At 46.4% G+C, this 72,089-nt stretch overlaps 1 protein-coding gene across 2 annotated transcripts; it reads left to right on the top strand.

Annotated features, from left to right (window-relative positions):
* Positions 1–11,689: 11,689 nt before the first annotated feature.
* On the top strand, positions 11,690–66,732 carry LOC126534337 (salivary peroxidase/catechol oxidase-like). Of its 2 annotated transcripts, XM_055072813.2 has the most exons (13): positions 11,690–11,841; positions 12,587–12,792; positions 13,411–13,605; positions 20,595–20,741; positions 31,016–31,117; positions 31,227–31,337; positions 47,698–47,833; positions 50,959–51,168; positions 55,656–55,790; positions 57,940–58,161; positions 60,966–61,135; positions 63,132–63,237; positions 66,495–66,732. In XM_055072813.2, the coding sequence occupies exons 1-13, from the start codon at positions 11,831–11,833 to the stop codon at positions 66,580–66,582; spliced, it is 1,839 nt and encodes a 612-aa protein (XP_054928788.1). In that variant the 5' UTR covers positions 11,690–11,830; the 3' UTR covers positions 66,583–66,732. The 2 variants fall into 2 exon arrangements, with proteins under 2 accessions (XP_054928788.1, XP_054928789.1); XM_055072814.2 differs by lacking the exon at positions 63,132–63,237.
* The last annotated feature ends 5,357 nt before the right edge of the window (positions 66,733–72,089 follow it).

The following is a 72,089-nucleotide window of genomic DNA, read 5'->3' as shown; positions in this document are numbered from 1 at the left end:
TGGGTGTACAGAGTCCATAAAGAATGGACTCCGTAGATGCGTTTCTATAAAACCTCGGCAATCTTCGCCCCGTCTAAAATAATTTGTGGAGAAATTATTGCGCATCAGATTTAGTCGCTGTGTGAAGATCAGATCGTATATATATTACGCAAAAAAGCTAAGTGCATTCCTCGATGCTGCCGACTTATGTTTATCGAACGGTCACAATCCGGCTTTGTCCAAGCCGCTGAATTGAGGAAGTAACACAGACCTAGTGTTACGTTCAAGAAACATCTGTTATTGACGACAGCCTCAGACAAGATGGGCAGCGTCTCTTTCCGGATATCTGCACACATCACCGGCTTTCAGACAGGCGGTCACAAATTGTGTAATGTTATAAGCTGGGACACTTGTAAAGCAACCTTGGATGAATATTCCGGTGAGCTCTTTGCAGATGTACTGCCGAGCAAGAGAGGGGCTCCTTCTGTTTGGAACTGCGGGATGATTTCTCTACTCCCGATTTGAAGCCTGTATGCTCCCGATCACGCAGGAAAGTGCAGTGGTATCTAATAAGTCAAACCACGTGCTTTACCAATTTTATTTAGTGTTCTGCAACCTGCCGTCCCCTCACAATCTTGTGTAATGGGTCATCGTTCTGTGTACACTAAACAAACATAGTTATGCGGAATTTCTGCGGAATTTATTTCCGTGTTATGGGCCCCAGTGTTCCGTAGCGCGCACTTGTAGACTGCTGAACTGTTTAGTCCGTTTTCGTTTTAGCTGTCTTCACCGTATATTTCTGAGAGTGATTATAATAACATTCAGATTTGATTGGGAAAGAATATTTATTGTGGAATGGAATCTGCAGTAATAGAATATTATGTAGTTGTTCTAAAAAAACCCGTGGAGCTCCTATTTCAAGCACTTTCATGTATGTCATATTGACGCTAGAAAAGACGTGGACACGGGAAGGGAACATAAAACGACGACACGGGCGAAGTAGGCTAAACTCAAGTTCTTCTCAGGCACTTTCTGTTGAGCTGTGTTTTTGTTGTGCTTGTCCATAAAGCAATTGCGGAATTCATCGAAGAGTAGATAATGGAATTATGCTGTAATAATAACCCGGCCCAGCAAGATGGGAACACTGGCGGCGCACCACTCCTGTACTTCTATTTAACTTCCTGAATAATAGAACCATTTTAACGTCAGATCTTGTTCTCTAAAATATGTGCCTATAGTTCTAACTAATTTAATATCTATTCGTTTATTTATTATTATCAGCTATACTTTGAAGTGTGGAATGTGGATGGGTAAACAACTTTAGAATTGGCAACAACAAGCATTAAATAATTTCATGGCGGCCAGTCACATACTTCAGCTGATGTTGCGTTGTCTCCATGCACAACGTGCTTACTTCGAAGTACAAGCAATGAATTAGGTCGTTTTAATGATATAAATTATGCATCTAACGGTTTTACTAGCACGAGCAACTTAATCTACAAAGAGCAGGAAAGTAATGGGTAGCGATATGTTTTCCAGGAAAATGGTCTCTGCCCTGTTAACAGTGTCCTGTGATCATCACGAGTTGTAAACCAATGGTCATCACAGCAGCTTCACAGTAAATAATTTCACGTTTGACCTTTTTGCCATTTGGCTCATTGCTCATAGCATTTTAGTTTGAAATTCGATTTCTGGACGTTCGCTTAGTGTGTGGACGATTTTTACAATTCGCTACAACCCCTAACGCTCATTTCTGTTGTCAAGAGTGTGCCACCCATTTTCCTTCTGCGCGATCAATTCTTTGCCTCTGCGGCATTTCTTGTAGGGCTATCTTCCCCGCCAGACGTGTGCGAATGGTTTGCTCACAGCTTTTAGTTTCTGGGAAAATTGAAGGTCAGCGCTGACACTTGACGAATGGTAGCCTCAGCCAGCACGTTGAATTTCTAGATGCTTTGACGTTGCTACTAGATTTCAGGCTAACTGAACAATGTAGGTATCAAAAAGGAGCACGTCTCAGCTACTTATAAAGCTAGCAGGGCGCAATGAGCTTAACCATGTGTACTTCGTCTTTCAGGTCAGCGAGGCTGTTGGATAAAAACTGGGATCCTTAGTGCAATGTTACGAAGGTAAGCGCTGTTCTCTATACAGTCACCTGCTACTACAATATGTTCCTTTCTTCACGTGAAATTAGCTAGCACTGCTTGATTTACCGTATGCTGTGTCTTCGGTTTTCAAACATAGCCGTGATGCTGAATTACATTATGGTCACCTACATAAGAACACAGCGTACATCGGGTCTCTCTAATGCACGAATATACTCCTACAAGCTTTAGAGCATGTTCTGTAATGTTCCTGCATTTTAAATATAATTGATACTGCCGCGATCTTTCTAAAATTCAGGCATTAACTTTATTACTCGCTATCTTAGCAGCAATACAGACAGTGCGGTTAGTTGAATTCTGCCATAAAATCTGTTATGTGGAATAAACTGGGAATAACAGTCGGAGCGCTAAGACGTGCTGATTCAAAACTCGTGAAAAGCACGAATAACATGAAATACATGCTATAGCTGCGTAGGTTGTGTCGAATTTTCCTTCGTAAAGCAATGAATGCCTAACAAGTGCAAGCTCACTCTAAAACAAGCCGATTGAAAAATCTAGCGAAGCATATGTAAATACGGCAAAAAGTGCACATTATGTAATGCAACTCGCACGCTGCCCTACTCCACAAGCCACGCCATACAAGTGCTAACCAGCAATTTTGGGGGTTTTTGGTTTGTGTGCAACGCAGAATCAATAAGTAGCGGCATCAGGGCACATGTTTTGGATTTCGCAGCATGTAATACAGTAGCCGATAAAGGCGACCATGTGTGGATTGTGAAGTCTTTGAGACGTAGCGGCGTCCTCCGTGACAACGCCTTGCTGTCGGAGTAGATGAATTCAGAGCTCGGAAATTCGCTAACGTTTGCACATCAATTTAAGTGAAAAGTCCCTGGCCACGCCATCTCTAGCTAACAGAATTCAATAACGCATTAAAGCGCTGCTGGCAAAATATTCTCGTTTCAGTTGCTCTCCAGAAGTTGATTTCAGTTAATCTGAGCGTTTTTTTTTCGCCGTAGTTTAAATAGCGATTGCGCTTTTCTTGAAAGAATGCAAGAGCTAGTGAAAATAGCGTTGAGAGCAATAGTTCAAGAGAAACCTTTTTTGTTTGGAGAAAAGCCTTCGAACCATTAAACAAGGAAAAGAATATCGCTAAATGTATATGAGAGAAAGCGGCAAGTTTTTGGCCCTCATTCATTAATTAATGCGACAGCGGTGCATGCCCCAGTACGTGAAAACCCGTCGGCGTAATTGGCACGACCGATTGATGGCGCCAAAATTGCCGACCGTGCAAAGGGCAAAAAGAAGTGCCAAAAATACACGGATTGATGTAAAATTTCCCAGGGAGGTTCCTGTAGACAAATTAAACTATTAGTTTTGAATAAAAAAACTAGCACATTTCGGTCTGGGTGGCACCTAAAGTCGGGCATCAGGAATGCAAGACAAGCAGCCTTCGCCGACGCCACGGTGGCTCCACTGTTCTGGCCGTCGACTAAAGGTGTGGCGCAATGCATGCGTCACCGGACACGTCACGTCATAGCCATCGGGCTTACTACAGGTGTGGCGTAGTGGGTGCATCATTGGACACGTGAGGTCGCAGCCATCGGACTGACTAAAGGCGTGGTATAGTGCGTGCGCCATTCGACACGTAACGTCGCTACCATCCGGCGGACTACAGGTGGAGCTGGTGCGTGCGTCATTGGAGACGTCACGTCGCAGCCATCGGGCTTTCTACAAGAAAGGCGTATCGCGTGCATTATTGGACACGTCACGTTGCAGCCATCTGACTTCCCACAGGCGTCGCGTATTGCATGCACCATTGGAGACGTAACGTCGCTAGCATCTGGCTGACTACAGGTGCACATGGTGCGTGCGTCATTGGACATGTCACGTTGTAGCCATCGGGCTTACTGCAGGTATGGCGTATTGTGCGAATCATTGGACACGTCACGTTGCAGCCATCTGATTGACCACAGGCGTCGCGTAGTGCGTGCATCATTGGGCAGATAACGTCGCTACCATCCGGCTGACTACAGATGTAGCTGGTGCGTGCACCATTGGACACGTAACGTCGGTTCCGTCTGACTCACTACATGTGTACCTTGTGCGTGCGTGATTGGACACGTCGCGTCGCAGCCATCAGGCTGACTACAGGCGTGGCGTAGGGGGTGCATCATTGGGCACGTCATGTCGAAGCCATCTGGCAGTGACCTGCGGCGTGCGGCATTGGACGCTTCACGTCGCAGCCATCGGGCCGACTAAATACGTGGCGCCGCATGCGCATCATTTTACACGTCACGTTGCAACCATCTGGTTGATTACAGGCGTCGGGTAGTGCGTGTATTATTGAGCACGTGACGTCGCACCATCTGGCTGACTACAGGCGTTGCGTAGTGCGCGCATCACTGGCATGTCACGTCGCAGTTATCCGGCTGAGTACAGGCGTGGCGTAAGATGTGCATCAAAGGAAACGTCACGTCGCAGCCATCTGGCAGATTACAGGCGTGTTGTAGAGCGTGCATCCTTGGACACGTCATGCAGCAGCCATTGGGCTTACTACACAGGTGTGGCGTATTACGTACATGATTCGACACGTGACGTCGCAGCCATCTGAGTGACTAAAGGCGTGGTATATTGCGGGTACCATTTGACACGTAACGTCGCTACCATCCGGCTGACTACAGGTGTACCTGGTTCGTGGGCCATTCGGCAGGTCACGTCGAAGCCATCTGCCAGACTACAGGCGTGGGATAGTGCGAGTATTAAGCACGAGAAGTCGGAGCCATCTAGCTCACTACAGACGGGGCGTAATGCGTGCACCGTTGGCCACGTAACGTTGATATCATCTGGCTGAATACAGGTGCACCTGGTGCGTGCTTCATTGGACACGTCACGTCGCAGCCATCGTGCTGTCTACAAGCGTTGCGTAGTGGGTGCATCATTGGACATGTCACGTCGAAGCCATCTGGCAGACTACAGACGTGGCGTAGTGCGTGCACCATTGGACACATAACGTCGCTACCATCCGGCTGACTACAGGTGTACCTTGTGTGTGCGTCATTGGACACGTCACGTCGCAGCCATCGGGCTGACTACAGGCGTGCCGTAGGGGTGCATCTTTGCACACGTCATGTCGAAGCCATCTGGCAAACTAGAGGCGTGGTGTAATGCGTGTATTATTAGGCACGAGATGTCTCAGCCATCTGACTCACTATAGATGTGGTGTAGTGCGTGCACCATGGGACACGTAACTTCGCTACTCTCTGGCGGTGCACCTGCTGCGTGCGTCATTGGACATTTCACGTTGCAGCCATCGGGCTGACTACGTGCGTGGCATCATACGCGCATCATTTTACACGTGAGGTCGCACCATCTGGCTGACTACAAGCGTTGCGTAGTGCGTGCATCACCAGCATGTCACGTCGCAGTTATCCGGCTGAGTACAGGCGTGGCATAATCTAAGCATCAAACGATACGCCACGTCGCAACCATCTGGCTGACTGCAGGCGAGTGAGTGTATTATTGAGCACGTGACGTCGCAGCCATATGGCTCACTACAGGCGATGCGTAGTAGGTGCATCACTGTACACGTCATGTCGCAACCATCTGGCTGACTACAAGCGTGGGGTATTGCTTTTATTGTTGAACACGTGACGTCACAGCCATCTGGCTGACTACAGGAGTGTTCTAATGTGTACATCACTGGGCAGGTCACCTCGCAGCCATCTGGCTGGCTATTGGCGTGGAATAGTGCGTGCATCACGGGCATGCCACGTCACAGCCATCGGTCTGACTACAGGCGTGGCGTAGTAGGTGCATCTTTGGACACGTCACGTCACAGCCATCGGGATAACTACAGGCGTGGTGTAGAGAGTGCATCATTGGGCACGTCACGCCGCAGCCATCTGGCTAACTACAGACGTGGGTTAGTGCGTATATTATTGAGCACGTGACGTCGTAGCCATATGGCTGACTATATGCGGTGCGTAGTAGGTGCATCACTGGACACGTCACGTCGCAACCATCTGGCTGACTACAAGCGTGGGGTATTGCTTGTATTATTGAGCACGTGACATCGCAGCCATGGCTGACTACAGGAGTGTCGTAGTGCATGCATCATTGGGCACTTTACGTCGCAACCATCGGGCTGACAACAGATGTGGTGCAGTTCCTGCATGACTTGACACGTCACCTCGCAGTCATCCGGCTGACTACAGGCGTGGCGTATTGCACACATCATTGGACACGTCTCGTCGCAGCCAGCTGGCTGACTACAGACGTGGCATAGTGCGTGCATCACTGGCATGCCACGTCACAGGCATTGGGCTGACTTTAGGCGTGGCGTGTTAGCTGCATCTTCTGACACGTCACGTCACAGACATCGGGCTGACTGCAGGCGTGGGGTCGTGCGTGTATTACTTAGCACGTGAGGTCGCAGCCATCGGCTTCGCCCTACAGGCGTGGCATAATGCGTGCATCAGCGGCATGTCACGTCATAGCCATCGGGCTGACTACAGACGTGGTGTAGAGCGTGCATCATTGGGCACATCACGTCGCAGCCATCTGGCTGACTACAGGCGTGGGGTAGTGCGTGTATTATTAAGCACGTGAATCGCACCATCTGGCTAACTACAGGCGTTGCGTAGTGCGTGCATTACTGGCATGTCACGTCGTAGCCATCAGGCTGACTACAGGCGTCGCGTAGTGTGTGCGTAACTACAACGTCACATCACAGCAAATGGGCTGGCTACAGGCGGGGTGTAGTACATGCATCATCGGGTAAGTCATGTCGCAGCCATCTGGCTGACTACAGGCGTTACACGGTGCGTGCATCACTGGCATGTCACATCGCAGTTATACGGCTGAGTACAGGCGTGGCGTAATATGTGCGTCATTGTACACGTCAAGTCACAACCATCTGGCGGACTGCAGGCGTGTGGTAGCGTGTGATTTATTGAGCACGTGACGTCGCATCCATCTGGCTGACTACAGGCGCGTTGTAGTGCGTGCATCATTGGTCACGTCACGTCGCAGCTTACTACCCAGGTGTGGCGTATTACGTACATCAATGGTGACGTAACATCACAGCTATCTCACTGACTAAAGGCTTGACATAGTACATGCATCACTGGCATGTCACGTCACAGCCATCCAGCTGACTACAGACGTGGTGTAGTGCGTGCATCATTGGGCACGTCAAGTCGCAACCATCTGGCTGACTACAGGCGTTGGGTATTCCGTGTATTTTTCAGCACGTGAAGTCGCACCAGACAGGCCGCCATTGGAATCTGAACTTGGCAACGTTTAACGCTAGAATGTTATCTAGTGAGTCGAGTCTAGCAATGGTATTGGAGAAAATGGAGGGCAGTCGAAGGTATATAATAGGGCTCAGTGAAGTTAGGAGGACCACAGAAGCATATACAGTGCTGAAAAGCGGGCACGTCCTGTGCTACCAGGGCTTAGCGGAGAGACGAGGACTAGAGTCGGATTCCTGATTAATAAAGATATAACTGGTAACATACAGGAATTCTATAGCATTAACGAGAGGGTGGCAGCTGTTGTTGTGAAACTTAATAAGAGGAACAAATTGAAGTTCGTACAGATCTACGCCCCTACATCGAGTCATGATGACCAGGAAGTCTAAAGCTTCTATGAAGAAGTGGAATCGGCGATGGGTAAAGTCAAAACAAAGTACAATATACTAATGGGCGACTTCAATGCCAGGGTAAGCAAGAAGCAGGCTGGAGACAAGTCAGTGGGGAATATTGCATAGGCTCTAGGAAAAGCAGGGGAGAGTTATTAGTAGAGCTTGCAGAACAGTATAATATGCGGATAATGAATACCTTCTTCCGCAAGCGGGATAGCTGGAAATGGACGTGGAGGAGCCCGAATGGCGTGACTAGAAATGAAATAGACTTTATACTCTGCGCTAACTCTGGCATCATACAAGATGTGTACGTGCTCGGCAAGGTGCGCTGCAGGCACCACAGGATGGTAAGAACTCGAATTAACCTGGACTTGAGGAGGGAACGGAAGAAACTGGTACATAAGAAGCCGATTAAGGAGTTAGCGTTAAGAGAGAAAATAGAGGTATACCGGATCAAGCTACAGAACAGATATTCGGCCTTAACTAAGGAAGAGCACCTTAGTGTTGAAGATATGAACGACAACATTATGCGCATCATTACCGAATGTGCAATAGAAGTCGGTGGTAACTCCGCTAGACAGGATGCCAGAAAGCTATCGCAGAAAACGAAAGATCTGATTAAGAAACGCCAATGTATGAAAGCCTTTAACCCTACTGCTAGAATAGATCTGGCAGAACTTTCGAAGTTAATCAACAAGCGTAAAACTGCTAACATAAGGAAGTATAACATGGATAGAATTCAACATGCTCTCAAGAACAAAGGAAGTCTAAAAGCTGTGAAGAAGAAACCAGGAATTGTCAAGAATCAGACGTATGCGTTAAGAGAGAAAGCCCGCAATGTCATTACTAATATAGATGAGATGGTTCAAGTGCCTGAGGAGTTCTATAGAGATTTATACAGTATCAGTGGCATCCACGACGATAGTGGAAGAGAGAAAAGTCTTCGGGAATTTGAAATCCCACAACTAACGCCGGAAGAAGTAAAGAAAGCCTTCGGAGCTATGCATCTGGGAAGGCAGCTGGGGAGGATCAGATAACAGCAGATTTGTTGAAGGATGGCGGGCAGATTGTTCTAGAAAAGCTGGCCACCCTATATACGCAATGCTTCATGACTTCGAGCGTACCGGAATCTTGGAAGAACGCTAACATAATCCTAATCCATAAGAAAGGGGACGCAAAAGACTTGAAAAATTATAGACCGATCAGCTTACTGTCCGTTGCCTACAAAGTATTTACCAAGGTAATTTCATATAGAATGAGGAACACCTTAGGACTTCCGTCAACCAAAAGACCAGGCAGGATTCCGTAAAGGCTACTCAACAATTGACCATATTCACACTATCAATCAGGTGACATAGAAATGTGCGGAATACAACCAACCTTTATATATAGCTTTAATAGATTACAAGAAACTATTTGACTCAGTCGAAACCTCAGCATTCATGCAGGCTTTACGGAATCAGTGTGTAGACGAGCCGTGTGTAAAAATACTGAAAGATATCTATAGCGGCTCCACAGCCACCGTAGTCCTCCATAAAGAAATCAACAAAATCCCAATAAAGAAAGGCGTCGGGCAGGGAGTTGCGATCTCTCCAATGCTATTTACAGCGTGTTTACAGGAGGTGTTCAGAGAATTGGATTGGGAAGAATAGGGAAAAGTGTTAAGGGAGAATACCTTTGTAACTTGCGATTCGGTGATGACATTGCCTTGCTTAGTAACTCAGGGGAACAACTGCAATATATGCTCACTGACCTGTAGAGGCAATGCAGAAGGGTGGGTCTAAAAATTAATCTGAAGAAAACTAAAGTAATGTTTACCACTCTCGGAAGAGTACAACAGTTTACGATAGGTAGCAAGGCACTGGAAGTGGTAAGGGAATACATCCACCTAGGACAGGTAGTGACTGCGGATCCGGATCATGAGACTGAAATAATCACAAAAATAAGAATGGGCTGGGGGTGCGTTTGGCAGGCATTCTTAGATCATGAACAGCAGGTTGCCATTATCCCTCAAGAGAAAAATATATAACAGCTGTGTCTTACCAGTACTCACGTACGGGGCAGCAAACTGGAGGCTTACGAAAAGGGTTTTACTTAAATGGAGGACGACGCTACGGGCTATGGAAAGAAGAATGATAGGTCTAACGTTAAGGGATAAGAAAAGAGCAGATTGGGTGACGGAAGAAACGCGAGTTAATGACATCTTAGTTGAAATCAAGAAAAAGAATTGGGCATGGGCAGGACATGTAATGAGGAGGGAAGATAAGCGGTGGTCATTAAAGGTTGAGGGCTGGATTCCAAGGGAAGGGAAGCGTAGCAGGGAGCGGAAGATAGTTATATGGGCGGATGAGATTAAGAAGTTTGCAGGGGCAGCATGGCCACAATTATTACATGACCAGGGTAGTTGGAGAATTAGGGGAGAGGCCTTTGCCCTGCAGTGGACGTAACCAGGATGATGATGATGATGAAAAAGTCGCAGCTATCTTTGATACAGGCGTGTTCTAGTGCGTGCATCATTGGGTACGTCATGTCGCAGGCATCGGGCGTACTACAGAGGTTTTCCCTATTGCGTGCATCACTGGCATGTCAAGTCACATTCATCTGGCTGACTACAGGCGTTGCGTAGGGCGTGTATCACTGCCACGTCACGTCACAGCCGCTGGGCTAACTGGTGGTCTGGCGTTGGGCAGTCGGAATTGTACATGTCGCGTCGCAGCCATTGGCCTGGCTAGAGGGGTAGTGTAGTGCATGCCTCATTGGATACGTCACGTCGCGGACATCTGCCTGACTAAAGGTGTGGCTTAGTGCGCGCGCCATCCGGCAAGTGACGGCGCAGCCAATGGGGAAAATTTGGCGCAACGTTTTGAGTGTACAAAACAAGCGCGCTTCCTCCCGCGCGTCACTTTCTGCTTGGATTATTCTGTGCTCTCTCAGGTTCGATAGACTCTCGATGCCATGTCACACTTGTTTAATCTGAGCCGCTCTGTAGTCAATGCATGCACAAACGCACACCAAATCAGCTGAAAGAACTTTAATATATGTAAAAAGCATGAATTAGAAGTATTTCACCAAAGGGACTGCAATACATTGGCATCTCCAGACGTAAGTAGCCTTAAGTTTCTCTGGTCAATTGTAAAGAAGCGATAATCATCCGATATGCAATCAATAACGTCCTGCCACTGCACATGCTTTTTCTTGCATGCACATCAATTTGCAGGCCACTTCCCCTCACCCTGCTTTGGCTGGCAGTTTCGGGGACCTCTGCAATGCGTGCATTTCGGAGATACGCCGACGTACATGCAGAGGCGAGAATGGAGCTAATTGAGAAAATGAAATACGTTATGCCAAGAGATGACAGCGACGCTGGCGGTAAGAGTATGTGAACGAGCAGTTGTATGTTTCACTTTTAAATAATGATATGTGCAAGTGTTAAGATTAGACAGCTCAATTTATATTTTTTTTCTAATCTCTGAGAGGAGTACTTTTGTTGAACTCTGTTCGAAGTGTATGTGTGGTGATGAAGATGATGGCTACTCGCAAAAGTTTTTACGCAATAGATCAATGGTCGCATGTCATTCACTCGTCTGAGGGGATTATGATTAGAGATTTTGTTTCAACATCCTAAGCTGAAGTTCTTCCTTCAAACACTTGTGCTACTATATTGTCTGATGCGCTATTATATTTCTTATCCACTCTCTCGCACGTTTTGCTGTCCACAGTAAATAATGAATTCCGGAACCCAGACAACCATGTCAATGGCAGGGTGCTTATAACTACCGCACGTAGTATGGGCGGCAAGCGATTATCATGGTGGTGTCCCCCATGTGACTGCGTGGGCTCCGCTATACTGCTTGCATGTCTAGCAACGCAACAGGTTTCTCGACCCCGTAATACTTAATTATTTCTGAACGAGTTCGTAAATAAATGCATTGTGTTTTGTGCTGAACCGTGTCGTTCAGTAACGTTTCTTCTTTCAGAGGCGAGTGCTTACCATGGCCTGCCAACAGATGGGTGCCCCTTTTTCCAACATATCAAGAAGCAGCTGGAGAATGAAACAGCGCAGCGAATTGTAGCGATTAAGGAAGCTTTCGCAGAGATCGAACCTATGATAAAAAGGTGACGTTCCTGTATTGATGATGCATTTATTCGCTTCATGCTAAAATTCTCAAAACGTTAAAGAGCAGCAGTAATCTTCTTCGGACCCAAAATTATTTAAAAATTGCAATATTGTGCTTGAAACAGATATCCGTATTTTATTGCATGAGGTAGCGGTACAGACTCTACAGTTTGTAGACTATAATCTTAGTGCTTTAATATAGCTCTCTGGGGAGAAATCGGCACTATACTTATGGGTTATGGAACGCAAAACTCTTTAATATGATATATACACACACAGACGCGCCAATACGCACACATTATCTCTCATAAAATATAGCGTCACCATCATATTCCGTCATCCGCATGTGACGACTCCGTGATATCGAACAAAAGTGCTTTTCATCAGTTCATTACGCTATAAAGCTTATTTCGATGCAGAACATTGTGCGTTCTCCGAGTTTGAAAGCATCACACATATTCAGTTACTAAAAGAAAGTAGATGTACACGCGCGTGACAAGTAGAATTTTTGAAGCACACAAATGTCATTCACTATACATCAATGCATTGACGACGCTTTCTAGCAGACAGAACAATCGACGCAAAGACTCTTTGTGAACCAAAGACAGAACATTGTGACCTATTTGTGTCTCCTGCGCCAAGACAAACAATGTGGACGCGTTGTTCATTCAAGTAAACTATAACTTATTTTGTATATCTTCCAAAATAGTTAAAGAAAAACAGCATTTATTTTTGTCATTTCAGCGCTCAGAACTGCAGCAATGTGACCGAAGTGAGGAACGAAATTCTGACAAAGCTGAATGCTTCTTTGACGTGTGAGCCAGAGCCCCCTTGCAATGCTTCCAAGCCGTACCGGGAAATCGATGGTAGCTGTAACAACGTGGAGCACCCTGACTGGGGAAAAACCGACTCCTGCCTGAGGCGTGTGCTCAGCCCTGCTTACGCGGACGGTGAGTACGAAAACGTGGTAGCATGCCAACCGCACTAATCCGGTTACACCTCTTGAAACGGACAGGTCAACATTATGACTAAAATGTCTGCTCCAGCTAGCTGGCACGATAAGCTATTTCTTTGTATGTGACCTTACATGCGATGTCGTAAACGTATGACAATGTTAACAACCATCGCTTCACAAGCGCTAGGTGTGACAATCACTTTTCTTTCCTCGCAATTCAGCAAGTCCTGTTGAGGATTTTGAACCAAAACTTCCTTTTTACCATTGACGATACTGAAAGGCCGTGATACCAAACAACAAATAGCCATAGCTAGAGATGATTATCTTCCCGTGTTATTCCGACACTGCGTCCTAACCCCCTCGAAAAAAAGGGTGGTATTCCGGCCATACTGCGCAGGCAGTCAGGTATAACTGGCGGAGTTCTATCTGTGGGAAATTTTATTGAAGACAAGAGGAAATAACGTAAAGAAAGAGGCTGCCTAATTGTGAGTGCAACAAATATTTATTTGTTTGGTCTCTTATCGCTTGGAGTAAACGCTCACACATGTGCACAAGCAGTCATCGATAGTAGTGATCAGCGCTGCATTGCATGCATATGTGTAATCATTCACAGGAATATCGAAGCCCAGGCGTTCCTGCAATGGCTCTGAACTTCCGAGCGCCCGGCTCATCTCGATGAGTCTTCATGAACAGAAGAATGTGACGCACGAGAATTTGACCCACCTGGCAATGATTTTTGGACAGTTCCTGACCCATGACATCACCTTTGTGCCGTTCGCACCATTGTCGTACATCGAGTTTGAGCTCGGTAAGAGATTACAAATGTTTATTAATTTTGGTTTGTTTTGTGTGTAAAGAAACACTACATATTTATGATACACGCCATAGTGTGACTAAATTTAAGCTCCTATAGTAGGGACAACTTGAGAAGGCAGTGGTATGTGCGCCTCAAAGGCGGATTCACCCGAGCCTCCACCAATGGGCGCTCACTCTAGAGCAACGTCATGAGCCGAACTACCGATGACCCCGCCAACGGAGAGCATGGCAGCCCGCGCTTCGAACTGGCACGAGTCGCGTCAGCGGGATAATTTGTGAAGTCGCGGAGCGAATCGGCTGCCGCGCTTTGGTAACCTGGGCGGGGCCTCTCCTGCCTTCTTAAGATGTACGCGATTATAGGGGTCTTCAACGGGCACCCCGTGCACGGTACACGGGTCTTATTGCAGCTCGCCCTTATAAAAACGCGGCCACCTTGAGAATAGCACCGCATGCCAAAGCCACCCCACCAACACGGTGGGTGACTCGGTAAGGGTGAATGCTCCCGAAAGTATGTTCCACATCCGCCACCATGGTTTGTGTGTGGTGGCGCTGGCTAACACTCCCAGGGTTAGTTCTTGCACTAATACATAAATACCCCAGAAACTGTAGCGGGAAACGGCGCCGCGGTAGCTTAACTTGGACAGCATCGCATGCGTAATGGAAATATGTGGGCTCGTTACCCACCTGCGGCAAGTCCTTTTTTCATCCACTTTCGTTTTCGTTAATTTATCATTTTTTGAAGTCAATTAGTATGTAGAAGTAATTCCCCCTGTGTTGTCCTTGGTGTCTTTGTTTGTTGGCATATGACGTGATTAATACAAATCGGGCCCCTTAGTTAACACCCCTTCTTCTCGTTCATTACATAACGAGGGTCTCGAATAGGGCAACATTTATTTATTTATTTATTTATTTATTTATTCAGTTTATTAACAGGTATACTGGGGTCTTCAATAAGGCCAAGGGGGTGGATTCTTGACAAAAAATATTGGTTTATCACATTTCCACCATATGAAAAGCAACATGACACTCGCATTGAAAAAGAAATGGTGAAGACATTACAATAGCAAGCTATTACAGACACCACACCATGTTTAAACGGCGTACAGAGCATGCTCGAATGCGGTGAGCGTATCTGATAAAAACACACTGCCAAGCAAAGCATTCAACTCATGGATTGCGCGTGGAAAAAAAAATTAATGTTTTAAAATGTTAGTGCGAGACGAATAGGCAAGTAAGTTGCGAGAATAACGGTGACGAGATCCGCGTGCTGCAAACGAATGAATAGACTTTCGCGTGTCAAGGCGCAATGACACTTCACATAGGTTGTAGAAGAATCTTAATGTTGCGATGCCTTCAGGTAGCATGTGTGCGTTTACTCACCAGTTGCCTTCACTTAAAATTGACGCACTCGCGACGCCTGTGACATAAAGGATGTTCCACATCCGCCGCCAAGGTTTGTGAGTGGCGGCTCTGGTAAGTAATCCTAGGGTTTGTTCTAGTAGCAACACATAAATACCCCGAAAAGTGGATGGCAAAACGGCGCCGCAGTAGCTCATTTCCTAGAGCATCACACGCGTAATGCGAAGACGGGGGATCGTTCCCCACCTTCAGCAAGCTGTTTTTTCATCAACTATCATTTTCATTAATTTTTCATTTCTTTATTCATTTAGTAATGGCAATTATTTTTCCTGTGTTGTCCTTGGTGTCCTTGTTTGTTGGCTTCTGTTGACATGAATAAAAATTAACCCCGTTTCTTCTCTTATACATATAAAACGTGGAAGTCCGCATGTCTAGTTTAGCTCACAGTATTCATGGAAGTACATCATGAGGACCGTTTCAGAATAGGTAGTCTTCCTGACATTTAGCTGGTTTGGTTGGTTAGTTTCAAGCGAAACAGTTTTCTTCAATTTTAGAATGCATCTACCGAATAAACCATCTGTTCAGCCTGCGCCTGTACAACACAAAGACAGACGTTTAGGATCAATTGTTAGTAGCACGTAGCAGACAACTGTAAATGTTTTCGATGGTTCTTGTGTGACTTAAGGAATACTTAGTGAATTTATAACCTAGTTGGAGGTCGGTTTCAGTGTTATTTAAATGCCACAAATTTGCTTCCAAAGTAATACCTGTACGTACCTCATGAGGAAGAGCATTAAACGAGTCCTCGGCATCCCCATGACGACCAGCACGGAGAAGTTGATGCAACTCGGGGTCCACAACACCCTGAGCGAAGTCATCGAAGCGCAGAAAACGGCACAGATCGTTCGCCTCTCTACCACCAAGGCCGGCCGCCGAATACTCGAGATGGCGGGTCTGGCAGCCATGGCTGAGGAGTCGTTCGCCGTCCCGCTTTGCCAGAGTGAAAGGGAAACCTTTCGAGTCTCCCCCTTCCCGAGGAATGTTCATCCACAACACAACGAGGCCCGGCGCGCAGCCAGAGCCCGAGCACTCATCAAGACTGCCCTGCAAACCCCAGAGCTCGTGTCCTTTGTCGACGCGGCGCGGTATCCCGGATCAAACTCGTACGTGGCCACGGTGGTTGACCCCCAGGGCAAGATCCTGAATGCGGCGTCTATACAACGCTCGACGGCGTCCGTCGCAGAGCAAGTCGCAGTGGCGCTGGCTCTGTGCCAACCCGGGCGCACGCATATCTTCACGGACTCCAGGTCGGCGGCGATGGCCTTTCTCGCCGGCTCTGTCTCGGCCGAGGCTGCGGCAGTGCTGAGGACCCGCAAGACAGGCACGGCCCGTCATGTCATCACTTGGTTCCCGGCTCACATGGGCCGGAACGTCTTCCCCGGCTCCATCAACCCGAATGAGCTGGCCCACGACCAGGCGCGAGGTCTCATCAACCGCGCCGGTCCGAGGGGCCCGGCTTTGCAGGGGATCGACCGAACCACGGACCCGCTGTTAACTTTCCACGAGATAACTGCTCACTACCAGCTGGGACGCAGGCAGTTTCCGGCTCCTCACCCGAAGCTAGGCAGACCCCAGGCCTCGGTGCTGCGAATGCTGCAGACGGGCTCCTTTCCGTCTCGCTCAAGGCTGAGCCACTACACTCCGGGTGTGGATCCCCGCTGCCCAGACTGCGGCGAGGCACGATCCACTTTGAACCACATGCTGTGGGAATGTTCTGTGTTGCGCCACTCGCCTTTCAACAGGCAAGAATATTGGGATGAAGCCGTCAAGAGCGACAACCTTCAAGTCCAACTTCGGGCTGTCCAAAGGGCCTGCGCCAGGGCTGAAGATCACGGTCTTCCGCCCCCGGCGCGGGTGCGGCCCGCGACTACGACAACGTAGTCCCTTAGGACCAATTAAAGTTTCTTGTCTGTCTGTCTGTCTGTCTGTACGTACCAAATCACGTATAATGAATTACTTGCAGTAAACTACGTTTTTTGATAGATTTTTGATGATTCCATTATTTCTTTTTACGCGAGAAATCTAACTGTGATTCAGCTACGTATTCCAATAACAAGTTGCATGTAACAAGTTGGTTTGCTCACAAGGAAAGTCTAACAAGCGGTGCAGCTTTAAGCGCTTTGGAGAAAATCAGAGTAGAACGCCGATGATGCAGCCATGCAGCTAACTCTCGGATATGCATATTCAAACAGACAAACCCGACGCTCAGTATTTGTTTTCTCGTCTTAGTGGCAAGTCGCGTCGCTTGCACTGTGTCGTGGTTCCACGTTTCTTTTAAGCCTCCTGGTCTTTAGTTTTCACGAGGCAGTAGCGCTGCCACGCGAGAAGGCTCATTTTCAGTGGGTTTATACTCCGCTTTCTTCATTATGATTCCGCCTTTCCCAACTTTCTTTGCGTAATTCAACTTGCGATGTTCGTACGTTGCAGCACTTCGCTTCCCTGCTGTGCGACAATCGAGAAGCTTTTCAATGTAGCGGCCGATGTCCTACAAGAATGCAAGGAAAGATGACTGATTAAAACTTTGCAAGGCAATATGCTAGTAAATCTAACGTATGAATAGCTGCAGAAGACGCAGGCAAACGGCCAGGCGTCAGCTTTTTCTACTTGTTGCTTTTGTGCAATTTTAATAAATGTTGGGAGGAAAGCTACGCAAAAATATTCAGCTGCTTCTTGCTCAGACTTTTTATGGGGCAATAACTGGTCTATGTAATCATATAAATTTCTCAATGAAGTAATCGTAACCGCAATTTCTTACATTTTTTAGCGCAGACAATTCTCTTTTTCTAAATGGGTTCACTGTTTACTTCGGTCCTGTTGTAGAAGCCAACACAACTTGGAGCTTTTCCTTTGCAGGTGTCTGTGCCTTAAAACGAACAATGATGTTTTACCGTCTGACATAATGAGTGATTGCTGAGTTTTGGCACTGTTAATATTTCCTCTGCCAAAGAAAGTGAAGCAGATATTTTGGAAACCTGAGGCCTTTTATTGTCCTTCGTCCAGATGATCCCTAGAATGCCTGTACTTCAGCCCCTATAAGCGTTCCCTAGCAAATAGTGCCGAATTCTCGGCGTACGCTTAATAGGTTTTTTCTTTGCGCACGTCTCTTAAATTGTTCACCATGTAACCATGTTTCTTCGAAGCTTATAGTGGTGCTTTCAAAACCAAGTTCAAGAGTAGAGATTCTATCATTATTCCTTGAAATTTCTCAAAAGTAAGTCAGGAGGCAGATCTTTCCCGGTTCTACGTCAGACGGGTGCAACGCGTGCTTTTACTAACAACTAAACAGGACGCATTTCGTCATATTTCACGGAGGGGTGATATGCTTCAGTGGCTTCATTACTGCCTTAACAGACTTAACAAAGCAAAATTTTGGCAATGTTCTAATGGGACGACCGCGAATTACCACGATGTGATCCCTCGATAGACGATTGCTAAAGGCATCGCTTCTGCAAGTCAGCGCATTGAATTTAATAGGTTGTCATGCGCTTTCCTCCAACGTGTTCATGAAGCATATCGAAGCGACTTAGTGACTGGCGCATAACATGTTATGGGCAGCAGACAAGGCATCCGAGTGGCGATGCGGAGAACTCATCAAACGGCGATAGTATAGCAGAAGCGATATAGACAACCCAGTTAAAACTGTCCGCAGTCCGTCAGCAGCGGTTCTCAACGGCAATTTCAGCAAAGTTGAGATCTAAGCGTGAAGTCCTAAATCTCAGTCGCCTTCAGCCCGTAGTGCGTAAAATTTTTCTGATTGGGGGATGAGATTTGGCACCCAAAGCCAAGATGACTAGCGGAGAGCTCCGGAATAGTTATGATCATTTAGGCTTCAGGATAGACAGTTGCATGGTCTAGTTAGTGTGACATTTTTGGCAAATAAGAGCGCTAAATTGGTACCGACATGCAACATAGAATGTGACAGAAAGTACACTCACCTTTGGTCTATCAACGCGTGCGTACGTCAAGTCTATGAGTGTTTTCGCATGCAGCGCAGGTCAGATGCCCTATAATGTGAAACAATTTCGTACTGCCTTTATTCCAGTCTCCTTATACCCAACCTACGTTACCGCTGCGTTGTTTGAAAAGCCCACTTAAACGCTCTCCTCGTTTTTAGGACGTCACTTTTTGTTTGTTGTCAAAACGAACAGCATTGCTTACCTTGACAATATTTTCTAATCTAGTGCACTAATAACGGCCGAGGAGCCCAAATAACTGCAGAGGCTTTCGGTCCGTTCGAGCCAGCAGAGTCAATGTAGATACCCGGGTGAGAAGAGCGCTGTCGGCGTTTCTGATAGGTCCGGTTCCCCTTACTTACCTTGTGGTGACCGGTCGAAAATCGCGGTGGCATGCAACGGGTAGTTAAGTGCCGCTTAAACTGATCAACAGCGGAGTAAAGTTGGCAGCGTGACGTCGTATACATGCTAAGAGGACTCGACAATGTTATATTGCCACGCCAAAAGAATTGTATTATACTCGAAAAAATTCACTATTGGTGGCAGCTCTGAGTAGCCTGCAACAGAGCCATTTTCTATTCCCTTTGGTCTCCGGTGCCTGCGAAGAAAAAATTCAGTATTCTTTGACAAGTTATTCTATATTTAGTGCGTACACGACACTTTGATGTGGCGAATTTTTGCGTCTTCCAGACGTCGCGTTACAGACATGCGAAATGAGCACCGCCTGACGAATTGTGACCAATGGTGGAGGGCTAGTGGCGACAATTGCGTAGAAAAGTTAATTTTATTTTTCGTGCATATTCAGTACGTACCCGTCATTTAGATGGAGGGAGTCCCCGCGTAATAGACAAGCGGAGTGTGCATGCGGCGCAAATTTTTTACCAGTTGCGAAGGGCTAATGGCTAAATTGGATGGAAACAAAATGGTATAGCTTTAAATCACGGCACCCCAAAACGCGGCCGCGAATATAGCCTATCATGTGGTGCTCAACAGCAAGACTCGATGAGCGGTAATTTCAAAAATGCGAGCTTCATGCCAGTGAATACACTATGTATGTATGTATGTATGTATGTATGTATGTATGTATGTATGTATGTATGTATGTATGTATGTATGTATGTATGTATGTATGTATGTATGTATGTCTTTTGTATATGTAAAGACATGTCTTGTATTTGTGTGAGAGGGACGGCGAAGCATTCTACTTGCGAAGCAATCACCACATGGTTGAAGTTGAAGGAGAAAGAAAACAATATGCAGAATCGACCCCCGAAAACGTATAATCTAAAGACGCTTAACATACGAACTGTTGCGAAAGCAGCGCTAAATAACACTAGGAAAGAGATACATGATAAATAATGGGCGCCCGTCATGTATGCTATTTATCCATGTCCCTCTCTTTTTTAGCGCAGGTTTTTCAAGCGTTCGGCAATGAACCAACTCGCCCACACCAAAGTACTTCTTTCAATACAAATATCATCTTTGCATACCGCACTTTGAATATCGTATATAACGCCCTTTCGCCTCCACCAAGTCATTTTATAAGCTTTCTTCGTGTTTTTTTTTTTTTCTTTTCGCCACTACCTCCTCCTGTTCGGTGCACTCAAAGGCCCAGGACCATTTAATCTTTGTGAAGAGGGCTCTGACCCGGAGTGTATTCCTATTGATGTTCCTGACAACGACACGTTTTATAGAAACTACAGTGTTACAAAACTACCGATTCTTCGTTCATTATATTGCCATAAGTGTGAAAATGGTAAGTCAAGCACCTTTCTTTCGAAGAACACATCACACTGTATACTGTTTGTTTCTAGTGTTTTGATCGTGGCGCTTTTCTATGCGTATCACGCTGCTGCAATTTTAATGCAGCCTCTAACAATAAGACAATATATTGTATGCTAACGCATAACATAATGTAATCACGTACTTCCGGACCTACACATGATCCTCTCATAGTAATATACCAATGGTATTAAACGTATTACTTATGCAGCTTTTCTTTCTTCATTTTTTGAGACAGCATCCTTACGAAAACTCTATAGAAATAATTTTGTATAAAGTTTGTATAGTCCACAGAACCCGATCTCTTCACTTAATTTCCATCAACCAATCAAGAGCCGCTACTGTCCTTAGTAAAAGTAAAAAGAAAACAAATAACAAGATCGTGCTGCAAGTGAGGCAATTGCTTTATACGGTTATGATTTTTATTATTAATTTAAATAATTATGTTTTTATTATTATTTTTACTTTTGTAAGGCATATCTTTTTTTTTTATTTTAGGCACCTGCAGTTAGTCAATAGTCAGTAACGTATGAAAAAATTGTCATTTTATTGCCACCGTCGAAACGAGTTATGTACGAGCGTGTACTGCAGCAGGACTTCCGTACGAACACTCCCTGCCATCTAGCGGAGCCACCACGAAGCCTGGGCGTCACCTACAAAATGCACCCTGAGAAGCGCCTCATACAGCAACCGCGTTTTTACCTCGCACTTCTTTCTGGACAAGCAGCGCACTCTAGTGGCGCTGCCGAAGAGTCGGTGCGTATGTGTAGGCTCAATTGTACCGCAAGTCCTGAGGGAGTTTCTTTTTGGTAAAGGTTGACAGCATTCTTAAAGAAAAACTAAACGGCCTTGTGAAACTTGTTTTTAGGTTTGTAGTTGACCATCTCATTTTCTGGCAGCCTTCTTCTCGAGTAGTAGTAGCAACTTTACCAAACATATTCTAGGTGTTTTCAAAGGAAACGATGGGGGGTTTGGACTTTAGGTGCGAGGTTCCTCTGAACAACTGGTTGCGCTTTTTTGATATAAATATCAGACAACTGCGAGATCACGTTTGTTGAGCATACTAACCGCGAATTGTTAAACCCGTTCTGGTAAAGATAGCGATTGTTTCATCCGCTATTAGGGCCGCGTTCACAAAATCTTCTTCACACATGGTGGAGAATAGCGGAGGAATACCGTTAAATAAGTTACTTTCACGAGGATTCCCGAGGTTTGTCATTTCGTCAATTTGCAAGAAATTGTTGCAAAAAGTAAAAATTAAGCGGGACCAGAAAATACCAGAATGGAAAAGAAAAACGAAACGAGCAGCAGTTATCCCGTCGTGATATGGTGTCGATGTAGTTCTGTCAGCCCTTGGAAGATTGGACGTATTCGCGGGATGGCGGACCAACGCCTTAGTGGGACATCAAACAAATACAAATGGTCATGCGCCGCGAAACATCCAAAGAAATGCAAATTAGTCAATTGCTCTGTTAGGGTCCTCTATCGAATACCCTTATCATGCGGCTGCAGTTATATTGGGCAAACGGGGCGTTTCATGAACCAAAGACTAGTGGAACAGAAAAATTACCTAGATAAAGAACACTGCGGTATAAAGGTTATAAACATGGATAAGGTGCCTCAGAAAGGCTGGCCAACGTTTCGATAGGAGGACCTATCTTCGTCAAAGGCGGCCTCGTCATCCTCGGCATGTTAGATTGAAATGGTTAGTGCAGTGACGTCACGTGCGGTTGTGGTTGGTGGCGGCTAGTTGTAAAGGGAGAGACTTCAAAGAGAACGAGCGCTGTCGCCTGACGGTCTGTGAGCGTGGTTCCCAAGACGAGGAGGCAAGAGCGGGAGAGTGGAGAGGCGGGGAGAAAAGAAAAGAAAGGATAGGTAAGCGAAAGAAGGGGGAGGGGCATCCTGAGGAAAAAAAGAAGAAAGAACACGAAAAGAAAAAGAGGGGCATGTGAAGGTGTTGGGGAAGCAAGAGGTTAGGGAGCATTCAGGGGTGTCGTTGGCGCCATGTTTTTGTGACTTTAGAAGAGCTGGTCGGGCGGTCAATCCGCTAGTAATAAAAAGGACCCAAAAGGGCATCATTTGAAAGACAAAATCAAGAAAGGGGCTGACAGATGGAATAGCACACTGTGGTATAAAGTTTGTAAACAGGGATAATGTGCCTCAGAAAGGCTGGCCTCACTCTTTCAGTTGAAAGAGTGACTTTAGTAGCGTAGCAACACTGCATCAAGAAATTTTGAAGCTGTTATGATGGCGACAAGGAGTCTGGGGTGAACTGCACGAGGTAAGTGGAAGGCAGCAGCGTGGTCTTTCAAGGGACGTTAGCCCCAGTAGCTCAACGTAGGTGTCGTTAAGGCGGTATACAGAAATGGCGATCCCCTGTGTGGCTGACACGCCGAGAAAGGTATACTGACGTCTGGGACTTTGGGATGTGTTGGTGAGGGTGTTTCACACATATATATATATATATATATATATATATATATATATATATATATATATATATATATATATATATATATATGTATATATATATAATAAAAACAGCAAGAAAGGAGAGGGAACCCAAATAACAAAGAAGAGGGTAACGCGTGCAGAAGCAGGCGGGGGCAGGTGCACTTGGGAGAAGGAGGTCGTACAGTTGCTATACGCGTAAAAACATGAAAGAGTATAACCAATTGAGTAATAGGCAGGAACAAGATTTTCGAAATGGAGGCATAGGTAAGGTTAAAAATTAATGTTAGCTGGCGGCATAATGTGTTTTATGCCTAGGTTGATGATATGAGAATTTCAGATTTAAGTTACCGCTTTTAGAGATTCGAAGTTGCCACGTGCGAAATATTTGCCGTCGGGTGTAGGCAACTCAACTTGTGCATGAGGTGTGATTCAGTATATTTCCTCTCGCGAAAGGAAATATACGGGGTAATTTGGAGACAGGTGTGTCAGTCAACCATGAGGGGCTTTAAACGATCAGGAGTTCGCGCTTTTGATGCTATGTCAACCCTAATCTTGTCTGATTTTATCGGCTGGCTAACGTTGGGATGTGACTAAAGTCTCTGACGCTGTGTTTGATAAAAATATCGCTTTTTCTATACATGCGTTTGGTATTTCTGATCAATAAATTTATTTGGCAGTTGGCGCTCGTCTTGTCCTCTTCCAATCCTTCATTCTTTGTCCGTTTTTGTCGGTTTTTTCCACACTTCAGTACTTCACGCCGCCGATATTTTAGATCACAGATGTAAACCATCTCGCCTACATCAGCAATCTTAATCGCTTCACACGTATAGGGACAAAGACGCTCTTTCCAGCACAAGCGCTGTAGAATTGTCGATCAAACGACAGTGTTCAACAAGTTCTTCCACAAAATATCGTTTGAATCCACAGTACCATGCTTTTCAGGAGAGAGTTGACAGGCAAAAACAAAAGCAATTCGGATTGATTCTATAATACGACCCTGCTGACACTGTCGCATCGCACGAAATATTCCGTGGACAAATTGCGTTGCAGGAGTCCAGAGATATGATCATTAATGAACACGATCAGCAGCAAAGTTTCTACAGGCATATGATTCATTCGACTACCGCCTTACTACGACGACCACTCAGTCCCAGTCAGCGTGGTCCAGCTCACACAACTAAAGACGGGAGAATAACAGGCATACCATTCACTATGAACGTCAGAACGCATTTGCGTGCGTGTATCAGTAATCTTACTGGGCATGAACGTCGTTCTGCGTTAGCGTCGCACTGTGGTTAGCGATCTTGATGTCGCCTCCAAGATCTGCATCCATTTCTGGACGATGCAGCTTATTTGAAAAAATAATGTAGTTTAGTCACTTTGTGAACCTGTTGGGAGCTCGGTTAAGCACAGGCAAGGAATACACGTTTTGACAGCCTGAGAACGGAGAACCCACTGCATTTATTCAAAAGTAAAGGCAGGTTTGCCGAGTGGCTGTGGTGGCGCCCCAGTCGGGGAGCCGCTTCTATTCCAACAAAGACCTGGCACAATGACCCCCACGTTGAGGCACGGCGACGTAACGGGCTTACCAATAAGCGGGGACAGTGTAGTGGGCGGACGGTCGCTACAGCGCCCCCCCCCCCCCCTACCACTACAATGTCGGCAGCTTACATGCGAATGGCAGAAGGATTTAAGAGTTAATGTTCAAGATTGGCTGGTTCCATGGAGACGCGCAACACTGTCTCTTCTTTGCCACCAACGTCAATCTCCAAGGGATTCTCTGAACGCCAAACCACAAGAAGTTCATAGGAAAGAGTCAGTAGTGGCTTGATTATGTCTATTTCTGGACACTAAACACAGGCTGCCCGAGGGCGATACGCGGGGGGATTTAGGTCTAAACTGCTCGAGCCAGGAATGCAGCCTAAGTGCTGCGCAACCGATGCTGGAGTGCCTTACTGGGAACCGAGAAACTGTTCTGGAATGCGGATTCTTGACTCACAGAGCATCTTGGCTTCGCTAACTCCTAGGTCATCCTTAATTGCTGTTCGCTGCCCCGGTAGTACTAAGGTTAGCCTTTCCACGCAGTTCTCTGTGGGTTGTAAGCCACGTTGTAATGAAGGCGCGTGCCTAACAGTCTCACGAGGCCAGAAAAAAGCCGAGTTTTGGAATTGCCGCCTCGGTCATTAGTTATGCACAAACGGCAACCATACCGCAACGCCCACGTAGGAAATAATGCTGCCGCCATTATTTCCGCCGTGCTGCTTTATAGAGACGTCGCCTCAGGCCACCTTGAGTACCGGTCGACACACGTGAGGAGGTACTTGAAAGCTTCGCAGGGGAGAAGAGGCCCCACCAAGTCTCAGTGTACGTTATCGAGACGGCTCTGTGGTGGTCGAAATGGCTGCACCACTGAACACATTTGCTGGGTCACTTTTATGGCTTAAGAGGCTTGGCAGCTTCTTGTCCAGCTTCGAACATCTTTTTTTATCTCTGGCTAGACAATGCGGTCTGTGATAAGCCCCTGTGTCGCTCTTATATGGGGTGATTTAGCATTTAGTGTATTGCAGTGAAGCGAGTGAGAATTTTCACGTCTACGCAGTGTAAGCAGCGCGTTAATATAAAAACTGTCAACCTCACTTGGCCACGCTTCTAATCTTCATTATCTCAGGGTCCACCTGAGAGTATGCAGTGTGCTCCAGTGAAGCGAAGAGAATATCAGCGCGTACCGAGTGTAAGCAACATGTTATAGAAAATGGAATCTCCACTTGGCCAGGGTTGCAATCTTGATTATTATCTCAGATGCGCACATGAGGCCTCCGTCAGGCTCCTCGAAGGTGTCGGACTTCAATTTTGTTCCTGCGCTCCAGCGGCGGTCAACTTACCTACGCTGCTCTCTTTTCGGAATCAGCCCAGATTTTTACATAAGGTAACTTGTTTATTTATTTCAAATAACTTGACGGGTTTTGCATGCAGAAACCATGATGCATTTATGAGGAACGCCATCAGGTGGTGAAAACGTCCCCCAATGGCACAGTAGTTGTACTATCGTCTTTCTGTGGTTAAGGTTCTCTGTTTGACTAAGACACCTGGAAAATATTATTTATTTGAAAAAGTACAGTTGCGCCGTGCGGACGAAGCAATCAATGCGATAGGAACATGTTGTAATACTACATAAAGTGTAAGGATTGTAGCTGTGGTGGCAGTAGGAATTGCAGTAAACATTAGTAATCACACCTGGTGTTGCCTGTGCTGGCACATGAACAGAGAGAACTCGATGACCGCGAACAGCTTCGGCTGGAACTACATGGTCTTGTCGGTCTAGTCACCTTCTGCCATCCTCGTTTTCCCTTTATTGCAATATGCTCATGGCGGGCATAATGTGCCCGTCCGGATCGCGCTATTGCGCTGCAGGATATTATTGCGATGGCGAGTTTGTGACCACCCAAGGCGAATATCCACCATCGTTGTCGGCTTTGCCATGTGACTCTGCATATATTTAAGCATATGCATGCTGCATGTTTTTACAATCCGTATATGAACGACAAACTAGTCAGCCTTGAAGTTGCTCGAACCAGGACTTACTTTCTCCACTACAGCATTTATCAGAATATTCCTAATCGCTGTACGTAAAGAAAAGTCATGAAACATGACGTTCACAGCGGACTGCCTTTATTTTAAGTTTTCTCGCGCGAGTAACTTCTTTTTCTTCTCATACTGGGATCTCAAGATATGCTTGTGATGATGTTTAAAATTACTGGTATTTCTTTTCGGGTATACAGTTAAATAAATACAGAAGAGAGTCAGGCAAAAAATGGCTTTCTAAATAATGTATGGTGTTTCGCGCTTAAAAAGCCACTAATTATCTTCTGAAACCAGTCCTTGAGAACCTCTCTACAAAATGTAATTATTTCAAGACAGTTAACCATACTGCAGATAAATGATGCGCTATCTGGATTAAAAGGGTAAATTGCGATTTCGATCGATAAACCTAAATCAAGTTTGAAAACTTGCAGTATCTACCTGTTCCCATTTTTTTCTTACCTAAACAGTACATAGAGTGCAGGGTAATCATGTAACATACAAAGGACTAGTGATAAAGAATCAAAAAGCAAGGCTTCTCGGGCTACTTTAATCACGTTTGCTGATCTAAGTTCTGCTGATCCTGAATGGCTTAGTTCAATACGTCAGCCCAGTAATGTTTCATCTTGCATGATACGTCATTCAATATTCAAAGTATCTCAAGGTGAGACCGAACGAGAACATCGCGCCCTGTCATCAAAGTGTTAACATAGTGGTTGCGAAGTACAGTGACTTTCGGAGGTTCCAAATTCACCAGTGCATCTATACGATGGAGTAATTCTGAGTATCTACATTGATTAGCAATTGAGAAGGCACTTCACACAAAAAATTTTGTTCGAATGATGGTCCAGCCTGAATTGTCCACCGAACGAAAGGTCAAACTTGCTGGCTAAAGGAGGGCCAAGGCAAATAAGTTGCTAAATTCTGCTAACAACACTGATCGATACTACTAAAATAGATGACAAAGAATCCGTACAGGTAAAATGAGAGTAATGACAATGTAGTACAAATTACTTCTCCGTACTGCTCATACCCGCAGTATCATGCCTGTCCTAGACGCGCATGTGACAACAAAATCCCTATCTTAGACGCATGCGCCTCCGCACATCTAGGTACGATCCCCACGCAATAAGGTTAAAAAACATGCTGCTCAAGCTACATGAGCAGGTTCATTCGCCAGGTGCAAGCCTAGTGCCGATGGTAGTGGAGCCAAATGCAGGTTCTGTCTAGTATGGAAGCCTCAGGCCATGTTTTATCAATCTTAGCAGCAATGTGTACCTTCTGAAGCACACACACAGGCCTGACATTGGACTCCTTCCTGACTCTGTACAGTAAGTTGCTGTAAAGGAAATAAATAACTCAAGGAACACTTTAGGATACAGAACGCTTTGCATAGTGGGTTGAACACATTTGTGCAGAGGCAAGATGCCACATACACTGTTGCACCAAATTTTACTCAGAAATGAAATACTCGTAAATGATAACACAGCAGACCTAAATTGTGAGTTCTTACACAGTACTGACTACCTACAGTTAAGTTTTGTAAGGCTTTAGGGAAAATAAATAGCAGTAGAAGTAAACTGTGAGCACCGGTGCTGAGAACAGGCCAATAATAGTGGGAGCTTACTAAGGATCACGGATCCCGGATCAAGGAGCTTTAAAATGTGTGTTTATAAGAGTCAAACCAGCTATTTTACCACGACATGATTCCTGGTTTGACCCCCACACAAAGCGCTTTCAGTACCACGGAGAGTACAACAGATTGGCCTAAAATGATTTTAATGAAGAAGTACCGTCATCCGGCTAGCACTAAGAAACATGAAGGTTGTCCAACCGTCTATGCAAAGGCAATAACAAAATGAGGTTCAATAAAGTCGGTTGAAAGCCAGATTTGCAATTAGAGATGAGGGAAACCACAAGCAATTATTGATAAACAACAGTCGTGACTGCGCACCCAGACGGAGCACCTACTACACAAAATACGTTTCAGCTTATTTAGAACAAATCGCCCGCATCAGCACCATCATCATTTTACACCACTAGGCGATTTCATTTTACATTGTATGAATCAAGTAAGCGTTACAGTAACCATTTTGTTTTGCTCTGAAGCGCGAACGCTACAAGCTGTACAGCCTCGCACACGTGTCCGTGTGCCCGCGCACGGAAAGCTCTAACCCATGCGAGAACAAAATTACACAAAATAAGGAACCGACTCACTTCTGTTGTTTCATGTTACATTAACTATAAAGACTGTAAACAAGCAAAACCCTCGTATACAAAACGAAGATGACGAAAACCGGCACGACAGAAGAGCCACACCATCAATATCTGTCGCTGTTAACCTCTAAAACGTTTAAACACTTTTGACGAGAAACTAAGAGTGAAGTATTTCACTTACTCGAACATGTGTTACCCAACCGTAGTACTTACCAAGACGAATAGAAAACAACGGAGGCGGCGAAGGCAGATCCCGCCTTTCGGGTAGTTAGCCATCGGCAAAAACGCACAATACCACCGATATCACTAAACAATGCGAAACACACGACAAACAGCTTCAGCACCGATGAATGAAGCCAATCAATATCCAATAAATGTGAACAGTAGCTGAATAAGGCACACAACTAGCATAACTTACCTGCATAGATTAAACCACGCCCAAGACAATGGAATGCCAGCGGCCGAGTTCTTTTTTTTTTTTCAGGTTTCCTGCATTTCAGGGTTTTCTGCACGGAACGAGATGCCGGAGAAGTTTACAGCCGGTCCTGTCGACTATAGTAACGCTGAAGTGATCGCACCGCGGTGGCTAGCACTGTCAAACCATGGGGAAACCTATGCGATCACTTAGCTATTCAACACCCTGCGATAACTGTGACTCCGCCGTTTCAATCACGCTATTAGAACCTCTAGCACGAGCTTTGAAGAACGGGTTCCAGGCGTCGTGTGCGCGGCCTCGGTTTAGAACGATAACGTTTCCTTGATTGCGGAAGTTCTGCTGTAAAACTATTCAGCACTGAGGCCAGCTTATTGTATTAGTTCTTACGATGTCGCTTTGTCCGTGGCGTCTTTTGTTCGCTAATGACGACAGTCACCGTGCTTTCTCAGGCAGTCAACGGTAATTTTTATGCAGGCAAACAAAAAATTTCTTGAGTTTGACTATCTGAATGCATTTACCGAAATAATGTCTCGTGGCACCAGTTGGTATATTGCCTATAGCATATATACTTGTATATCTAACGCGCTTGGGTTATATATAGAGCAAATTCTATCTTCAGACCTATCGCAGATTGAGACGTCTACAGGTGTTTGTCGCCGTTTCAAGACGTTTTTACAAGGTTCTGCTTCTGGCGGGTTACTTCAGTGGGTGTAGTGCTTTGCTGGAGCGCTTGCCGACGCTGTGTCAGCGTGATGTGAGTGCGGCGGGACTTCGCCGCACAAACGCCGCATCAGCAGACAGCATTCTACGTACCCTACCACAACTACTCCGTGTGGGAGCACAGTTGCAGTAGCCAGCAAGGTCTGCATGGTCTCCATTGGATGTGGTGCAAATTGTTCCTGCAAGAAAGCTGTCGACACTGAGGACTTAGAATACAGCTTCTTCTCTGTTCCAGTCTCTACGATTGGAGCAAGAACAGGCGCAGACATCATTCTGCACCTGGTGTTGAAATTCTGAGTCAAAGTGAAACCGCACACTTAATGAGAGTAATGTACCCCACTAAAGCTATTACAAAGGCATTAAGAAAGTAAATGTATTACAAATAACAAAATCAGTATTTTGAGAAAGTGGTACTTTGGCATTTGTAATGTTGTTAACCGGTACTTTAGAAAAACGCAAAACGTCGGCGGTAGACAGGATCGAACCTACGACCCAGCGCTCAAAACCAGCGTGCCTTATTCATTGGGCTAAACCTGCGCGAGTGTCTCAACGCGCTCGCTTGCCCGCGAGGAGTTTATAGCTAGAATGACCACTCGGTGTCGTTAAATTGTACATTAATAATTTCGCATTCACAAGTCGCAAACAGTACTTAGGTCCGCTTGTATTCTATTTTTTTTTTTAGTACGGTTCTTCTCTTGCTTGGAGGGCCTTCACATAGTTACTTATCCCTGTAGGGAGCCCATGTTTTAGCGGGAGCAATTTTGCGACGAAGTGGTGTTTTAAACGAAAATTGCGCTATGTGATCCGCTAAGCCGCTTTCCATCTCAATTGTCTCCTGGCAGGTTATCGAGACCAAGTGAACTCGCGCACTTCCTATATAGACCTCTCCCATGTCTACGGCATTAAATGGGATATACAAGCGTCGGTTCGAACTTTCAACCAAGGTAAGTGCAAGACTTCGGGCATAACAGAAGCGTACAAACGTCTTCCATTTGGCAGCGTAATAAGAAATGTTGTAATAGTCGAGCTTCTTCATTCGCATATTCGCCACAGGTCTACTTATCAGCCAAGAAGTGGAGGGCGCGGAATTTCCACCAGACAGTCCGTTTCCATATGCCGACAACTGCAGTATACCGATGGAGAACAGAAAGTGCGCCTGGACTGGTAAGTCATAAAAGAAGAAAGGTCAAGTTTCGAAGCTCCGTTAGCTTGAAGGCACTATTCAAAAATTCTGTTTCGCCTCTCGTCCAGGTCTCTCTTAGTGTTTGTACACGTGTCCCCAAGTGCCCCACATTTACAATATCAATTACGAACCAACTGGCCCGCCAATGTCTTCTAAGCAAACCACACAACTGACCTGTCGGCACCCGTAATGTCGAACTCGTCAGGATATGTCGGTGCACCCTGCTGCAAGTTCTCTGAATATGTATTTCTCAAGTATTAAGGTCTTGTAGTCATTTTCTCAAGCAATAGGGTAAAAGCCATAGTGTTTATTCGTAAAGTGCCACTAGGATTAAAGCGTAACGTGCTCCCCAAAGCCTCGATCCTTGCCCCTAGAGCAGTGTGAACAAATGTTCAGACAAAGACGGCCGACAACAGCGGAGACATTGACGATAGCGATGGTAGAATCATAATGGCAATAATTAAGGCCACTGGTACGTAGGCAGCGCAACGCCGATTCACGTCTTTCCGGTGACTAACTTCTGAAAAGAAAGTAACAAGATGATAAACGAGAAAGGACCTGCTACAAGAACACAGGTGGAGAGGGAACTCAGGGATACTAACAATGACAGTGCTCGATTGGCAACACTTCAACTGGGGTTGCAGAAGTAGGAAAGCGAGGATAAGAAGTAGGAAAGAGAGTAAGAGCATTGCATTTGCACTAGCCGCCACGAAAACTGGATGGTTGAACTTAGTCGCTACCTCTGTGTTGCCACAAAAAAGTTTTTCTTCTTTAAACGGTCCAACCCCTAGGTGAAACATTTATAATATAGGTGGAGTTTTGTACTTGTCGACAACGAACATGTAGCTACAATAATGTCCCACAATGATGTCGTATGACCAGTCTTACAGCCGTGTATTCCACGAAGAGGCAACCAAGGGCGGAAAGAAGCTTTGGGACAGGAAAGAGCTTCACTTGCAACTAGTTTATTGCAACAGCACCATATTGTCAAGCGAAGGTGGTCATCTGCGCACATACGTTTGTGCACAATACTCAAACAAGTTTGCATCATTATCAAATTGTACAGTGCACAAACTATCATGTCATTAAGCGCTATGTTCAGATGTATCGCTGACACAGATGTCACGTTTCATGTTGATGGCCGCCATTATTTTCCGAGCCAGGGAACCTTTGCTTTTATCAAGAATGTGTATATGGAAATTATACTTAGGATAGGATAGGAATAAACTTTATTTGTCCAACGGTTGTTGATGTTGGTGCCCGGGGCTAGGCTGCCAGGGGTCCATCGCCCGAGGAAGATCTTTCGAGATCCTCGGCAACGGCCCTGGCCCGCTGGACGGCCCACTCCTGGTCTTCGGGTGCCTCGCTGAGGAGGGCGGCTTGCCATCTCTCAGCGAGGCGCCCCGCTTCAGAGGGTTCCGCTGTTCTATTCCCCCTTCCTCGTTGTCCTTGTTCCACGTGGCGTTGGCATTCCCAAAGCACATGGGCCATATCGGCCCGTTCGTGCTTGCACCACGGGCAGCCGGGCGACGGGTGCAGCGCGGGCCACAGGCGGTGCAGGTGGTAGGGGTTGGTGAAAGTGCCCGTCTGCAACCGTCTTAGGTCGACCGCCTGGGACCTGTCTAGACGCCCGTGGGGTTGTGGATATTTTCTTCTTTCTTTCCTGTAGTGACCAGTCACCTCTCTGTACGTTGCCGGAAACTCCTTGACATCGCAGTCGGCGTCCGCGTGATCCCCAGCTCCGTCCGCCGCGATTTGTGTTGTATTGGTAACGACAGCGGCCGCGTCAGACGGAGTGGCAGCCGCCGTCGCCGTCACTCCTCCGCTGGGGTCCCGCACAACAACGGCAGCGGCTGCCCTCTGGGTGACCGCGTCGCGGCGGGTAAGTTGCCTCGCGACGAGGTGGGCGCGCTCGTTGTGGTTGGGTGGAGTGTCGTTGCGTCTTCGGCCGTTAGCAATGTTGGTGTCATCGTTGCTGTTGCTGCCAAGCTCCCCGACGTGCGCGGGGAACCACTTGAGGGACTTGTTTGTAATGGTGCCGGATCCGAAGTCCCCGGCCCGGGCGTTGAGCATGCGCGCCACATCCGCGGACACCCAACCTTTGATGTAATTCCGGATCGCTGATTTGGAGTCGTTGATAATCAGGTTATCCTCCGCACCTCCGTGGAGTACCGCGAGGGCTATGGCCATCTCTTCCGCTGCTTCGGCCGATGGCAGCCTCGCTGATGCCGTGACTCGGATCGTTCCCTTTGTATCTACGACTGCCATGGAAAAGGCGGGCGCCGCCGCCATCGGCCGGCCGTGTCGATGTTGCCGTTGTTGCTGCTGCCGTTGTTGTCGTAGTAGCTGTAGTGGTGGTGGTGCTGGTAACTGCAGCTCGCCTCGCACATTTCCTTGTAGCGGTGGTGGTGGTCGACGTTCCTCGTCGCCATCAGAGTCACCGACTGGCCGCGGGTACCTGGCTGCATCGACGAAGAGGACGCCTTCTTGTCTTCCATGCTTCTCGAGGATTGCTACCGCCCTGCGTATACGTCTTTGCGCGTCATGCACCGGGTGCATATTCTTCGGCATGTTTTCCGTCTGTATGGCGTCCCTGACTTCCGGTAGCAGTGATTCTTTCAGTCCACGCGCCTCGTGATATCGAAACCCGAGCAAGTCCAGGATTCGTCTTCCCGTTACGGTGCTGGACAGCCTCTCCAGCTGCGCGATTCTCTGCGCCTCGGCGATCTCCTCGAGCGTGTTGTGTACGCCCAACTCGAGGAGCCTATGGGTTGGCGTGTACTGGGGTACTCCCAGGGCGGTCTTGAACGCCCTGCGGATCGCCACGTTCAGCTTGTCGGTTTCGCTCCTGTTCCAGTCGGCGTATGCGGCGACGTACGCTATGTGGCTCAGCGCGTACGCCTGTATCAGCCTCGTAACGTTGTGTTCCTTCATTCCTTTCTTCTTTCGGGCAACCAGTCGGGCAACCAGTCGGGCAACCAGCTCGCGGTTGGCACCGTTCTCTTCCAGCCACAGGCCGAGCACTCGCAACTTGGACACCGTCGGTATTCGGGTCCCCTCCCTCGTCGTGACGTGGACGCCCAAACGACGAGCGTCTAGCACGGCCTGCGGAAGGGGTCCTTTCTTGCGCGGCCTGTGGAGCAGGATCTCCGACTTGTCGGGTGAGCAGACGAGTCCCGTGTCTTCGAGGTGCCGCTCCACTTCCCGGATGGCCCGCTGCAGTCGGTCTTGCATTTCGCCGACGCTCGTGTTCTCCGTGGTCCACACCGTCACGTCATCTGCGTATATGGTATGATTGATGCCCTCTATCGCGTCAAGACGTTCGGGCAGGCCGATCATGACGAGGTTGAAAAGCATGGGGGAGAGTACGGAGCCCTGCGGCGTTCCCGCACCACCCATTCGGACCGTTCGTGGTGGGGCCCCGTCGATCTTGACTGTCGCCTCGCGCCCATTCAGGAAGCTGCTGACATATCGGTGGAACCTCGCCCCGAGATCGAGTCGGCTGATCTTGTCCAGTATGGCCATGTGCTTCACAGTGTCGAAGGCGCTCTTGAGGTCTAGCCCGAGTAGGGCGCGCACGTGCGTGCTCGGAGCGTTCACGACCTGTTCCTTGATCTGCAGCATGGCGTCCTGCGTTGAAAGGTCCTTCCGGAAACCAATGATGTGGGTGCCGAAGGCGTCCTGTTTCTCGAGCAGCGTCGTCACCCTGTTAAGGCAGGCATGCTCCATCACTTTCCCGACGCAGGACGTGAGGGAGATCAGCCTCATGTTTCGGACCTCCAGCGGTTTGCCCGGCTTTGGTATCAGTATAACGTCCGCGGTCTTCCACTCTTGCGGAATTCGGCCCTCCTTCCAGCACGCGTTGATGTACTCGCAGAGCTTCTCGATGGCGTCGTCGTTCAGGTTCCTCAGGATTTTGTTGGTGATCCTGTCAGGACCGGGCGCCGAGTTGGTCTTCAGTAGCTGGAGGACCGTTCTAACTTCCTGCACGGAAAAGTCCGCGTCCAGCTCCTCGTTGGGAGCCCCGTAGTACTCTGGGTGACTCTGCCCTTCCGGGCGTGCGAGGTGCGTCTGCACGATCTCTTCCACGAAGGCCTCTGGGTCGTCCTTGTACTTGTGTCGCAGTTTGGCCATCTCTGTACGGGTCGCCGTTCTGGTGCTTGCCGGGTCGAGCAGGTGCCTGAGAATCTTCCAGGTGCGTCCAACGCTCATGTTCCCGTTCATCGTGTCGCACAGCTCTTGCCATTCTTGCTCGCACAGGCGGGTGCAATGCGCCTCGATCTCCCGGTTGATTTCGGCGATCTTCTTGCGTATCTTCCTGTTGAGTTTTTGCCTACTCGCTCTCCGTTGCATGGATTTCTTGGCCGCAACAAGATGTGCCAGCCGGCTGTCTACTCTGGACGGTTGGGGAGCGCCGTCGCCCACGGCTCCGCGGGATCTGGCTGTTTCTTCTTTGGGTGGTTCTTGTCGCCGGTCCGTCCATTCGATCTCATCGGTGGCTTTCTCTACGTCCGCGAGTAGTACTCTGCACCATTCGCTGATGTCTTCGATCGGGCCCTCCTTGTCTTGCTCTCTATTTTTCCGGAATCTGTCCCAGTCTACGATTCTCGCCTTTCGGCAGACGCCCTCTTCGTTTTCATCCTCTCCCACGGTCACGCACAGGATCCTGTGGTCACTCCCCAGGTCCTCGAAGGAGTTCGACCAAGTGACCACGCCCGCGCCTGACCAGAGGGAGAGGTCGGGGGATGTGTCGCGGCACACTCCCTGTCCGATCCTGGTGTGCGAAGCCGGTTCGTTGAGTACAGTCAGGCCGAGCTCGTCCATCAGTCCGGCTAGCCTCTTCCCTTTCGGCGAGTCGGCTCCATATCCCCATAGCGTGTGCGGCGCATTGAAGTCTCCGCATATCAGCAAAGGACTGGAGGCGGCCTTTGCCATCGCTTCGCGAAAGAGGGCGTCGAAAGTGTGAGTGCGGTATCTTTGCGAGGGGGAACTATATACGTTGAACACGAAAAGGCCGGTTTTCCTACTTCCAATACTCGGCACGACTTCGATCAGTACATGGTCTATGTCCGACTCTTCGTGGAGCACGAGTTCGTGTTCGATGAAGGCCGTCCCGCGCTTAACCAGGGTGCACACCCTGACGTCCCTCCCCATGTATTCGTAGGGGGGACCGCATGTCACATAACCCGGAAGCTGGGCCCGGTCGAAAGGTTCTTGCAAGGCAATCACGACAGGAAGTTTGTTATTGGCAAGCGTTTTCATGTATTGTACCATCGTTGCTTTCTTGTTTTTGAAGCCCCTGCAATTCCACTGCCAGACTATGCGTCTGTTGTCGGACTTGCGGGACACAGCCATGATTGTTATGCAGAGGTGTTGGGGGGACACAACTGTCCGTGCGTCCCTCCTGCCCCGGTGCGGGTGATGTTGGCGTTGTTGTCGCTGGCGAGGATGGCCGGTGCGTTTACCACTTGTGACGATGGTACCCCGGCCCTTCCAGGCAGGTGGTGGTAATGTTGCTGTTGCTTCAGCTGCATCGTCCCGTGTGCCAGATCTTCGATTCGCTTAATCATGGTCACGAGTTGGCTGTTGACCGCTGCGTACTGCGCGTTCCGTTCCACGTCGGATTCGTTAAGCCTTGTCAGGAGTATGTCAAACATTCGCTCCGTCTTGTCCGTCAGTTTGTTCACCATCTCTTCGATCGCGTCTATCCTTCTGGCTCCTGACCTGGGTCTCTTCAGTGCTTGTGCGTGGCCCAAAGCGTCTTCCGTAGGTGGCGTATCGCTTGTGCCCTTGCGCTTGGAGCCCGCCGCCGCTGGCGCTTCTTCTTCGCCACAACACATGTCCATCTGGCCTACTTCGCCTCCTGTCGCGGTCGCATCGCCTCGCACCGCGGCCTCGCGGGAGGTGAAGGAGGAGATCCTCTCATGAGGTGATTCTCTCATGCCTTTCAAGATTTCGTTGAGCGTCTGTTGTAGCTCGTCGATTTTCCTCGCTGATTGTTCGTTCTGCTTTCTGGCCCTGCCCAGCTCTTCTCGAAGTTCCTTATTCTCTCGCTCCATTTTCTCCATCCTCGACGCCAGGAGGGAGTCGGGGGCTTCCCTCGTGCTGCCAGAAAGTGGGGTGCTCTTTACAGAGTATCTATTTCTTTCCGCGACTATGTCGGACCAGGTAACCTTGCGCGGCCCTGTCTGTATCTCGCCATGTGTGGCCCGCACGCCGTCTGGCATGGGGCGGTTTCGGTTTCGGCTTCCACTCCGACTCCGGCTTCGACTTCTGTTCTTAGGTCTGTTACGACTTCGGCTACGTCTTCTTATCGGCGAGAGGGATCCGGATCTCGAGCAACTTCGGCCTTTTCCCTGCGCCATACTGTACCCCGATGGTGATAGGGTCCGCTGAGGGGTCTTTCCTTCTTCCAATGTGTGTTCCCTTCCTTCTCTGCTTATCGCCCGCCACCTTCTCTCCTTAACTATGTGTGGCAACTTATATTTTGCCTTGCACATTCGGTCAGCCGTGGGGTGCGCCTCGCCGCAGATCCGGCACTTGGGCGTGCACTCGTGTTCGATGCTCGGGTTCTTCGATCCGCAGGCCGGGCATAGTTTGATCTCCGGTTTAGGGCATACGTCTGGTCGATGGCCGAGCCTGCCGCACTCTTTGCAAAAGTCAATCTGTTTCCGATACAATGATACTCTTATCATGATGCTATTGAAGTAAGCCCATGTGGGGACTCTGTTTCCCTCATACAGCAATATCACGGTGGTCGTACTGCCGAGCCGCTTGGCGTATGTTAAAGAGGGGTTTCTCGAGTTCACCAGAGCATGCATGAGCTGGTCTTGCGTATACTTCAGGGGAATGTTGCGGATAATCCCTTTTGCCATTTGCTCGGGCGCCGAAACGTACGCGTTGGTCTCATGCCTCTTTCCGTTGATCGTCAAAACCTTGATCTTAGCGATTTTCGTCGCAGTTGTCTCGTCCGGTGTGCTTATCACCAGGATGTTTTGCATGGCATTGGGACAGATCGTGATCATCTCGTCGTCGCCCACTACCGCTTCTTTGCGTATCGCCTCGTCGAGACTCGTTCCGCACGTGTTCCTTATATTCAGCCCGTCTTTCGGTCGAACAATTATCTTGATATCATCCCTGGGTAGTCGGGGCATCCTACTTGCTCGGAGAACTTTGTTCACTATGCTTCGGCCGCCTCGGGGCATCGGGCTTCGTGAACGGGTGTCGTCCTTTCCCGCCATCTGGGTAGCGTTCGTGCGGTGCCTCCTTCTGTGTGCAACTTCGATCCAACCGTCCGCAACGCCTTCAGCGTCTTCTCCCACGGAAACGCGTTTTGCGTCGTTGGGTTCGTTATCCGGTGTCTCCCCAGTTCCTGCTTCGTCTATCTCCATCTCGGTGGTATTTCGTTCAGTCCCCGAGTCCAACGAAGGATGCGTCAGGCCCAACCGTCGTTAGGCCTGGCCGCGCTCACACGGGACTCGTGCGATCTTCGTGCCGTAAAAACTCGCAAGGTTCACGCTCACCCAAAAAGTTGGTATCCCTGGGTTCGCGATGACTTGATCTTTCAGATGATATGCCGCTTTCGGATGTAGGACTCAAAAAAACGGCGGAAACACTCATAAATCGATGGAGCCGAGAAGCTTCCGCTCCCACTGGGGACTTCTTCTTCTTGAACCACAAATTATACTTACACGTACAGGAATCGCACTGCATAGGCAAATGTGCATTAATCGTATTCTTTGGAGACAGCTCGTGTTCCCTTGCCCTATATTAGATGCAAAGACCTGTCCGATCGATATCCACCCTGCCGCAATTAATAAAATTTCGTACATCACACTGACCGCACAAGTCACATATGACCTTTTATAAATTTTACCATGAAGGATGAGCTTACGTGGGTCTGAGATGCGTGGACACAAGCCAGCGAGCTTCCGTGGAGGCGAAAAAATATTGTGCCTTGTACTTTCTGGCCACTTTCCTTAAAGAGTGGGCCACATTATCCAGGTGCAGAACAACCTTGGCCCTTTTTTCCACTAGCGGCTTGGCTTTCCGTTTACCCTTCAATTTCTTAAGGATTATTTCTCCTCAAGCAACCGTTATAGAACAAGGGTACCCTGCTTCCTATAGCCGTGCGACTTGAAAGTTAAAACCTTCCTGCATTTTGTGGCAAGAAGGCCTCACCAACTCCTCCTCAAGACACATGGAAGCTCGTGAATGATTTCTTCTAGTTGCATCTATGTTCTCTGCTACGTGCCACACACAATACCTGACATGTTGCCTCGACAGGGCAATCGTGTGGGGTGAAGTTCAAGCGTCCTTTGGAAAATGTCAAGACCTCTGTTGCACATGCGAAGAGGCTCTCTCGCCTATGAAAAAGCTGATTTGTGGAGGCAAACTTGGCATATGAGCAATTGTCTGAAGGTGTTTTGCCACCAAGCCGACACTGGGTGGATTACTGAAAGAAAATTGAAGGTCTTCAAGAAGCGGCGGCCCAAACGTCGGATGTATTGTGGCGTTGCACGCTTAATCGCCTGCCCAGGAAATCCAGGGAAGTAGTGTATAGGCCAGCACAACTTCTTGACCTGAGGGACCTTGTACAACGTGAAAACATTACGAACACATTGAGAAAATAACTCAAATATTCTGTGTCTTCTGGTGGTAAGGTGCACGACTTGCTCGCTGTGAAGAGGCGTGTAGGCAGCAAGGCTGGTAGTGACGACCACGAACGGTGTCTTTTCGGTGGTGTGGACTGCATTTCGAAGAACTTTAGGCGCACAGAGCTACGCCCTCACGAATGAACCCTAGACGTAATCACTTCAAATGATGCGACCTTCGGCACTTACAAACAGACAAGGGAAGTGGCTCTGTTATGTTACCCTGCCAGGTTTTTTGTTAAAAGCTGCACAAGGAATCGTCAAGAATTTCATCCCAGCGAAGGGCTACATAAATAAGGTAAAAAGGAAGGCTACAGCTCTGTGTAAGAATCTTCATCTTGAGAAAATGTATAAGCTGGTATTGCTTCGAGGCGGAGCTCCTTGTCAGTGTTTTTCAATGTAAAAACACGTAAGCGAGATACGTCACTTAGGTGCATCGTTAGTGAGCGTAAGTGCAGCAGCAAAAAGTTAGCCGTGCTTTAGTAAATAATGTTACTGCACCGGATGTAGATGACCCATTTATTGTGAAGAATTCAACAGCTGTTTCACAGTATCTGCAAAACCTAGACCCCGGATGGACTGCCTGCTAAGTAGATGTTGAAGGTTCATTTTACTCAGTCCTGCATGCAGAACTGTTTCCGATAGTTCGGGACTGCATCGAGAAAAGCGCTGTTCTTTCTTTTGAAAGTGATGCAGGCACATCTGTTGTTAACTTCATAACATTGCTAGAATGCTATCTTTGTTCGACTCTCGTTTCATATGACTATCCTGTTTACATTCTGAGTAAGGGTTCCTGCGTCGCGCCAGTTTTATGCAGCGCATATTTATCTGCTATTGACCGAGACTTGTCGCTTGACTTTGACAACGCAACAACGCAAAAAGTTTTTGCTATGTTGACTATTTTTGGTGATCTTAAAATCTAATCTTTCTGCAACGACCACTAATACACTGCAAGAAATTTTAGTGCTATTTGGACAACATAGCAAAGGGCCTTCCTTTACGCACGAGCTTAGTTTACATGACAAGCTGCAGTTTTTACATTCGTCAATTTTTTTTTCTGAGCGACACGTGTTGGGCGTACTGCCTGGGCTCACAGAAAGAGCTTTCACCGCTTGACTGGACGCCTAGCAAACACGTTAAAAGGGCAATAGCCCTCATGTGTCTTGAGGTGGCGTTGGTGAGGTCTTGTTCTCAAAAAACGCAGGAAAGCTTTAACCATTGTGTGTCACGTCTGCGAGCAGCAAGATACCATTATTCTCTCACGATTGCAGTAGCGAAACCTCCTTCGAAAATTGAATGTTAAGCGGAAAGGCCAGCCCCTATTAGAAAAAAATGCCACAGGTTGTTCTCAACCGGCATAAAGTGACCCACAATTGAAATAAAGTGGCCAGGAGGTAGAAAATACTCTATGTTAGAGTCAAAGCTCAACTACGCTATGTTTTGCAAGTTAAGCACACGTTAAGCTACCGAAGCTCGATGTGCCGAAGTTTCATGGTGACCCCATTAAATGGCCAGAATTTTGGGATCAATTTGAGTCTACTATTCACCAGAACCGATATATTACCGACGTCAACAAATTGAAATATCTTCGGAGCTACTTGATGGGTAAAGCGGAAGGTGTCATCAGCGGCCTGTCGACAACTAACGAGAGCTATAGCACAGCTATAGAACATCTCAAAGAAAGATTCGGTCAGAAGTCACTGATTGTTAACGACCACATGCGTCGTCTTCTAAACCTACGTAAAGCTCGTTCTTGCGAAGATTTCGAAGGGCTTCAAAGGTTGCACGAAGAAGTGCAGACGCGCCTGAGATCTCTCCATAACCTTGGCGTCGAAGAAAAAGAATATGGAGTTCTTCTGAAAACTGCTATAATACAAAATCTTCCGCAAGAAATGGTGCTCCGTTATAATCAGCGCATCTTGTCTTCGACAAATACAGGCGTTACTAGTGACAGGCTAAATGAAATGTCTGTTCTTCTAGACTTCTTGAGTCTTGAAGTAAGAAGCCGGGAACAGACTATAATAATGACTTCTGACAACAGAGAACAAGCCTCAACAGCAAAACGACAATCTAATGAGCATTTCCAAGGTTCTGCATCTATGCTAACCGTGAAACTGACTCCAGAGAGTTGCATATTATGCGGAGACAAAGATCACTCGGTGGATGTCTGCCCAACGGAACTAACATTAGACGAGAAAAAGCAGAAACTAAGGAAATTAGGATGCTGTTTCCGCTGCGCTAGACGATTTCACAAAGCTAAGGAGTGCCGAAACTGGAAGAGACTAGGCTGTGCGAAATGCAAGGGGCGACATATCACCACAATGTGCGACCCAAAATGGAAGCAGAAGAATACGGAAACGCAGACAACTGTTTCCAGCTCGTCAATAGATTCACCAAAGTGCACAGTTCTTCTGCAGACCGCCCAAGTTCGGGCTCTGGGCACTGGAAGCAAATGCTTTGTAAAAATGTTGATTGATGGTGGCAGTCAACGCAGCTTCATCACGGAAGAATTGTCTAGGAAGCTGAAAGCCACTGTGTTAGCCGAAGAGCAGCTCACAATCTCGGGATTTGGAAACGTTTCAGCACCGCGGAAATATTATCCAAGAGTACGAGTTACGCTGCATAGCCAGTACGACTCAAACTCACTAGAAGTAGAGGCTATAGAAGTTCCCGAAATATGCAATGACTTGTCAGCATTAACAGAGACAAATGTACTTGCAAAGTTGAAAAGCAAAAACTTACGTTTGGCTGACGTCAACGCAGTTCAGGTCTCACCTGAGCCTGGAATAAGCGTCCTTATAGGTGCAGACTATTACTGGCAGCTTGTCAGTGGAAGAATTCATCGACTGGACGACTCCTTGACAGCCATCGAAACTACCATAGGAAGGACACTTCATGGAGATACGAGAAGTCCACCTAAGTTCTACAAGCGGGAAACCATAAGGAACTTCAATATATGCCTAACGGAAGCCAACGTGTCCCAGCAACTGAGGTCTTTCTGGGAAGTAGAACATCTGGGGCTGACTAACGAAGACAGACTTTCGAGAGATGACGAACACGTCCTGAAGAACTTCGTGGAAACAACTGTTAGAAACAATGGTCGCTATCAAGTTGAACTGCCGTGGCGCAGCAATTGTTCCTAGCCTAAAAATAACCGGGATATCACGTTAAAGAGGCGAGAGTCCTTGCAGAGAACGCTACATCGAGAACCAGGGTTTCAGAAGGAATATGACACTGCCATTAGGAGCTACTATAACAAAGACTACGCTGAGAAGGTCACAATGGACAGTACGAGTGAACATATCACGTACTATATGCCACACCGAGCAGTAGTGCGACGCGATAGAACTACGACTGAAGTACGGGTGGTATCCGACGCCTCTTCTCATGCTTCGGACTCGCCTTCACCTAACGACGTCTTGTGGACAGGGCCGAATTTGAACCCCAACATCCTCGACTTACTGCTGAAGTTTCGCAGCTTCAAGATTGGGATTTCCGCCGACATCGAAAAAGCGTTTCTTCAAATATCGCTGGCTGAACAAGACCGAGACGCGTTTCGTTACTTCTGGTTTGAAGAAGGGTCTTCCAATATTGAAGAATTGCGCATCACAAGGGTTCCTTTTGGTGCCTGCAGCAGTCCCTTTCCCCTTGCTGCAACTCTGCGACACCGCTTCCAACTAGTAGAAGACAAATACCCTTCTACTGCCATACTATTGAAAGATCTTCACAGACTGGCGGCCACCAATAGTGTGTCGGCTACTCAAGGACAGTCATGGAATTCTTGGGCCGAAACTATCTGCTTCAAGAGTCCAGAAAACGAAGAAACCGATACAGAGGCAGAGACAACGAAAAGAGAAAGCGATGCCATGAAATTAAGAAAAGAGGATATGGGACTTTTCGGATTTTGTCTAGCGTGGGATGATTTTTATTTAGTTGTGTGTGAAATATGTAACAAAGTCACAAAACCACAGGCTCTGCGAAAGCACTTGGAGCAGCGGCATGGGAGCCTCGACACTTTTGGTAGGGGTGACCACACTGCTGACACGTGCGTGCTCCACCCGGCGGGTGTAGGGAAGTCGTCGGGGCACAGCTCCTTGTCATCGTCGTCCTCATCGTCGTATTCAACGTTATCGTCTTCCACCCTGCGACACTCGAGCGGGCTTGCCGGGCGCCCGTCGTCAACAGCAAAGGCTCCATCTGGGTCCTCACTGTCAGGGAGGCACATCAGTGGGGTGAAAAGGCTACAACGCAACAACCACACGCTGGCCCCCGTTGTCCAGGTGGAGCGAATGCCACTTCCACGACAGCCTCAAGCCACGGCCGCCCGCAACAGCTCGCCAGGCCTTGAAAAGGAATTACCTTCACCCCAGCAGCCACCACCTTTAACCCCTGGAGGGCTAGGAATGCTGTCTGGGCCAGGGCAGGCCAGTCACATAACACCCGACGCATCCACCAGCAGCACGTCAACAATGGTGGCTGCGACGGCTTCCACTGCTGCACCTACGCCCATCAGGAAGACACATGCCAGCAATGGTTCCACCACGAACACAGCAAAGTGCTCATGGTGCCGACGGCAAATTTCACTCATGCAAATTGCGCACTTCTAGTGGCAACACGTTGCGGAGACCGGCACAGATGCGGTGCCACCTAGAATCTGCTGGACAAGCTCCGTCTTGAAAAAGAAACAAGCATACGCAAATTGTTCGGCCGGGAGCTGTTGAATATTATGCTCCGAAAAAAGAAGAGAAGAAGACGAATTGAGAAACGAGCGTGGAGCCGAGCGCGCCTGCATTTTTTTAGTTGTTTTTGCAAGCGTCGAATAAAGAAGACGTTCTCTACTTCGGCTCCACTTCCTGGTTTTCAACAAACGGTTAACAAAGGATAATGTTCCGTTTGTCTGGGAGCAGGACCAACAAGAGACCTTCTGTGAACTCCAGAAACGTCTGCACACACCTACAGTTCTAGGACACTTTGACGAAGACAGTGACTTTCGAGTTGCGCACGGATGCCAGCAACGTTGGCCTTGGTGCCGTCCTCGTACAGTGGCAAGATGCAGCCGAGCTGCCATTGCGCACGCAAGCCGCACTTTGTCTCCAGCTGAAAGTAACTATTCCACTACGGAAAATGAATGATTGACCGTTGTGTGGGCAATTGCTAAATTCCGACTATATTTGTACGGCCGATCGTTTCAAGTTGTGAGAAATCACCATTCATTACGCTGGCTCGCCAATCTGAAGGATCCATCTGGCCGTCTTGCACGCTGGAGGCTTCGCTTGCAAGAATACGATATGATGATAGTATTCAAGTCCGGGCGTAAAAACACCGACGCCTACTACCTGTCCCGTGCTCCACTTCAACCGTCGCCATTCGACGTTGATGAAGAGGACGCATTTCTTTCCATTATGACAGTATCAGGCATCAGCAAGCAACAGCGCGATGATTCAGAACTCCGGTCTCTTATCGACTACCTTGAGAACCATTTACCAGAGCCGCCTCGTATGTTCGTCCGCTAGTTATCATCGTTTTTTCTCCGCGATGGCGTCCTCTACAAGTTGGGTTTTCACTCGACCGCATCCACCTGCCTCCTTGTAGTGCCGCCTTCACTACGTAACGACATCCTGCGGGCCTCTCACGAGGAGCCATCTTCGGACCACTGAGATTCACAAGGACGTTTTCAGGCATACACCAAAAGTACTTCTGGCCTAACCTTCGCCATGACGTAAAGCAATACGTGAAGACATGCTGCGACTGCCAGAGAGAGACGCAAGACACCACCCATGCGTCCCGCTGGACTTCTCAATTCCGTGAATCCTCCGCGGATGCATTTTAAGCAGGTTGGCATAGATTTGCTTGGACCATTCTTCACGTCGAGGGCTGGAAACCGTTCGACTGCTGTTGCCACAGACATTGCACGTTACATTAAAACCAGAGCTCTCCCACGAGGCACTGCTAATGATATTGCGACTTTCTTTGCACATGGTATCGTACTCCGCCACAGTGCTCCGACAGTCGTTATAACTGACCGTGGCACAGCATTTAGAGCGCAGCTCACAGAAGATATCACGCTTCTCAGTGGTACAGGTCGCCGCAAAGCCACTGCTTACCATGCCCAGACGAATGGGGTCACAGAAAGGCTGAACAAAACGATCGCTGATATGATTTCCATGTATGTTAACGTCGACCACAAGAACTGGGACGACGTTCTCCCATATGTTACGTTTGGACATAATACTGCCGTTGAAGCAACTACCGGCTTCACCCCTTTTCGCTTGGTGCATGGCCGGGAAGCGTTCTCAAAGTTGGACGTAATGCTTTTGCCCACCCACTGTTCTAATGTAGTCACTAATGCTGCCCAATTTGCTCCATGCGCCAAAGAGCCGCGTCAGCTCGCACGAATGCGTATCCGCTACCAACAACACAACGACGCCGACCGATACAATCTTCGTCACCGCGACATCACTTATCAACCCAAGTGACAAAGTATGGGTGTGGACACCGATCCGCCAGCGTGGTCGGTCGGAGAAACTTTTGTGCCGCTACTCTGGACCTTAGAGGATCGTTTAACGACTCGGCGACGTCATATACGAAGTGATTCCTGAAGGAGAAAGCACCACTCGCCGTCACCGACGCCCACGTCTGTCCGATATCGTTCACGTCTCCAGGTTGAAGCTATGCCACTGCCGCTGACCGCAAAACTCTGCACCTCTCTCAGCAGCTACGTCTTCCTTAACAGTATCACGGTGGCACTCTCCGGCGCATCGATTTTCCGCATCGAGACGATGCTTCTAAGGAGGGGGTAATGCCACGACCTTGACTGAACTGACAGCCACTCGGAGCAATTCGGTGCCACATGCTAGGCATGTTGTGTGGCTCCCAGGGGGAGACAACGACGAAGGTGCCAGGAAAGCTTTATAAAACATCTATAGCGTCAACGGAAGTCTATTGTGGCTTTGACTGTGACAATATTTTACCTGCATCGGCACATTTACAATAACAAAAATGTCTTACTTTACAAAGTTGGACAATTCTTTCTTTTTCGACAATACTTTAACACAGTGCATTTCTAAGCAGCACCAACAACGTTGTTAGACTTTCGCTTTACTTAAGGAAATGAACCTGAAGTATGGAAGCATGCTAAGAAACTGCAAAGCCCCGAAACAAATGACTGCCGAAACAACAAAACAGAATAAAGTGACTAAACGGCTTTTGCAGCGGTTCCTTGTAATCAGTCAATAACAATACAAACATGTCGTACAAGGAGGGCTTCTGACGCGTTTGGCACTTGCCTGCCCAGCAAAATAGAGCATATTTGTATACCTCTGTCCCCTTCCAGGAGCCTGCAGTCAAACGGACGTAGCTTTTCTACGTTGTCTCCCTGGAAATCCCAGAGAAAACCCAGCGATGCTTAGCTTCAGTCATCCGGCGTGGAGCCGGTGACACCCCGACAAGCTCACCGTTTGAAATCCGGGTTCAAACCATGACTGTAGCGTTGTCTGCAAACAGCTTAAGAAAACAGGATGTGCCGAGGCCCACTTGTGAAATGAGCATTGCTTGATGAAGTTCATATTCATTTTGCTTCCTCCTGCACATTTTTGCGCTTTCTGCTGCAAAGCACAATTCACTTGCGCGTCCTTCTTCTATACGACCTTTAAGTGCTCATTGAACTGGCCGTTACGGTTCTTTATAGGTGACCTACGAGCAACGCAGCACATCGCCTTACTCTCGATGCAAACACTGTGGCTAAGGCAGCACAACAGAATCGCGAGGAACCTTTCTTCAATTAATCCTCACTGGGACGATGAGAAGGTCTTCCAAACCGCAAGGTAAATGTAATGAAATTCTAATTTCTTCCCCAATAGTCCAGTGCCGCATTTGATTATTTGTCCCATTTTTGCTTCATTGTGGCAATAATTACTGTCGAAACTAAACTGTGTTAAATTCACCGCCTTGACGTGGCCCATTATGAAATGCTTTTTATAGCTTTTATTTATAGTATTCACACGCATGCATTCACATGGCAAGCGGTAAAGTAGAGAGTGCATGAGAATTACTATGAACCTTGGTATTATTTATTATGAAGCCTTCTTGTAACGTACTAGAGGATAGGAAAATGTGCCTTATATCGAAGTACGCCAAGTATGGGAAAGCTACGAACGTAGCGCTATATTGTACATTATCCATAAGTTCAACCCGAAATGGTACGTCGAACTATGTAAAGGTGCTACCAGCGTCAAAACTCACCTGCCTTTGTTCTTTGAATCATAGTTGTCATTTATTTATTCACGGTCATTATCATTGGATCAATTCATTGATTGTGATTGATTGATTAGGTGATTGACTGATTGACTGAGTGAGTGAGTAAGTGAGTGATAAGTTTAACGTCCAATCGCAACATATATAGGACAACACTAGTGATCTTTCATTCCGGCTCATCGGAATTCAAACACCGTGGCCGTATATGAAACCAGTGACATTGTTCTCAGCTGCACCATATGCTCCAATCCAGCGAGCTACCATGATGGGGACTGTCTGCGAATCTGCGTACATGAGAGAAAACCTTCTCAGTCTCAGATAACTGTGGGCCTACCTCATCCTCCGTCTCAATGAGAATTATGCAACAATGCACAGATGGTAGAGCACCACAAATTGCCGAGTTGTAATAACCGAAGAAAAATAAATACCGCAGCTACGAAGTGCCTCATAGTCATATCGTGATTTTCACACACAAAACCAAATAACGTAATGTCTTTTTCATATAATATTTCAGTTTGGGACGCCTTATCGAATAATATAAATTCACGCCTTCTGTGCTAAATATTTCACCTTGGCACCACTATGCAACATAAAAGCTTATCCAGAAAATGTTGAAGCGCACCTCAGTTTACTAAAATGAAATGCAACCTGTCGAATATAAAACTAGAAGTGCAACCAAGTGAAAATTGCAAGAACTGTAGCGAAGAAATAGCAATTATTATGTGAAAGATATTGAACTGTAACCTGTTCTTTGTTATCATTCATATGACGCTTCTTCCTAGTTGTGTATAAAAAGCAGCGCTGCAAAGTTAAACCAGAGAGACGAGAACAGCACATAGGAAGCGCGTCTATCAAATGATTAATAAAACAAATAGGGGGTTACAGAACGGGCAATAACGCCATGCTCAAAGAGTAATGCGCAAAATCATCATGCACAGGAGGTCCAATTTCAGTTTCTAACTGCGGCACCTCTTTCTGTATATACTTATCATGTAATTAGCCCCATTTTTGCTTTGAATAAACTGATTCTGATTCTGATTCACACATACCGCCGATCTCTTAGTACCTTTCCTATGGAACTGATTAGGCCAACTTCTAAGTTGTGCGCACGTTCCTGATTTCTTCTTGCTTGCCTAGCATTGACAATTGCCTGTCGGTGAGCACTAGCGACGGTGCACTTACGCATTTACCGTAATTTCCCGACAGTACATTATACGCTTCTACAACGGTCATTCTAAGCCTATTTCTCGTACTTGCTAAAGCTGTTGTGTCCATGAAATACGAAGTACATTTGTACATAGAGCAGACAGAAGAATATTCCCTTCTATTGTCACTCTACTACCGAAGATGGTGTGCTCTCGGAGCCTGTTATACCGGCACCTGCCCGTCTGTACAATGTACAGTGGTCCACAAGACAGAGGGACCCTGTATACCACCCCTACATTGCGGTGAACCAATTTTTATAACGAAAATGTTTATGGCTACGTTCAGGCGGATCTCGTGTTCGTAGTCATAAAGCAATCATTTTTCATACGTCGGCCGATAACGAAGATAGTGCAGTGCCGAGCCAACGCGGGGCGGCGGTTGCGCAGGCTTTAGGCACTCCCCATACGGGTGCCCATCCTGAAGATAGTGGAATAGGGGGCCCACCCGCAGCAGACGTGCAGAACGCCATTAAGGGCCACACATTCACAGCTTTGCTGGCGGTTCTTCTTCACAGAGTGGTATAGCACTGACTTACTTTATATGTTCAACACCACCTTCGCCTTCTCGGAAGTCTCACCACTGTTCGATATGTTCACTTTTTTAAACGTACTTATCACCTTCGTAGGCGTCGAAAATGCTACATGGCCATCATATCGGGATCCCACCTTTCGTAGTGTTCTAGAGGTATTTTATGTTACTTTTATGCACAAGCATAGATGCCCCGTCTGTGAAATCGGCGATATTAGGTCGGAAACCACCGAGCTGGAATAGGGAATCATGCGCTGTAGGAGGAGGGCATCTGCAGAAGGAGATGCGGAGTGCGTGCCTGTGTAGGTACAGAGGAGTGCGCGGAGGATATTTGGAGGACAAAGGAGGCGGCGCGTGGAGAAGGAGGGAGGTAGGCGGAGGAGCTCAAGATTGACTTCCTCTGGCACTTGCTAAGGGTTCTGTGTGCGCTATAGATGTACGCGGTTCGTGTGGCGATAGAGAGGCCAAACGGCTAGCTAAACACACGGAGCAGCAACGCAAGCGGTGGCAGGCTCAGCGCGAGTCGACCAACCCCGAAGTCGTCGGCAACCGCTGGTCACGACCTGAACAAGACCGGCAAAAGACGCGATATAGGCATGCCCACGGACTGCCGGGGAACGCGCTATGCTGCTTTCGACAATGCGGGTGTGTCGGGCAAGACGCCATAGCTCAGAAACTTCAGAATAGTACCAATAGGCCTGAGCGTAACCCTCGTTCACGTTTTGAAAGATCACTGCAATCTTGTTTTGATAACGAAGCCGCATATGCGTACCAAATATACATTTATAATGAAACAAACGTTCCTTAAACGCTGCTTCGAGTCCATCAAAATGCTGCATACGAGGGAGGAATTTCTCCACACGTTGTGTGGTTCACATTTATCTAGTATTGCTCCAATGACGTACAGACGGTTCCTAGAAGACTGGAATAATTACACGGTTTTGTTCATCTCTCAATTCAGGAGAATCTGCGAAGGAATTTTTCAACACATCGTGTACAAGGAATGGCTTCCGTGGATGCTGGGCGAGAAAAAGATGAAGCAGTTTCAACTCAACCCGAACGAAAACAACTACACCGACTACAACAAAAGTATCGACCCCACTGTTACGAACGAGTTCTCGGCTGCCGCCTTTCGTTTCGGGCACTCCCAAGCAGACAAGAATTTCTGGAGGTACAGTAAGGTCTCTCTCATCCTATTATTCTCGAAATTCATAGCACCAAAATATTATTTCGTGCAACTCCATGGCGTTCTAGGGAGAGAGCCATTCACTGCGTGACCTCTCCGATCCCTCGAGCGCTATGCTCCATCGAGCAGCAGTGTCTGAGTGATTTAAAAACTGATGCTAAGAAAGTTTGTTCATTTTTACGACAGAATAAATAAACCGATCGAAATTTCAGTACAACGTTTAATGTGTAGTAGATTGTATTTCTATACCAGGCACTTTTTTGGCTGCAACATGTTCCGATCGAATGACGGGAATTTTGTACTTTGTCTTAGTTAAGCGCTTTTTTACTATGCAAAGCAAAGACATAGCTGGGAAAAATAGTCTTGGTTTCATTATGTGGTTGAAATTTCCTACGTATTATAAAAATCCAGTAACTGCACTGCAATTGTTTCATCACGGTTTTCTAGTGTGAGAATGCATCAATCGTATACATGGGCAAGGTGTAAGGTAGCCGGTGTGGTTCGAGAGTAGGGCTACAAGTAGGGCCTTGTCTCAGGGTCTTGTATAATTGCTAACTTAATGCACCGTATGAAAAATACGGAAACAGGAGCACTGAGGACGTAAGCTGAACTCATTTCATTGCTCACAATAGGAAAGAAAGACGCAATGTGAGTAATTTTTTTACTACCGTATGAATGAGCTCAGAATGCAATATGAATGTAATTTCGATTTTAAATGTCGCTTTTATGATAAGAAGTACACAGATCATGCGGAAGACACTTCATGGTTGTAGAGATGGACTAACCTTGGCCGAATAGCATAATATGATGCAACATGTTTTGAAAGCAATAGATTTACCAGTTCTGCGAGAGCATTGTGTAAAATTTATTGAAAATCCACTGACATTGTTTTTCAGAGGCTCTTAATGTTGACCTATCGTGGCTACTTTTGGAATGTTATTCTTTTCAAGTTTTTATTGCAAGATAGCTAGGTAATGCGCGTTTATTGGGTTAAGGCGCAAGGAAATCATCCAAGATCTACCATACTAAGATCTACCATCGGCTAAGATATAACGGTCCCACAAAGCTGCTGATCCCGGAGTCAGAGAGCTCAAAAAACAAAGCTTGGCAATTTTTTCCAAATTCAAAACATAACTATCGACCATATACATCTACGTTTCATTGGTCACTATTGGTAATAGCTTAATGTTTTCGCAAAACTGTGGAGTGATAGCTCTTGAAACATTCGCGGAAATGCTCTTCTCCACTTATAAGGAATAATTCTTTTTTTTTCAATATCCGCCCGCGTCTCATAAAACAAACGTTCATCACTTTCTTCCTGGACATTTCCGCACCTCACAAATACTTTTCGATGCAGTCAAAGAAATTGTCGGGACCCCTAAATGTATTTTATATGAACCCACCCTTTCCCCTAAAGTTTAGACTATGAAGAGTTAAATAGGTGCAATATGCTTTCCTGGTGACAAAGCTCTAAAAAAAGAACAAATTTCCCAACAGTCGTTCGGTGCCTCAGCGCATATTTCCCACAGACGGGACAACCACAGCGTTTTCTGAACTTGTGAAAAGAAAATTATCTACGTAAGCTTTAAATTAGAAATGCTCACATTTGTCCACCTACATCAAGCTTCAGCCGATATTGTTCTTGAAAGTCTAGCGAAGGTAAGGCTTCTCGGGCAAAGAAGGTGGTGTGGGTGCGACAAGCACATCTGGAACGAAGCTTATTCTAGCAGCACAAAAAGAAGTCTACCAATAACTTTTCATTTTCATATGATGTTTGCAAGAAACAAAAATGTGGCTAGTGCCGTTACAACGCAAAGCGCGTCGTCGTTGCCAAAGGTGCTAACTGCTTTTGACTGGGCTTCGCTCAGTAAAACGCAACGACGTAAATGGGTGGATTTGTGTGTACTCACAAGCGCATATGGTTTATCATTTTTCTACTGACCATGTTTCACTGGCGAACCAGTGTCACAAAATAATTCCTAGGCGCAGCATGCGCCTTCGATGCATCCGATATTTCTCGAATGCAGTCGTCGACCCTAAAGCGAACCAGTGTTGTCTATAATCAGTTTATGTGCGCGACGCAAATACTGCTGTACATCCTACAACGTACACAAGGACCAGTGGTAAGGCTGAACTGCATGATGACTAATGTACAAATTGCCGACACACCTGACACGCAGATAAGATTTATACTATCATGCTCGCCGCTTCCCTTGCTCTGTGACTACGCATTATTTTTCTGGGCCGACGTTCGCCCCAATATAGAGCTAACTCTTCGCTTTGGCAGTTTTCTTTTTCTTCGACGACGCGAGAACGTGGTAGCATTATTATCGAGTAAAACATAATAAATTTTTCAAATGAACAGTTTGCATCTTCTGGGAACCATACAAGTGCTGGCCCTGTGGATAGGGCTGCGGGAAGGGCTTTGCCCCGGAAGCGGTGTGCACTATTACATACCATATTACACGTGCTCATTGGTGAGAGAGCCAGACGATTTCTGAATGAGAGGCCGTTTAAGCGAAACCGCCAACTCTACATGCAGGACCTGTCATTTTCCGCCAGAGAAAAAGATATATTTGAGAGTTGTCGCAATCGCTTATGACATAGATTCACTCCGCTTGGGCAAAATTGAAAGCGAACGCATTCTGACACAAACACGCGCACACAAACACACAAACCGGGCGATCAACCACGAATAGGGCCGCAAATGAGGGTCAAGGGCATCAAAAGAAAAGGTTAGATGAAAAATGAATAGCCAGATCTTGTGCTAATAACCCTTTTCAACGGGGTCCACAATACATAACACGCCGAGGAGCACCTAGTTCTCAGACACTAAAATAAAAATAAACAATATCGTAAATAACTACAAAGACGGTATCTCATCTCCGCCAATGAAATACATAGAGGCTGATGCACGAGAAACAACTTCTGACCCGTCGTCGTGGTGTAGCGGCTCTGCCATTCGTTGCGCTGCTACGCCTCAGGGCACGGGATCGCATCCCGGCCGCGGCGGCCTCATTTCCATGTCGGCGAAATGCAAAACACCCGGGGGCATTGGGTGCACGATAAAGAACCCAGAGGAAGATTATTTCGGAGTTGCCCCATTATGGCGCACCTCATAATCGCATCATGCTTTGGCACTTAAAATTTTGAAAGTTTTCCAAGAACATCCTAGTGCTTTCTTTTCTTTAAAAAATGCGTGGTTACAACTCGAGCGTCAACTGCGAAAATTCGTAATTAAACACGGTATTCCTGCGATCCTTGCTTTTAAGATTGACGCAAAATAAATACAATGGTGCATCATTTCTACTGATGACGGTACTGTATTGTTTTGAGCACTCAAGACATTTAAATGGCTCGATTAAGCAAGCATTGATTTCTATATTATATGTTTTACAGTACGTAGCTACAGGTTGTATTTTCGAGGCGAGAGCATGTTTAAAAATTAAATAGGGGGTTTTACGTGCCAAAACCACTTCCTGATTATGAGGCACGCCGTAGTGGAAGACTCCGGAAATTTCGACCTCCTGGGGTTCTTTAACGTTCACCTAAATCTAAGCACACGGGTGTTTTCGCATTTCGCCCCCATCGAAATGCGGCCGCCGTGGCCGGGATTCAATCCCGCGACCTCGTGCTCAGCAGCCTAACACCATAGCCACTGAGCAACCACGGCGGGTGAGAGCATGTTTGTTGAATAGCGAAAGAGCATGTGTTGTGGCTAAGTTTATTCTTTCTATATTCTAGTCTCTCTCTTACAACGATTATTGGATAGTATTAGCTGAGAAACTAGAAACATTCCAGCAATGAATACTATGAAATTAACGTGATACCGGTAGCGGTCGAAAATATATTAATAATAGCTCCAACAAATAATTATCTTAAGAGGACTATTGTTTCCAATCCGCTTTCATCGAGCTTATAAAGATTATGGAAATCAAAATTTCACATCATGCTGAGGTCTCTAAGTCATTTCGTGTAAATATTGAAGCGTTTTCGAGTTTTAAGGAAGCTTTAGAAGATATAGATGCAAGAAATGTACTCTATATTTTAAAGGAATGTTTCAAGTATTTCAGTTATCAATTGCTATTCATGTATACAAGTACCATTGACTCTGGTATTTTTTTTTTCACCATTTCTATAATTCTAATGCCTTCCAGCGTGGCCGTAAAATAAACCACTAAATGTGTGTTGTATCATATAAGGTACGGGCCAGGATTGGCGCATGAAATTGCACCCAAGAGTTTCCGAATAAGGGTCACGTTTGTTCAGGCATATCTGACTTAAAAAAATACATTGTTGATTTTGTCAACAAAATTAAAGACTCACGCAGTGAGGTATTACGACTTATGGGATACCGACATGCATTAGATATTGATAATCTAATCATATTATTACTTTGGCGTCTAGGTTCTGTACTTGTATGTTTTCTGAAAATCAAGCCAGAAACAACGCAGAATTTCGTCGCCTTGCAGGTTCGGAAAAGACGATGACTGGCTAGAACCTGCTAATCTGTCAACTGGATATTTCGTAGCACACAACAATAGTGAAGGCCTCCACGACAGCGTACTTCGAGGGTCCCTGAAGCAGCCGATGCAGCAGTTTGACAGGTAACTATTTCTTCCATGGGCAACAGACTTAAAATTTTAAGTGAATGGACTATTTCTTAGATGTACGGTTAGAAAGCTTGTCAGAGAGCGCAAATGGCATGCTTGACGCAGCGCGAGCATAACGATAATGCCTAGTCAACCAAGAACGTGTGGCGACACACTTATGGGACCCCGTTTAGCTTCGAAGTGCTGTGGCGGCATCCTATGTACGTAAGGCCCGCCCGTACACTTTTTCTTTTTTGAGGCCTACAGAGACGCGAGATGCGCAACTAGTTTGGCTACAAAAGCGATAAAACCGAGCGGACACACGCTCCTCCCCCATCGGCTCCACAGCGAATCTGGGACAGCGTTCCGCTCCTCCCGCTTCTGGCGCGAGCGTTGAGCGCACAAACACTGGTGTTCCTGCTGAGCTGATAGACAGACACAGTGACTCCAGTGAACGGCGCCGTAAACTTCCGATTGCGAGAACCCCCGCTGGCGTCTCTCCGGTCTCGTTTCGTGCACCTTCGAGATGCGATTGCTGCAAAGACTCAGGCGGCGTTCCCAATCACGCCGTTGTTGAGCTCGTATCTTAAGAGGGCTGTTTCTGTGTCAGCCCCCGACTGCACTTCAGCATCATCGGCCGAGGTATGACGCAACGCTAGACGTGGCGGTAGCTTTGCGTGCAAACTGACTCGTTGGTTTGCGCGGCATATCCTGCTGCAATCGCCTGTGATCGGCAGCGAAGGCGCCAACATGGTTTTGTAACAAAAACAACCTAATAGGATTAATGTGGTCAAACCATTTTATCTTTCATTGACATTTTATTTTGCTTAGGTCACTCGAACGATCTGCGCACAATGGTCAACCTTAAGATGAAGAAGCGGAATGTTCTGTTTGCGCCAGCGCTTCCTTCCAGCCTGTCGTTGTTCCTTGCGGGTTTAATCACACTTTGGTGAAGTTCTCGTACTGTGTCCTAATGGTTCATTTGTGGTGTTCCAAAATTTACTGTGCGAATTTCGCAAGTTGACTGCTGCTGGCACCCCACTTACTTCAGTGAAAATGTGCTATTTGAACTGTAAAACGAACCAGAGGAAAGTTTTCTTTACGCCTGCCTTCCGTCGTTGCAGACCGTCGTTGTTCCTTCCAGATTTATTCACACTTTTGTACCGTTGTGGTATTGAGTCCTAATTCTTTAGGTTTGGTGTTTGAAAATTTGCTGTCTAAAGGTCCAAAGCTGACGCAAGCCCATTTACTTCCCCGAAAATCGGCTATTTTAGCTTTTCTTGCTCATTTCCGGAGTAGTGCTTTACCATTCGCAACCAGTTTGTTCCTATTACGAGAAGAGGATTTGATGGCCATCGTTGGTTATATATTTATTGTTTCACTAAACGTACAGCATATTGAGGCGTGAGTACCAGAAGCTAACCTGCGCCATCTGTGGACGGATAAAGCAAGATAAACATTTGTTGCAGTATAAGTAATACGGCGCGATCCCCCTCTTACGCCCTCCTTACGCTTCTTAACCAGTGCCTCTTGAAAATTTGGAGGACGCTTTAGCTTCGCGTTTAGCAGTGGAGCGCGATAGCATTCAAAGGTACTTGACCGCTTCAGAGATCCGTGAATCCGTGGAGGATGGCGTTGCAATGAACCGCGCGTTGCGCACCGCTCCTGAGATAGACCTCAAACGGCAGCTGGAAGAGGCGGAGTCTGACATTTCGCTTAATGAAATTATGTTTTCTCGTGTACTCAAACTAGAATCCGACTCCATCATGTCTGTAGGTTGTAAGTCGTACTTTACGGATTGACTTACGCATTTATTTTGAGAAATTTAAGTAGTTCAGTAAGGCCTCTGAGCCACGCGGAGGGCCTGCGTGGATCGCGACGCCCGGTTCGGGATGACTTTTCTCAGACGGACATGGCCGTCGGTGCCAACCCCGACACCAACGACATATATTTTGCGACACGGGCCCTTAACGTTGTTACGTTAAAAAGTTTCTTTGACATATAATTACCTGATCATTCGCAGACATTAGGGCCATAGTTTTTTTTTGTGCTCAGTTGAATTAAGAGACCCGTCACGGTATACGTATTCCTTTTTACAGTACGCTGAAATAATAACTTGGAGTTGTATTTTTTCATTTACCTAACTGCATTTTCCTTTTCGCAGGTATGGTGACCACAGTGTCACACGAAACCTGTTCCGCCAGCCGTACCTTGACTACGGTTCCGACCTTTTCGCCACCGACATTCAGAGGGGCCGGGACCATGGCCTCCGTCCCTACGTTGACTACCTGCAACACTGCCGGAACATTACCGTGACGACTTTCGAAAACTTAACAGATTTGATGGCGGAATCGAACGTCACGGAGATTTTTAAGGGTCTCTATGGGTACGTACACAGCTGATGATAACGTTCCCTATGGTTTTCTCACAGCGTCAGTTGTCGCTATGCTGAGCCCCTAACGAGGAAACCCCGTGAAACATGTTGCGAGCAAATTCAGATGTCGCGTCATTTCGTCATGTTCTGTTATATAATAGCAATATTTTTATCCATCGTCTCATTACCTTGGAAAGTCATATGAGAGCTAACTTCTCGTATAAAGAAAGGCTTACAAGGCGCGCAATAGTGAGTCACCCACCACACAGTTAAAGGCCAACTGCAGCAAAATTTAGAACCACGTAAAAAGCGCAGTTTCAGATAGTATGGATAAAAAGTAACCTCCGTGCAAAATTTTACTTTTCTTATGCTGGTTGATACGTCACAAAAGTCTAGGAAAAGTAGGCGTTCTTGGTACAAAAACGGAATAAAAATACACCGCCATTGCCCACTGCCGGCAGTGACGCACTGCTCAAAACGTCTGATTCGGTGGGGCCTCCGAGATTGGACACCGCCCGAGGTTGCCCGCGGTGCGCTGAAAAATCTGAGGCGTCGTACTACGGCATTCGTCGGGGCCGCTCACCACCAGATGCGCGCCTGGTCTGCTTAAGTGCTATTTCAAAGTTCATAGTAGGAAAATTAGGCAAATAATAGCCCTGTTGCTTTGTCAAGATTGCCTCACTACTATATACTGCTCATTTATTAGCTGCTTAGTCAAAGTAACATTTCCAAGAGCTGACCTTCAACGCATACATCACGTCAAAAAAGGCGGGCGGGTAAGTCTGTCAGAGACGAAGACGAAACATTTTGTAAATCTTGCGCTATGGATTTTCCAGCTTGATCAACGATCAATATTCAATACTCCTTTGCTAGAGGCACGTTTATTATAGCCTCATTTGTTCGCTGTCCAGAAATGTCATGGTACAAAGAGTCACCATCTGTAATAAAACTTAAGCAGCTAGGTTCGTAATTGTCTCGTTCATAAAAGTACTGCGGCAGCAATAAATGCGAACTCCATACACCCGTCGATGTCAATAAATCTGTGCACCCTAAGTCGCAAACAGCATGAACATATGAACTAACAGAACAACTAGCACGAAAACATTAGCATACAATACAGGTACGTGGATCTCTGTCGAAGCAAATAATCAGTGTTTTTTGTAGTCACAATATTTGGCTACACAATAAAAAATCTATTGGGGAACAATCATTCAGAGGTGGCCGGTTACTCGAAATCTTACGTTAAGCGGACACCAACGAAAAACAAAATCAATTGACAATGACCAAATTTTTTGCCAGTCGTTCCAATCGTTTATTTTGCAATCTTAAGTTGATTATTGGAAGAAAGAAAATCGAGATCAAATCTTCAATTCTGAATTCTTTACTCAAACGCAAGCGCGCTCCGCAAGTGCGACGTCATGGAACATGAAGTATTTCGTTTTCTTTTGCATTGAGGTCGTTTCTGGCATAGTCAGGCTTCGTTCAATATCGCGACGCGAAAAATGGGAAGACCAATGCGAGCGGAAATTCTTCCTTGCGTTCGTCGAAAATGGTCACATGTTTCGCCAGTGCCATTGCCGATTTCGTCAGATCTACCTACTGTGCGCAGTGCAGCATATTCATTCATTAATCAATCTGCCATCAAAGGCAGCAATTTTGCGGCTCTTCGTCATCTTCTCCCTTCTTAATATCTAACCATGGAAGAGGAAGAAGAGAGTTTAAATACTTTCAGCCAGTTGTTTTCTCGAAATGAACAAGGAACAACTGAAGAACCGGACGCCCAGGAATCTGTGGTCGCCAGTTCGCCCGGCTCTACTAATAAAGCTTGAGAAGTTAAGACACGCCAGCCTTCTTCCAATATACAGCTACTGGCTAACATTCATCAAAATATCGCTCTTCGAAAACGTGTCCTTGTAGAGGCTGTAAGTTTTATTGCACAGCACACGATAATGTTTGACTGCGCCAATAAGCATCACTGCGGACACTTTGACATGCATCTTCAATTTACGACTGGGTGCTTACCTGCTAGTCCGGATTTGGGTGACGTGAACTGACTTATGCTTTAGCCATGGCGAAAAAATCGGCTCGAAACCGATATGCGTCGGCGCCTGGTTTCCCGCCCGCTCGCTCAGGCCCTGCCGCGGAGCAGATTCGTTTGAGTTTTGATCACTTCCGCATCCTTCGAGGCCAAGTGCGAACGTCGCGAAAAGGTCCTTGAAACTTGACAAATTCTTTGTTGTTTTATAAGATGTAGTAATCTTTATCGACAAAATATTGACTACGCGCGAGCAGACGACAACAGCATTCGTGACGTCATGGCTACCTTTTCAGAACCCTTCGAAAAGCTTCGCTTTAATTTGACTCTTCCTGTAACTCTTTCCTTTGGGGCTACCGTACTGGGTTACAGGAACAGTAACGTTTGTGAAGCCCTCTGCATATTTGTGCGCGAGACAGAGAATTGCATGTCAGAATTCTTCTAAATACTTATTATGCTCACAAGATTTACAAAATATCTAGATGTTTGGTTTTTCATACCTGTAACAGTAGACACTTGAAATTCCATTTGCAAGATGCTTATTCAAAAGAACTGCGAACAGTTCCTTCGCAACCCGATTCATGGCCGACCCCCCTGAGTCGGTTGCGCCACTTCACTGGGGAACAAGAACAAGCTTAGCTGCCGTTGCGGCTGTTGTGTTTCTGGCTGTCGCTCGACGCCTCGAATATGCCTCGTCACACTGTTTAGTATTTGTACCATTCTCGCTGCCTCAAAAGAACTGTCTCAGACGTTTATTAGCGTTTTATTATTTTTTTCACAGAAACATCACTGACATTGACTTATTTTCCGGTGGCCTTTCCGAAAAGCCAATTGAAGGAGCACAGGTTGGCGAAACGTTCGCCTGCATCATCGCTCAGGTGTTTTACGGGCTCAAATTCGGTGATAGATTTTACTACGAACATGGCAACCAGTCGGGCTCTTTTAAAGAAGGTAAGTTTGGATACTTTTGGATTAAAAAGAAACAGTGTACTCTAACGGCTCGTGTATGAAAGCGGCACTAAGTTAAAACAATGAAGTGTACATAACGATTGGTATTATGGCAAACAAAAAATTTACGACTAGAAAGTTCTGCTCAAGGCATTTTATGCACTTTGGCTGCAAAGAAATTTAGAGTAACCACCCAAGAGTTTTGCCGTACTACTGCTATTCCGGTTCCCTTTGGGCAGGTACTTTGTGAAGGTACGCTATTGCGTAAGATACTCTGCATAGGTAGATAATTTTGGAACAGAAAACTTTATTAGAGTGGAGAGGAGGACGCGTTGAAAAGCCCGTGAGGGAGGTGCGAAACACATGACCTTGATGCGTGCACCTGGGACAAAGATAACACGGGTGACTATAATTTAGAAATGTTCACTCACACAGGTGTGCCGAATACATTAGAATAAAAAATTCAGTTCCTATAGGATCACGACCAATTTAGCCTGGAGTGCCTACGGCAATTGCCTTTCAATTGTTTGTCTTTCTAGTGGTGATGAGGCAAGCATACGGTGGTTTTTATGCAAAGGTACAAATGTGATATATCGGTAAGAAAATCACAAATGAAGTTTAGTATAATGACGGTGGTCTTAGTCACAATGTCATCCGATGAAAGTTTTGTGCGGTTAAATTCCGCAAAATATCTTGACAGATGATATGATCACAAGAATAGCTACTCAAACCAAATGATGTTCTTTAAATTATTACCGAAGCTTTCATGCCATGCTGGGTTTTGCAAACATTGTACCTTTTATTTGAATACATTTCCGCCAGTGGAAGGATGCATGTTGAATTTCATTGCCGCAACTATTTTTTGTTATTTTATGCGTCAATTCAGTAGTGAATATGTGCTTGTTTTACGACATGTCATAGAGGCGCTAGAAGTTAATAGAACGTAGGATATCGGAGAAAGCTGAATTTCATACATAATGGTGCCTGTGAGGTTCTCTGCAGCGTTCTCTACTGGTACTGCTGAAAGGACTATTATGAAAGGCTTCATTGAGACACTTCTTCTTATGTATACGTACTGTTCACCATAGCAAAAATGGTTAGGCCATGCTAGAAACACCAACTGCAAAAATCTGTTTCTTCAAATTGCATGCCCATAGTTTATCCGCGGAAGGAAGGCGGTAGGAAAACTGTATTTTTTATGTGGTAAATACATACATCCCAATAGGAAACACGTATATACTACCTAACATCACTTTTTGTTTCCTAGATGCGTTATTGCATAGTAATATACTCCAGTGCACTAAAGGAAAATGTGTTGCCGCTAGAAAACAAGCGAGGTTCCTACTAATAAAAAAGTACATAAGGTATGACATATGACGTATATTGGTCATAAGTCACCGAGGTTTGTAGGAAAGTCGCATACTACTCTAGAATGGAAGAAATCTTCAGCTTGTAAGAGATAATTTATTAAGAAGGTGCCATGCACTTTAGAGTGGTGCTTTCGATCATGTCATATCGACGTTACTGGGTCATTATCTATGCGTGTTGGCAACAGTGAGGAAATTCAGACCATGTTTGAACCAGAGTGGGAGCTAGTTATGTGTCTATACTGCGAAGTTGGTATACTATATTGGACAAGTTAGAAAGAACGAAATAAGCAGTGGCTAAGACGTAATATGTTTGACAGGGAACCTTCGTGTCCAGCGTCTTAATCGTCGCGTACATTGTAGATTTCTTTCCTGTCTCTCATCGTAATACTTGCAGAAGTAAGGAATTAGTCTTCACTATTGATTAGAATGAAATCAATGAAACATCAAAGGATTTGTTCCACGATTGCCAGCAACAAACGTTTAGAAGCATCATCTTACAGGGCACCGAAAAATTTGTTGGGACACCCTAAGTTAGCGCTGTACAATTGCTGGCATTTTCACTGCATGCAAAGCGCTTAACCTCTTGGTGTTGCATTTTCTCTGTTTTTATGTATGTACAACGCGAATAGGCCAACTGCAGTCGATTCGGAACGTCACATTGGCCTCAGTCTTCTGCAACAACATTAAAGATTTGAAGTGTATTCAACGTAATGTCTTCCTTCGCCAGGACAGCAAGTGAGTAACCAAAGCTCTGTAATAGTCTTGCCTGTTCATTTCCGTTAGGTTCGCCTCAACGTTTAAGCCGAATTATGACACAGTGAATTACCAACATGCCTAGTTTTAAACAATAATGAGAGTGTAAGGGTTTAATAAAAGTCAGATATGCGGTCGCACGAGACCAGCCCAGATTTCACGTAATGTGCACATTCAAGTGCACATTAGCACTAGTTCACATAGTTTTACAGGACGCTCGTTGGCTATCGCACCGGGGTATGTTGATGTCGCTTCGCACCGAAGTAGCGTGTTACACAAATTGGCGGCCGATCCCGTTAATATCGGCGTGGAACGACGCATTCTAATGATGTTTCTTAAACATAAGACCTAAATCTGACTTCATATTAAGCTGAAATTCAAACTCACCATGATTATGATGAGGAGACGGCAAGCCGTCCAAGAATAGTTGAGTGGCGCAAAGCATTTCGAAATGGCCAAACGGTAATGCAAAACCATCCCGAACGAGAAGGTTCGTCCGTAGTGAAACCCAAGGAGGCTACTTTTGTGGATGAACGCAGGATCATGTATATTGTCTTCCTTCCCTCTGTTAGACCAGCAACGGCCAGAGCCACCGTGAAATTCTTTAATGTGCACACTGTACACTCAGAAAGAAACGCTCAATCTTGATTACTACAGGTGTTCTCGTCATCCAAGGCAATGTTCGTCAATTTACAGTGCAAGCGCACAAACGAAAGTGGGCGTTACAGCCACATCCGCCATAATGTCTCGACTTCGCTCCCAGTGACTATTATATGTTCGGAGCTTTCAAATAACACACGGACAGGCGTAAATTTCCACCTGGATTATGAGGTCAGCAGGCTGTTTATTCACAGCAGCGACGCAAGGAGAATTCTTCCTATGCTCCTGGCCTCTATGCGCTGCCTAAAATCTGCGACAAGTCTGTTGATTTCAAGGTGGGTTAGCTCGATCATTGAAACCGTTTTCACGCATCTAAAATTTGTTTCGTAATCCTGGTAAATTAAAAGCCCGGTTTGACTCGAGTGCCTTTCGTATTTTTCTCTCCAAGCTCGACATTTATATATATATATAAGAGCCGCGAAATTTCATGGCGCGTAAATTATTAGAGCAATATAAAACGTAAGTGTCTAACAGTTGCTCCAGGCATTTCTATTTTATTTCCCCAATCCGCCCTCCATGATTGGTAAAACGCTTGTGGGGCCACCCCCACTTCGCTTATCTGTCACGCGTCGTCAAAGAAACAACGAAAACTCCTTATCTGACATGGCGTGTACACGTGCATGATTAGACCGAAGAAAAGAAATATAATAATTTCTCATTCTGCGCCTCTTCACAATTAGCCCTCCGCTATTGGTAAAGAGTCTTCGGTCTGCGCCCAGTTCGCCTTTCTGATGCTTGACGTAACAAAACCACCAAAACTTACCTCGTCAAGCTCACTTGTGCGCATTGAAGAAGCATCATTATGCCAAGAAAACGTAATTCTTTTGCGAAATAGCCATAAACTGTCCCGTTCTGAAATAAATAAAAGGTTGCCGTACGCCGATCGCTGTGGCATTGCCTACTCGAAGTTGCCGGGAAGAATACATTTTTTGCGTATAAAAATTATTCTAAACCAGTATAGCCTTGTCGAGCCATTTCGACGCATAGGCGACGTCACTTCGAACGCTTTTCTTCGCTGAGGAACATTTTGGCGGCATTCTCGGCCATTCTCGGCCGCAATTTCCTACCATCCGCCCAAAGTAAGCAGTGAGATTCCCAGGAATCAGCGAAGCCGGCACCACCCTCCTCAAGTGGCTATCTACTTTCACTCCGCTCTACCAGCTCCGCCAATACCCTCTCGTCTTCTACGTGCTCCTCTCCTCTTGTCAGTCAACTGGATAAGAAAAAAGCCTGTAAAGTAGGCAATGCTTTTCGCTTTGAAAGATAACAAAGCTGACATCCTATAAACGAGGATAGCGTTTGATTGGCCTGCTCAAACAGTGCTACGGGTCACCGCCAAATACTTGCGTCAGTAGTCACGTGTATTTCACGTCAGGTGATTGAAATAAAAGCAGATTGGAATGATATTACATTCCAGGGCCCCTACTTCGCTGCTAATGAGCTCATTTCCATTGCTAACAAGAACGTTAGCACTGCGTGACTATAGATATGTTAATCGCTCCAGAAGCCCAGTGTGAATAGATATTTTACAAATGTTTCGTTTTTGCTATTGTTTTCGACAGCCGTAGCACGGTGTTTTGTTTTCCACGCGATGGTGCCACTAGATTCGCCGGCCACTTCCTTACTAATGTTTCTTTTCGTTGACCCTCTCCCTGGACGCCAAGAAACAACGTAAAGTATAGCTAACGTTACTTTAGTTGATCACTCTCTTCATGGTTTATATAAAGAAAGGGGACAAGTCAATAAACAGGAAGTGATCTATTTGTGGACAATATCTGCATTGACTAAACACGTTAAGGACAATAGAAATGTCTTCCGCACGCATGTTATGGAGTCCATCTCCTCCGTTAGCACAATGTATTCTATTCCTTTAAATTTATTGTCCTCGTCCCGCCGTGGAATCCTATGTCCCCACCCGCAGCCTTTCACCTCCCTTGGAACTAATATTGGTATTTAATATCCAGAAATTTAACTGCGCCATGCATTACATTCCATGTAATGCATGCATGCAATCCACATAATTAAATTGGAAACGCAACTGCTTGACTCGATCTCTATGTTGTGCCGCTGACTCAATTTTACGACTTCGGAGTTGACAACTATGATGGCCAAGAACTCCGTCTGCATATAAACTGACTAGTTCAAAAATGTTTATGCTACGTTTACACAGCAAGAGAGATTAACAATACATTAACGCTGCCACAAGTACAAACACTTATTGTAATGTCATTAAGCTTTGTGCCACATTTAAAGGTATGCCTATTGTACTCAAAATTTTCCCCGCTCTCTCGGTTACAAAATATGTTCCTTAACAATATCAAACATACCATGCTTTGTTGTTAGTCACACATCCAGCTGAAGAAAGAAAGTTGTCATGGCGTTTTTCTTGTCAAAAACATTATTATTTTTGTTAGAAGACCTGCATGAGCGAACTTCACTCTGTTTTGCCAGTCGCCTGTTCCATATCGAATACACGAACATTCTGATAGGGATGGTCCTAGAACCACAGTCTTAAATCCATCAATCGGTAAATATTTGTTAAGCTTCGCGCTCCTAATCTGCCAATATTTTATTTGCAGCAACACCGACCTGGTAGCGTGCACAGAAATACCAGACGTAAACTTGACCTTGTGGGAAGATTCGGCCAGTAAAGAGAACGCAAGATAACTATAGAAAATAACCTGCGCTATCTGCCTCATAAGTGACTGTCTTCAAAGTTTGCGTACTGTAAGCGTATTCCTCCTCACTAAACGGCTTAGCGAACCTATTTCAAAGAAATCTAACTTCATTGCGAATAAATCATATCCCTAAGAATCATGGATGTCGTATTTGGTTCAATAAAGATATTGTAATTGCTATAGGAATGCTTATGGAAAGCTTCGTTTAAAGCTGGCGGAGCCTCATAAAATGCGCGGAAATACAAGAGTGTGCTGATTGTAAAACTGTCTGCTATTTTCGTGTTCTTAAGTGTGCAGCAAGTTGATCTATATTTAAGGAACAAGGCACATTTATTTACGATACACCTTTTGGCGTGAGTTACTAGACGTACGATATCATAAGCGATAAAGTTCTACTTCGTCAACAGTGGCATAATTGTTGCGCTATGTTACAGCTTGAATCAGCAAATATGAATTTAAAGCGAACTTATATGAAGGGAGAAAACTTTGCACGTTCGTCATCACGTCGTCCCAACATATAAACAGCGGCCCAAACACCTTCATGAAATCACTCGATTTAAGCAACGTTATGGGTCACAAAAAAAAAAAAAAAGAAACGAAACTGAAATTAGGGCCTTCGAGATTTCGCGGCGTGCGCGACCATCTTGGAGGCTGATCCGTTTCGCCGATTCCGCTATATGCGCTGAGAACCAAAGTCGGCCGCAGGCGCCCATGTTAGCGCCCGCTCTTTACGTTTGCTATGTTGCTCTATGGCTGAAGCTTGTCTAATCTGATTGCATGCATGCGGGCCGCGAATGGTGTAGAACTTTGTGGAAGGCACGTGGGTCCCAGCGATTACTCTGGAACATCCGAAGACTGATGTATAAAAGCCAACACGTTTGACCCGCTGATCAGATTTCGACGATCGCCGACAGTGTTCGCCACGGTTGCCGTTCTTTGAGAGCAGCCTGTTTTTGTGGTTGCAGGATCGCCCATTAAAAGTCAGTTTAGTCTTGAATGGTACTGCTACTGTGTTCTTTATGGTCACTACGCCTGACAATATCTCCTATTATTAAGTCCTCACCTGATTAGCTGGACTCACTATTAACACTTCTAAGAGGTTAAATCAGTTCTGTATTTTGATTTTTGCTATCACTACCTTTCTATATAGGTGAGCTACTCCCCGCCACATATGTGTTTCCTCCCCATGTGCAGCTTAACCTTAAACCCTCATTGCATGTCTCTGCTACCCTTTCCCACTTCTACCTCGCCTAACTAGCATGGCTACGAGGGTGCCTTGAAGTCAGCGCCACCTGCCGCCATTCAGGGTGGTGGCGCCCTTGCACCAAACCCGCGTCGCACCTCCGCCATGTTGCGTAGGAGCCATTGAAGGAGCTGTATAGATGCGCGTGCATTAGTCAGCGCTTCACTGTCGTGTATCCAGGTGATTGCAATTTACACGCTGCTGTGAACGTGTTTGCTGAATTGGCGCTTCGATCTCGCGACGTGAGCTAAAGATTTCGCTACAGTTTTATTGTTAAAACTATCCGCCGTGCCCGTTTCTTACGCAACTTTGTGCGCCAGCGCCACGCAAGAAGCAATACCTATGTCCTGGATTTACCCACGACCCAAAACGCCGGAAAAACCCAAAACCCGCGACCCAAAACGCCTTGTTCATTTAAGCCATGATGCTTAAATTTGGTTCTTGCTGTGAAATTGTCTGCAAGAAACTTTCTGGTTCACTAGGTGTTTGTCCCTGTCATCTACTAACCGCTATGAAAAGCCTCCTCAGACCCAATGTGTCAGTTCCGACAGTTGCATGTACTGGGCATCAAAAGATTAGAAAAATGTTCCAGGGCAGTTTGCCTTGTTCCCGCTTAGTATTTAAACTTGCACTGTTTGTACCAGCCGGGTGTAACCACGGGATATGGAATATAGAAGTAAAACCGCCAGAGTGGGAAAATTCGACTGATTGAATTTCATATTTATAAAAAGCACACAACTTGAGCCCTGCTCTGTCAATGCTTTCAAGTTCATGCGCATGGCATTCTGTGGTTTCAGGAAGGAGAACGTGTTGGTGGACTGCCTTGAACTACATTTCCGTTTCGAGGCTGTCTTCTGGTTTAACTCATGCGATAGCTATATATATTGGCCATAATTATTGTCTTTTGTTGGCGCTTCTATTACTTATGTTGCTGTGCTCATCTATGGGCCCTTGAATAGCAAAAACGCTGGAAAGACTACATTATTCTACAGGCGAGAAATATGCACAATTAGATCGCATGGGCTTATAGTTTAGGCAAGATGACCAATGATGCTGTTCCTTTATCATTAATGGGTGTAGTGAAGGACTTGGTAATAATATTTACCATCACGTTTTTAACATGCACCTAAATATAATTACACGTACGTTTTTGCATTTTTGCTCCTTTGAATTTCCTCAGCCACGGCCGTGATTGGAACCGCCAACTTGATCTCGTTTTTAGTAAAAAAGCCCTATGAAACTACCAACCGGCATTTTGCCTCTGTGTGAGTGAAGCCTCTTCATACACGTGTTTCTTCAAGCGTGTCGAAGAGCACAACCACTTCTTCTTCTCAGACTTACATCCTTGAGCGTATGTGTGAAATAAAAAAAATTTCAGTGCCCTTCCACTCTGTGAAGAAGGATGACCAGCAAAACTGTGTATGTGGGCCCCTAATGGTGTACCGCACCTCTGCCGCGGGTCCGCTCGGCATTTCGCTATCTTCAGCATCGGTCCACGTATCGGGAGTGCTTAACGCCTTCTTAACCTGCGCCGTGGGTCGACCCGGGATTGAAACATCTTCGGGATCGGCCCACGTATAGGGAGCTTTTGCTTACAAGACCAATACGAACATTTCCTCGGACGGCAGAGGTACACAGCTTATCTGTAATATGCAAATTGAATGAAGATCATCGTCAGCAATGCTCAAAGAAGAAATTTGTCGCGCCTAGCGCAGTGAACAAGAAAGATCTTGGTGATAGAGGCCGCAGAAATTGACTGACGAAAATGTGGCGAAGCGATTCCGATTGCATCAACAAAGAAGACAACTCATGGCTTTGAAACGTGCCAACGAATCTGTCAAATAGGGACAGACGCGATTGGAGAATGACCAATTGCACAAGTGTGCCAAGTGCGCTGTCGAAACGAATGAAATAGAAAAGCCTGACTAGCAGCCGACGTTTCATACCAGCATCGCAAGGCCGAGGAACGTTCGTCTGTGGCAACGGCTGCGACTGACATCTACAGACGGTACTTCATCGCTAACCCTTGTGATTTTGCGTGTTCGGTGCCTGACAGACTGTGGTTCAAGAAGAACTTGTACTGTGTCACGGCCCTCAATTACGTGACGTTGGCTTTAGTCTATCCCAACGTTGAAGAATTCTCATCGCATAAGGTTACTAGAAAGCATAAGTCTCCACTCGTCTAAACTAAAGTGTCCTTGTACTCTGTGAGCAACGGGTATAAATTTCCACCCAAGCCTCCGCGCCTCCCAGCGCTCAGTAGTATAGCGGAGTGCATGATTTTCTCTCCCGTGCCCTTCATGTAAGTGCGAAGGCTGCTTTACTAAACTGGCCAGTATGGCGTGAAACAGCAAAACGGTCTTTGTGCAAGCCTGGAATGCTTCTCCACCTTCTCTGAGGAGCTACTCTGCATGCACTATACAACCCTGTGTGCATGACCGTGCGTATCATGTGCGCAATAAAAAAGCCGTTTAACAATGGCATCGCATCTGGAAATTGTTTAATTAGCAACTGCTCAAACAAGGGCGCGCAGCAATGCTAACTTGGTGAAGAAAAATGGGCAATTTGGTTCAAGGAAATGTGCTTTCTACGATGTTCTGGGTTTCCGCAGCCAAACCGTCTGTAATTTTCTTGAACTCGCAGACAGTGTCCATGCTAAGATAAGACCGGTTTCGGTCAAGTGCACTTTATCAGTCTTACCTTTCACATTCAAGATATTTGTGTTGATGTGCACAGTACCTTCATTTATTGGCCGAGCTGCCATGTTTATTCTCGTTTTGTCTTATATTTTATCACGGCATTAAGCAGCTATAGATTTCCGGCCTCAAGTTGAGTTAGCGTTTTTGAAGGACAACTTTGGACCTAGGTCTGCCGCACAATCATGAACTTTGTTACTGAAGCAAACTTGTTAGCGTAAGCGAAAGGTCGGCAAAAACGACTAGATATCTGCTGGGCTTGAAACTTACTCTAGTACTGCCTTACTGCAACTGTTTCACCAGCCTTCTTAAGGTGAGATAGAAATATTTAAATGCTCGCAATCGCGGAATCTGTGAAATTACATTTTTTACGCTGTCAGCGAGCGGAGAACCTAAATCTCCTCTGTCCCTCAATGAGCACCGCTAGGTTTACGGAAAAATTATGGCGACGCCAGCGCATGTGGCGTCAGCCTGTACGGACAAACGTGGTATGGAGGCGCTCGAATGCCTGCAGCTCCACCTTTGCTTCACCCAGTCATTCTGTTGCACCCTTCTCATACCAAATTGAAAATACCAGGCGACTGCTCCATATGTCGTAAATGGATTTAGGTGAAAGCGTACACTCTAACGCCTTCGTCGCTCAGCTGCGTCACGTGACGTGGTGGCTCAGCAGATGCGACGCTGAGCCGATAAGCACGCGATCTCGCCATCGAATCCCGGCCGCGGCAGCTGCATTTCGATGGCGGCGAACTGGAAAACGTCCGTGTACCGTAATTTGAGAGCACGGTGAAGAACTCCGGATGGTGAAGCTTAACTATGAGACCCCCCCCCTACAGCCTTCCTCACAATCATACGAGGGTTTTGGCGCGTTAAACGTCACAACGAAATGTGATTCAGCTGCGTTTGAATTTCCCGCCAATTATCCTGTTTACGTTCACTGCGACCACCCTGAGTATTTATGCATAAAACCGTACGGGCTCCATAATAATCTTTTGTGCGTCGTTTATAAATCCTTTGTGGTCCAACTATGCTCATGGCTTGATGTGTTGCCACATTCAGTACTTAATGTGCTGCCTGAATGCACGTGACTCACTGAAAAAAGTTACTGCCCGTGCCGGGAATTGCCGTTGCGCTGTTTCATCTATCTGCTCGTTCAAATGTATCCCATGACGCACAAAACGCCGTCGCCACCTGCTCGGTTTGCTTACCGCTTGACGTCAATGACTGTTAAGTACATTGCTTTAGGCAGCGTCCAGATCTTTCTGCTTAGTACGTGCACTCCCTTTTCAATTTCCACTGCCCTTTATATTTCATAGCACATGCTTTGAAACTTTGGGCACCATGTGCACTGCAATCTGCTCATCCTAGGAGACTTTCCCGAGTTCGTTAAAACCTCCAGCTATTTGTTTTGCCCCCACTCTCTATTCGCCTCCATACCTGCAGTACGTCAATTACTCCTCACAATAACACCAGAAGATACCGCTGCTTCATTTTATCATACACAAAAAATGTACAGGGCTGTCAAATCTTATAACAAAAATTTGGCGTTAGAAGTGA

Source organism: Dermacentor andersoni, chromosome 7 (genome assembly GCF_023375885.2).
Source record: "Dermacentor andersoni chromosome 7, qqDerAnde1_hic_scaffold, whole genome shotgun sequence".
Lineage (NCBI taxonomy): Eukaryota > Metazoa > Arthropoda > Arachnida > Ixodida > Ixodidae > Dermacentor > Dermacentor andersoni.
Note: the sequence above shows the minus strand (reverse complement) of the source record. Positions and strands in the feature narration are given on the sequence as shown.

Bases quoted from the DNA above. Each gene is read 5' to 3' on its own strand.
- LOC126534337 (XM_055072813.2), top strand. The intron at 31,338-47,697 runs GTAAGTCATAAA...GGTTCTTTATAG, and splicing joins CAGAAAGTGCGCCTGGACTG to GTGACCTACGAGCAACGCAG. The intron at 51,169-55,655 runs GTACAGTAAGGT...GTCGCCTTGCAG, and splicing joins GCAGACAAGAATTTCTGGAG to GTTCGGAAAAGACGATGACT.